General features: G+C 38.7%; 2 protein-coding genes across 4 annotated transcripts; one reads left to right on the top strand and one right to left on the bottom strand.

Moving 5' to 3' along the window:
* The first annotated feature begins 20432 nt into the window (after positions 1-20432).
* On the top strand, positions 20433-36022 carry UBXN2B (UBX domain protein 2B). Of its 3 annotated transcripts, XM_051771982.1 has the most exons (10): positions 20433-20624; positions 23068-23168; positions 25348-25419; positions 26934-27093; positions 28634-28711; positions 30054-30163; positions 30612-30749; positions 31942-32103; positions 32925-32926; positions 34322-34446. In XM_051771982.1, the coding sequence occupies exons 1-10, from the start codon at positions 20451-20453 to the stop codon at positions 34444-34446; spliced, it is 1122 nt and encodes a 373-aa protein (XP_051627942.1). In that variant the 5' UTR covers positions 20433-20450. The 3 variants fall into 3 exon arrangements, with proteins under 3 accessions (XP_051627942.1, XP_051627931.1, XP_051627937.1); XM_051771971.1 differs by lacking the exon at positions 32925-32926 and having other exon boundaries at positions 34376-36022; XM_051771977.1 differs by lacking the exons at positions 20433-20624; positions 32925-32926 and adding an exon at positions 21073-21129 and having other exon boundaries at positions 34376-36019.
* A 17908-nt stretch (positions 36023-53930) lies between these two features.
* On the bottom strand, positions 53931-60620 carry LOC127462935 (cytochrome P450 7A1). The gene is made up of 6 exons (XM_051771868.1): positions 60443-60620; positions 59152-59392; positions 57880-58493; positions 56423-56553; positions 55447-55622; positions 53931-54889 (listed from the first exon to the last, which is right to left on the bottom strand). Exons 1-6 carry the CDS (start codon positions 60520-60522, stop codon positions 54590-54592), a joined length of 1542 nt encoding a protein of 513 aa, XP_051627828.1. The 5' UTR covers positions 60523-60620; the 3' UTR covers positions 53931-54589.
* Positions 60621-60948: the final 328 nt, after the last annotated feature.

The raw sequence follows: 60948 nt of genomic DNA on the forward strand, positions 1-60948 counted from the left end.
ACAATAACATTAAAATCATTGATATTTTAAATAGAGCCTGAAATAATAAATTTTTCCAGTTACTAATCAGCATGAAATGTATTCACTTTGCATCTGTTTATGTAATTTGAAGCTAGATAGTAGATATTTGATTCTTCTTATCAACCAGTAACCACGAGAATTCACCAAAAACAAAGAAATAGAAGAGAAAGGGTACTTTTCTGGCATCATTTTTATTGCTAAGGAAACCATCTCCTTTTACAACAGGCTACAATACTTATTATATTTCTGGTGTTTATTACATTTGCTCCAGTACAGTTCATTTTGTTGCATGGCAGCAGAAAGAATTTAAAGTCTCATCACTAGTAATGGATACATTTAAAAGCACTGCCTGGTAACTGATTTTGTTTCTCTGAATTTCATTATATAATCTGCATATTTATTTTTTTTTCTGACAGCTGATATTGTTCATAGGCTGAAGTTTTTGACACATCTGTTTACGTACGACTCAGTGACTGGGAACACATACCAAATTTTTATATAATACATGCCGTGCAGTGAGGAACAAGTCCTTTTTTTATTATTATTGCTTTCAAGCAACAATAACATGCACAAGGGTGTGTAACATGCCAAGTAGGACACTGCAGTGGGATGAATGTAGCAGATTATATGAGCTGGAAAAATGTAACTGAACATCTTCTGTACTGCGTGGTCAGGACTATAATGTTAAACAAAAGACGCATGAATTTAGAAACAAGAGCCCTGGGTGCCCACATTACTTAATTGTTAGCCTGCCCTGTTTGGGACTGTTTCAACAGGGTTTATCCTTGAAAAATCTGTGCTAGAGGAGTCAGGTGCTAGGTACTATGTATGCAAGCAAGTCAGTGACACTTGGCCTCTTTAATACACCCATTTATATGTAACTCATAGTGTATCTACATCACAAAATGGAGGGTTTTGCTGAGATACTCAGAGTCCTGGGAATCCAAGTGCTTGAGTGGGTCAGTGTAGGCACTGCTGTCCAGTGTTACATAGATTTTCCCAGCTGGTAGCCAGATGCAGCCCAGATGTATGGAGTGGCAGAACTGACTGCACGGTGAGATCAATTCTGGATCTAAGGTGACATTACAAGTCACTGCCTGATACCTTTTAGCCCACAGTGATTGAGGTTAAAGTATGGTAATTTGCCAGAGAAAGAGAATCATCTTCTATTGCTTAATTAGTATGGAAATCCTGAGGAACCTTTTGCAAAAGCTAGACTTCCTAACAATATCTACTTGACGTTTTGATTCATTTCTACTGCTGAACTTTCTATTCTCCACCTTGAATGTCGCTTAGAAAAGTCCCATGATATCATTTCCTTTAATCAAGACTTTTTCTTTCTTAGCCTGGAAAAAAAAAAAAAAAGGAGGGGATAAGTCTGACACTTTCTCCCTCCTAAAAAATGTGATACTTGCACTCTTTGTTAGTCCTACCTTCAATAACTGCATTGATATTTTTGGACATGACATGCAACATGATCGTGACTAGCAAGTAGTGATTTAATCGTATTGGCTGCCACAAGTGTTTTCTGTCTCCTAATATTGTTTGCCTACAGAGCTAATGATAACATTTTCTCCAGTCATCTCAACTAAGTCTGCTCTGTTGCACACAGCCCTGTTCAGTATGTAACCACATGACATATTCTTGGAACAGAATAGAATAGGCTGTTGTATGGGCTTTTAAGGCTTTACTGCCTTTGATGAATGGCAGTATAAAAACCTATGGGAAGAAGAGGCAAAAAAGTTATCCATTTTCTTCATTCTAGTTTTGTAAGATAATAAAATTCACCAAACGTGGCCTTAATTTTACAAAATAAAATATTGCTAAAATGTCAAGGTTCAGTCCTACCTTAACTCTAACCTCAGACTAGCAAGATAAATTTGGCTTGTAAAATAAATAATCATAATATTTAAAAAATAAATCCAAGTAATCATATCTAAAAGGTCACATACAGCAGAAGGGTTCATTTGGCGCTTCATGGGACAAATCCCTCTGGCCTACCGCATTTCACAAAGGAAACACTGGCAATACCACCAGATGAAGCACTTAGAGCTGAAATATTTATGCACTGTGTGCAGCTAGGGAAAAGTGAGACTGAAGGCATTTCTTCTCCACACACATTTGCATGGCCCAGTATTTAACTGTTACATCAACACAAAGTATTGCGGGGGGCCTCACATCCCACCTCAATCCAGCCACGATGGATGACATGGCTGGACCACCTGAAAGATTTCACTGTATTGTTTTCAAAGCTATAGTATTTACTATGTAGGTAGGATATTTCCATACTTCTCCAAAAATAACATATATCTCCTGTGGCTGGGGTTTTCAAGGGCAGCCAGGGAATCACACCTGCTGCTGAGGGTTTGCAAGACATTAGATCCAAAATCTCTTAATGCTTAGAAAATGCCAATCACTGTTACCTCATCTAGATATATTTTTTTTTCTCAAATATAGCACAGACAATAGCATCTCCAGACCCCCAGATTTGGCATTTCTTTGGATTTTCCCTCTGTCACCTGCCTATTTGCTTCAGTTCTGCTAGCTCACGCTGTCTTGGGGATGCAGTCCAGCACCTTGTTTTATTTGCTCAAGCGAGAACATAAAAAATGTTCCTGTATTTCATTTCACTTCATGGGTACTTTCTCAAAGGAACACTACCCCCCCCCCCCCCATCCAGTGTCCTGAGTTCTTCCCTCTTAAGAAAAAACAACTCTCTCATGCAAAGGAAACATCAAATTTCTTTCCCTTTCCAAGGTCCTTTTGCCCCAAGTTTCACCTTTGGAGCACAGCTGGCTGCAATGTCTTCAGGTGGCCCATTTTGAATGCAGTGATGGGTAGATGCCAGGGTTTGCCCAGCACTTTTAGAGAACCCTTAAAGCTGCTGATGGTGTTGTAAAAGAAGGACATGAGGCTGTAAAAATGATCATTTTGTTCCATCGGGAAAACAAAGGAGAATATCAACATTTGGGTACTACCAGCATCAGATGGAGGTAAGAGATAAAACATTAAGCAGAACACTACCAAAGCACTAGTGCAGTCAGGAGAGGTTGATGAAGTGGCTTGTTCTTCCCCATGATTTCCTGAAGGTATAGTTGCTTAGGACTTATAAAATTCTCTTGTTAAATTTAAAGGGCCTTAGGTCAAGCCCATTGTAGTGCAGAGTGCTTTTCCCATATTGCTAGCAAATAAATCATGTTGCTTTTTGACATTTTCCGTGCTTGATAAACAGTTGATGTGTCTTTCACAGTGGTGTGAGGCTTGTCAGATTGGTGCAGTTTACATCAAAGAGAAATTTTAACACAAATTCCAGCTTTCTGCAAAAGCCTTCCTTCAAGGGAAACTTGTTTCCCTTACAGTCTCTGCCACTCTAAGGGGGTCTGTTTACATAGTGGAATATTTGTAGATTATAGAAAGGTCCTGTTATTCGGATTTAAACATTTTATTTTAACATTTCATGCGTATTTAAACGGTTCCAGGGTTTCATATCTTTCAGCCACTTAGATTGATCTTTTGAAGTCTGGTGGGAGCCATATTTGTCACTCCCTCAGAACAAAGCAAAGCAGATGCACAGCAGTTTTCCAGCCTTGTTTTGTATTCTACAGCCCACATACTTTCTGGACAAAAGCATAAAGTCCAGTAAAATTAACATTGCATAAAACCACACTAAGTTTCTTCCTTTCCCATGTAAATTTGCCTAGGATTAATTCTTTTATTTAAAGTATAACCTCCTAGGTGACACATATATTGCATAGTCTTATTTCTTTCTCAGAAATTTCTCTGCTGCAGCAACATATTTCTTGTTGAGTGAATTTTGTGACTCCCGATAACCCATTCAAATGAAACCGTAGAATGAAACAGCAAAATCAACAAAGTGTATATTAAGTATATTCATCACTGACTCAGCTGCAAAAGTATCTTAAAGTATCCCTAAAGGTCTCTCTCTGCCCCTCATTTTCCCATTACATGGTCACCTAAATTTCTTTATTGTTCCATGTCTTTTAACAAAGGTAGTATCCTGGGATCTATATGATTTCTAATTATATTTGGGTTTTTTTCTTCTTTCTATATGCTAGATTTATCCAGTCACAACTTTGTCTTGCTTGTTGCCGAATCTAAAGTGAATGAAGTAACACATTTAGTTTTACTGTTAATAAAGAGAAATTGTATTATAGATTCTCTAGACACTCTGCCCAAATTTTCACTTGGTAAAGCATGCTGTGAAACAGCCTTCTGAAACTAGGTAATTTCCTCTCATCCTCAAATTTATTACAGTTGTATATTTTGATCAGCAAAGCAAATTAAGAGTAGGTTGTTCTGGTTTAAAGAGAAATATTAATGTCATGTATAAATTAATTCACTGCACTCCACAGTGCTAAATGCAAATAATTTCATTAGTCACTGTCTAATTAAAAAAAAAAATTAGAATCTCCTCAAAATAGTGCTATATGTCACTTTTAAATTGATTCTTATATATTACATTGCAACAGAGTCATCATTACACTTTCATTTTAGGTCATTTTGTGTCTGTGACCAACAGCTTAGAAAATTCTACTTTCTTTCAGCAGAATTATCCACCTCCAAATTGTATCATAATACAACTTACACACCAAGTGCAAGAAAATTGTCAGTGTACTCAGCTTCATAACTTCTTTCAGCAATTTCTTTGACATCAAATATACTATTTTCAGAAATGAGCAAGACTTCAGTTGCTCTCAGATCAAATTCTTGAGTTTTGAGCCTCTCTTAGGGACATATTGGCCTTTTTGAAGTCACAAGAATGTCTCTCCACCTCTCCCCATCTCCTATTCACCCCACTTAGTATCAATAAATATATATATTTTTTACTTTTTTTTTTTTTAATCTTTCTTACCTTTTACCTATTTTTGCACATCTCTAGGCCAGTCCAGGGACCTGTCTGGAACTCTCACAGTCAGCAGCACCAGCTAAGGACACACCTATTTAATATATAACAGTCTTGACTGCCCATGCTTTTGGGGACCCAAGTAGGGGGAAATGGTTGCTGTAACTTACTTTGAAAACAAAAAAAAATACAATGAAACACTTCAATCTTTCTGAAGGGACATTTTTTTCACCATTTCACTCATGCCAGAACACTTCTATAGAATCACAGAATCATAGAATGTTAAGGGTTGGAAGGAACCCTAAAAACCATCTAGTCCCAATCCACTGCTGTCATGGCCAGGGACACCACTCACTAGACCAGGTTGCTTATCCAGCCTGGCATTGAACACTGCCAGAGATGGGACATCCACAACCTCCATGGGCAACCTGTTCCAGTGTCTCACCACCCTCACAGTAAACAATTTCTTTCTAAAGGTTTGTTCAGATTCAGAAAACAAACTTTATTTATTAAAGTGCTGCTATTTGAAGAGCTAGAAAATTCTTCTCGTGGCCAGAAAAAGGCATTGCTGTCCCCTTCCAGTCATGCTACAGAGTATCTCTACCACAGCTTTGGTCTAAGAGCCCTCAGCACTGGTCTGGGAAGATGGGAGCAAGTGCTTGTGGCTGGCTGGAGGGAGCAACCTCTCTCATCTGTTTAGACGTATGCTTTGTTCTGGTGGCAGGGCTGAGCAATGGTGCTCTAGTCACTCACTACACAGTGAGGCATGCATGGAATACTGGTTAGTGCTAATAGGCATACAAGCCTTTCCAGCATGCCATTTTCCCGTAAAGTTACAACTGGACTTTGATAGCCACAATGCAGAACTGGTGGCTCCCAGTGCCATGGCCTCACCTGTCTTTGCAATGCTGTGACCCTTGGAGTTGACTCCGGAGCAAATGTAGTAAGATCACTCTTTTTCCAGCTGCAGAATCACCACATAACTGCACAAAACACTAAGTGCTGAGACCAGAGCATGAGTGTCACCTGCATATCCATACCACAGCTTGCACATATGTTGTATTAGCTAACTAATGCTCAGCCTTCTAGTGACTATAATAGATGTTGAGGTTTTCCAAAGTAAAACTAGTAGTCGTCAGCATAATGGAGGATGGGAGTCTAACTGTAGTCCTAGAGACAGTCATTGACTCCTGAAATATCAGTTCTGTGTTATAGCAAGTCTATATTATATATCATAAAAGAATGATTCAATATCCAATAGCGGTTTGGTGTTTGTTCTGTTGAAGTCAATGCAATGTACAGCAGACAAAAATACTCATTAACTTTGCCTCATCTTTGCCTGAATAGAAATTGTTTACTTTCAAATAATCTCATAGGCTTCAGGATGTCACTCAATATGACAAAATAAGACTCTACCCTGGGGGAAATCAATAGTTTTTCTGTAAATGATTTTAAGATAAATATCTCTTTGGTGGAACTGAATAGTCTGTTTACTGTGAAATTGAAGTACCACGTAACACACTACAGAATACTAAAGCATAATGAAACAGAAAGTTGGTTCTAAATGTAGTCTTTCCTTATATTTTGGGGACAACATATTTTATTAAAGTTGCACTTCTGGATTCTAGTGAAGAATATGGCCCTTTGTGTCATTTTAGCATCTTGCATGAATCTTAGTAGACAGACTCTATAATCCAACAATCACAATCAATGCCTTGTTACGCCATGGAACAGAGAAAGGGTTCTTTGACAGGATGATTTGGTGTTATACATGCTAATGTGAGCCATAGCATCTGCAGAATGGCTCATGAATACCCCCAATACTGTTCAGCACTCTAGTCAGAGATGTGTTTTACTTAGCTATAGTGCCAAGATGCCGTTTCATTAACCTTATTTCTCTTTCTTTTCTGTAAGGCATAATTCTGTTGTAGCTTAGACTCACCAGGATACGTCATGGATACCAAGTAGAGTAAATAGTATTAACATAATATGCACAGTCTGTGCTTCCAATTTCCATGCTTCACACAGGAAGATGTGTAATGACTAAAGTCTGACAGTTTAATTTATTCAGCCCTATGAGACTGGTTTGTTAAAAAACCTTTCAATTTCAGATTCATTTTCCTTTTCTTAAACCATGAAGAAGGAAATAATTTACTTCCATTCTGCCTTAATTTTTAACTGACCTATGTTGCATACGGTTAATAGAAGAGCTCAGACTTTTCAAATGTCAACAGGATCTCTGTCTCTAGTCTATATTTAAAATTCCAACCACTTCTTGGTATTGACCTCATGCCACAGTCTCTCAAAGTCAAAGAACAAATGAGTTAAATGTATATTCAGAAAAAGAACAAAGTTAGAAATTCTACATTAGAAGTGAGTTTTCACGATGCTAAGAGGTAGTTTGTTATAACAGGAAGGAAGCTGTTTCATCTTCAATTTTAGCAAAGCTAAACAAAAGAGAACCTGTACTATGTCAGAAGTTGATGGAAATAAATTCATTGCAAAAAGACGCAAATATAAGTGTATGCTTCTGGAACTAAACTTTTTCAGGCAGACCTTTCCTAAAACCTCAGTTCAAGTCTCCATCACAGGTTTGCACTGTAATCCTAAGCAAATCACTTATGACCAAATTTTTAAAAGTATTTAGACACTAAATCCCATTAGACATTTTTCTGTGTCTGTAGCCACTTCAGTAACTTGGAAAAAATCAGCTTCTCTGTCATAAAGTTCTATTGCAGGGAGTATAGACATGCTGACTTTGCTCAGAGATGTGGTGGAAGTACGTTACATATGGGAGTAACTGATAACTTTAGTAAATTAAAATACAAAGAAAGTTTTCCTTGCAAATCTCAACTTTCCAACATTCACAGAATTCAGACTTTGAATTTTGCTTTCTATAGTCTTCAGTTGTTGATTTCTAGCAACTTCACTTTCAGTTGTAACAAAAGGTATAATAATTAGCTATGTCAGAACAGTTAACCTGTACAGATCACATTACAGCCTGAAGGCTCTCAAGTTCGTCTACATGTGAAAAAGTTTTGGACTGTGCTACCAGCATAATTATTCTGATGACTGAACCACTCCTGTTATATTATGTCTTTTTCAACACCCGTATTTTTAACCCTTTCAAAGGTATTGTAACCTAAATCAAAACACTGAACTTTCTTACTTGAACTTTTTGTAAGGTTACAGTATCCACTTAAAGATGGGTGATTTAAGTCACATTTCTTTATTTTTGTCACTCGGTAAGAACACACAGAAATAGTTATCTCCATGCAGTTGACAAGTAGCAGTTCTTGAAGTCACAGATCACAATCCTGAATCCTGTAATCCACACTTCACCTTAAACCAGCATACACTTTCCACACAGTCAAGCCTCCAGACTCCAGTACAAATTCCCCATATTGGCCTCCTTGGCTAGCACTGAAAGCAGCTTCTGATGACTGAAATGATCCAGACGTTCAACTGTGCAATCCAATATTCCAGTCACATTCTGAAGTGGAAGGGTTTTGAAAATTCAGGGTATATTTAGACAAGCAAATTGAGCTTAATGTCATTACTAATAAGAGAAATACAGAAAGGTCCCTCAATGGCCCCAAATATGCTCATTTTTTATTACTTAATGCAACAATATTCTGTTGAGCAAGTCACCATTTCCCCCCTTTTCTTTCACAATAAAAATCATTTCATTTCCTTCCTAATACAAATGTAGCATCTAATTGCTTCACAGATGTGCTGTGCCAGAGGTGTCACTGCAAAAGAAATCTCTCTGTTGATCAAAGATCTCTATCTTGTTATTGTTTCTCTCCTGTAAGAGGTAGGCTGATAGCACTCACCCACAGCATTTGTTCTGGCTCTGCTAGACTAACGTCAGTGTATCCGAAGGTGCTATGCCTTGCTAATATCTTTGATTCCTGGGCCAATACCAGCTAATTGTTTAAACCAGCAATACTGAACATGGTTTCACAGTCATGAGGGTAGAGATACATAAAAGCAACCCTTAACAAATCAGCAGTTTCTAATAGTGGCCAAACTTACAAGCTGACCAAACTTGACAGCAGATTGATACATATCCAGTAGAATAAGAAGTTGATACTATGTAATACCAAATAATTTCAAACAAGGTCCAAAATGCCCTATAGCCACTGACTACTTATGCAGTCATGCATGAGATTTGGACTCTGTAAAATATTGCATGAGGAAGAGTCTCTCCAGGAAATTTGGCTCCATCATAATTGTACGGCCTTGGAATATCCATCTTGGGAAAGTTTGCCTTTACTAGTGTCTCATCATGTAGAATTACACAGTAAAATGGAAAATGAGTGTTGAAGACCCTTTTTTTTTTTAAGTGCTTTTCACTTAAATACAAAACAGGTCAAAGAGAGGAATTGAGGTTTACATAAACACCCTAGGGGAAACACCTAGCAACCTGTCTTTTGAAGGCAGTGACCCATTAACAGCTCGTAGCTCCTAAATGGCAAATCACAACAGAAGCATGAATTAACTCTTCAGAAATTCTTTTAATTATGTAAGGCCTCCTAATGTTGCTTGTCAGCGCTGTAGCAACCAGTAGCTCTTCCCTGATTAGAGGTGGATGGGAGGATGTCCAGCATCAGGGGGACAGCATCAGGGGACACACAGACTGTCCAATCTGGGACCGTTTTTACTATACTTTTGCAATAGCTGGACCAAAGTTTGTTAACATATTTGACAGGTACATAATTTCACGTCAGTCTGAAATACAGTGCCACAACAAGGCAGATAACAAAAGAGTGCCTTTGCTCAGAGATGACTGACTAGATTACTAGGTGAAGAACTTGGAGAACCTCAAGAGTATTTTCACAGTCATCTGTGGGGAAGAACATAGAGGCAGGACTGCAAAACTGCCTAACCCTCCTCTCTTAAATACAGGTGAGCAGAAATTTCTCACTCAAGTGATTTTTTGACTGCAAAGTGCTATATTGTCAGAGCTGACATGTTAGTGAGGAAAGAGCTTTGGTTTCAACAAATATTTGTCCCTAAAAATATTTTGAGGGAAAAACTGCACATTTTGAACCTGTCAAAATATCTATTAGCATCATTATTAATTGGGATATTCCAGCTCTAGTAAGTTATTTATTTGGAAATTCAAGCTACTTCAAACTATCAAAACTAAACAACAAAGAATAAATAAAGCTACCTGTGTAATTTTGCTCATGAATATATTTCAAGATTTTAATTTTTCATCCTGATTTAGCAAGGGCCAAAACTTAAAAAAGGAAATTAATGGAAGAAAAACATTTTGCTTTAATATTAAGTTGCAGTTGACTCCCAGTTACTCCACTATGCAGAAACCCGCAAGCATCAATCTACCAACTTGTGCCACACCAAGTGACCTTCCCTGAACTCCTGTGCTTTTGCTTTGTACAGAGCACTTCAAAGACTCACTGGTGATGTCTCTTTTTCCAGCATTCTTTCTTTATAGACATTTTTCAGGTGATGTCTTTTTCCAAAGTTCACATATACAGAAATAGCACAGGTGGTGTTCATCATCTCTCAGCTTGCAAGGTGTGCCAGGTTCTAGGGCTCCACCATGGGCTGCCCCCACTAATGCAGATTAATGGGAAGGTGATTTGTAGGTTCAGATTTCTATAATTTGTCTGTAAGAGCCTAGAAGATACTGCATTGGCAGGAGAGTAGCAGTCAACAGCTGTCTCTTGTTATTCACGTCCTTTAATTGCTTCCATTTACTGTTTCAGCAATAAGGGAAGATTAAAGAACTGTCAAAGATGAGAAATGAAAAATGTAAAAATGAAAGGAAAGGTTGCACAGGCAGGATGCTCGTAGATGACTTTCTAGAGCTTGTACTGAGTTAAAGGTCAGAAGCTTAAGAGAATGGGGAAGAAGTATTGCCCATATTCCCCAGCACTCTTAATTTCATCCTCAAAAAAAATAAAAAGGGGGGAGAACATGTCAAACTGTGCTCCAACAAGGAAGAAGTAACAAAGGATAAAAGAAACAAGGACCGAAAGGAATAAAACAAGACAGAATTGGAGTTGTTTCCAAAAGAACTGGGGACTTAATCAAATTTTATAATACTGTGAAAGAACAAGTGAGAACTGTGTGTAATTCTACTTATAAGAGACAGAAATTTAACAAACCTATGCATTGCAATTACCACTAGCAAATTAAAGAAAAAATTAGTATTTCCTGGGATTAAGTTCCTTACAATGTGTTGCCTGTACTACAACTGATGTTTCCTAAAATTTCACCTTAACTTATGATAAAGCTCTGCTCTGACAAACAGGAAGAAAAAAGACTCAAGGAAAACTGTAGCTTTCCACAACTGCATAACCATGAGATATTTATATTAAGAGGACTTTGTGAGAAATATGCTTTTCTTTGAATAATTCACAGGGTAAAGGAATCAATTTCAGATAACAAGTTGAAGTGGTAGGGACACTGTTTCATGCAGAGACTATTTCTCTACAAATTATTTTTCAAGTGCCCGCTGTACAATGCAACTTTTCAGGCATGTCTCTTTATGTTTGCAGTAATACAAAGTTATTCACGCAGGTGAGAACTATATTGAAGGTAAAGAAACCATCTCAACTTGACCTTTAGTTCATTGGCAGTGTTTTTTCAAAACTCGTGAGAACATCTATGACTACTATGTAACATGTTTTTAACCTATTTGCCTGAAGCAAATAGGAACAGCATGCTGTATATTGTCTTTTTGTTCTCTGTGTATGTAGAACTTAGACCTGTGTGGCATTGGTACACAGCTATAGCTCCCAGCCTTCACAGCAATAAGATGACAATATTTAAAATTAGAAAGTGATGTGGTAATGGTATCAGCTGGGATGAAGACTTTTAAAGTGCTGGCCTTAAAGCTGAGCCTGCGGATCCTGCTTATTTGTTGTGTCAGCACCACCTGCTGGTACCTCACGCTTTTTGCTTTGTAATGCAGGCAGAAAGTTTTCCCTTTACATTTTATTTAAGCTCTAAAAATACTTGAGGAGGCTTTAGTAAGAAAGTGTTTTGTTTCCTAAACTCTTTTGGTATCACACTAAACAATTCATATTGATATTATTTAGTTTAGGGACAACAGAATAAGAGGTCTACCCAAATCTCTTGAATCCTGAGCTAGGTAAACCTTGCTCTGAAACCAATAGACAGGATCTGGGGAGATGACTTCTGGTTTGCATAATTTCTTACATGCTATCTAGTTCATCATGTTTTTGTAACTGAAACAAAATTAGATTCATCAGCACAGTGAATGATTCTGGAAAGATTTGTACACACACTATATTTCATCAGTTGTGACGTTTCTAAGGGAGGATTCACCTCATCTAACACAGTCACATCCAAATCATGTTCTTGATCCAGCTAATCAAACATACCAACGGTTTTTTACTAATTTAAAGTTGATTTGTACTTTCTTTTAGCTAGATAGCAAAATTTACCGAATAGATGCCCAAGAGAGGCGGAGATAACTTATTCATGCATCGGAAAAGGGAAATGTAGTGGTAATGAAGTCTGTATGTTCTTCTGGGAGGCAGACAGCAGGACATGCAGCTATGAAGAAGCCACAGCAGATGCTGTCCCTGGTCCAAGTGATGGGTCAAAAGAGGTAACTAAGAGGTATCATGGGGGAGATAGGCCATTGCAGTGCAAGGGTGCTGGGAACACAAAAATGCCAATGGTACTTACAGAAGGGGCTGTGCGTTCTGAAATGGCCTTAGGGAGGACAGGAGAAGGCAAGAAGCTGATATTTTGGCTTGGAACTGGAGAGGGCTATAAAGGGAGAAATGGAAATAGGGAATGCAGGATATAGATTTGTGGGAATTTGGCTTCCTTAGTTCTGTTGAACTGTTTGTCTAATATTTTTATTATTCCAGCTGCCCCCATAGCAGAAGCAGTGGAAGGTGTGTTGCAGACACACTGCCTGTAGACTTGCTCTCACATTGATGTAAATATGTCCTCACTGCTTTTCCTCATCAAGATGCTTTCTTACTACAGTCTCATAAATCTGATTTGCAGTATCTGCTTCACTACAGACCAATTGCCAAACCTTTGAAATCTTCATCTTTGTCAGTACTATGTCTCTGCATCCATTAGTGCCCCTGAGGGAGGCAAGGGGATGGTTAGTGGAGCATCAAAGGGAAATAAACATACAGAAGCACTGGCAGGATTAATTTAAATATCCTGATTTTCAGTGTATCTGCAGAAAACATAGAAAGACTTGATTTCAAAATATCCTTAAAAATATGAGAAAACATCTGCTTTACCTTTATTTTGCATGTATTGTATGTGATGGATTTGTCTGATAGCCTTAAAGCCCTGTGTTCTTTCCTGTGTGTTCTTGAACCCTTTGGTTACATAGTGTGAACTGCAAAATTAAGATTGTCAGGGATCCAAATTACTTGAATTTTCCTTTCAAAGGTATTGAAGTGATCGGCCTCATTTGTCCACTGTAACTGGGGGCAGTTCAGTTCTACTCTTGTATGCTACAGCTGAAGCTGTAGTTTTGGTTTTGTTTTGTTGTTTTGGTTCACCCACACACACCCCCATCCCGCCCTTGTCTCTCTCCCCTCTTCCTCCTTCATTTTATTCTACTGTTCATGTTCCGGTAGAAAACTCTGCCTCTGTGCAGTTCTTGTCAAATAAAAGCCAAATACCTGTCATTTGTAGATCCCATAGATGAATGATACATTATGAAATCTTTTCAACACTCTAAGTAACCAGCAAAAACCAAAATGTTGCCTGTGATGAAATATTTGGAGACAACCAAACAGGTGCGGGGAAATGAAGACACTATTGCTCTCTTGCAGTTATTGTAATATAAAGTCTGTAATAAAATCCAGTACAAATTTCAGAGCTAGACTGAAGAAATTCTAGGTTGAAGTGATGATGAAATGGCAGAACATCAGACCTCAACAACAAAAGGACTAATAAAATATTTTAACATACTGAGTTTGAGAACTGTAGAGCTTTAGAAATTAGAAATAGCAATAGATTTTTACTGGACTATGTTCTGTTTGCTTTGGTGGTGATTTTATTTTTAATACAAATATGAATCTCTCAGCCCCTAAGAAACTTCCTTTAATTTATCAAACAATGTTATCAGTTGCAAAACTGCTAGTATATTGTGACCATAGGCCATGACAATCCATTGTGTTCTCCCCAAACCTTTTCTTGTTCCTACATTATTTTCTATGGGAAATTTCCCTTTAACACAGTTCACAATCACAAAGCACAAGTGTCCATCTCCTTACTGCACTCCTCCCTTTCCACCACCAGTTCTATGGGACTGCAGCTCCTGGGGAAGCAATAGAACCAGGACATTACCTGCTGCTCACTACTCACAAAACCAGTCTTAAAGGACTATGCATTTTTGGCAAGAAACAAGCAAATTAATTTAAATTCAAATGCTATGTCAGCACTCATTCATTTGGTGCTCGAGTAAGAAAGATCCAAGTTTTCTAATCAAGATACTTCACTGTGCCTTTAAAAGTTTTTATCTTACATATCTTCATTCTCCACACTTTAGTGCGGGTTTGTTTCAGTAATTAGGGAAATAAAAAATAAGACAAAACCAAACCAAACAACCTGGAAATTTATCACAGAAATGCTATATGAAGCCAATTCAATTCTAAATTAGAAATTCAAAATCTAAAGGATGGAGAGGCACAGTAAATTGTCATAGCATTGCTAGCAAAAATTTCTCAAGAGTGGAGATGGAATGTTCACAAGAGCTACTGATATCCTGAGATTTCAGAAAAAACCTCGCTCCCAAAGCTCTCTTGAACTCTTCCAGCTGCCGCACTTACCAGATCAAATGCTTCTCAAGAGTTTCTGCCATGATATTGTGCCTTCTCAGTGTAATGACAAAGTGAATTTCCACCTCAAACTTCCCCTCCCACTGCTAGCTCTCCAAGTCCAGAGGTGTTGGAAATCCAATCCTGGACAGCCCCAGGACAGACAGAATCTCTCACTGTTTTGGCAGGTCATAGCTGCCAAAGCTAAATTGAAAGAAAATTATATTTTCTGTGTAAGACTTAATCTTTTGTAGTAAAAAATACATTAAATACAGCAGCCAAGTTCAAATTCTGGGAACTCCCACAAAAACCACATTGAACTATCAACAGTTGTCCTGGTCTGCCAGATGACATCTTCCCTTGAACACTTTTGATACAGGAACATTTTTGACAGACCTTTCTGACATTGTTGACAGACCTTTTTGAATACCCTGTATTCACAGAGTACTAAAGGCAAGAGGCTTTCCTGGAAGAGCAGAGATAGGTGCTTGACAGATAAACCTAATCCAAACAGTTATTCCCTATTTCCTTCAAGAAAAAACAGCAGACAGAACAGAAGATCCCACAGATTGCATGCAGACTACGTGCTGCCAGTTAAACCATGTTTAGCTATGGAATGTTAACCAAGTAAACTAATTATACCCTCTGGTCTTCCTACCTTTCTAGATATAGATATATTTAAATAAACCACAGGACTTTTGTCACTTTAAATATGTACTTTTTGTTTACTATTTGAAGATACTTGCATTCTTGTTTTTATGTTACTGAAAATTACCTTCCAAATTGATGTGCTCCCTAGAAGATAAAAAGGTCTCCCATATATTCCTGGGGTTTTGGATAATCCCATTGGGCCAATATGTAATTGGTTTGTAAGTTAAATATTTTGTGCTAGTTTTGTTCGCATAGTAAATTTAATGTGGCATCACTAGTCCTTGAAGTTCAAAGACCTGGGATTATATTGCCTGTCTTACTTCCATCTCAGTTCAATGAACATTTAATCACATCAAATTTCAGCTCTGTCTCAGCCTCAGTTCTTTATACTCGTTGTTCCTTAATGTTTATAAACCTAAAAATATGAGTTTTGATGTCCATCCCTATCTTGATAACTCTTTTTAAAGCCTCTACAATGCTTTTATTTTAAATGTCTTTCTAAAAGTTACTATTAATTTTATCTTTTTTTTTTTCTTTCTTCTTTCTTATTTCCTTTTTCTCTCTAAAGTTATATCCAAAATGTGAGGTGGTGAGTGGGTTGAGATTTAGTAACTGTGTTTTGTTATTTTTACTTGTGATTTAATTATATATTTGCTTCTGGTCAGCAATGACTGCAGTGAAATTTTAGAAAAAAAAACCTGGCTCACTCCCAAATAGGAGATTGTAAATGCTGCTAGTTTTAATCTCTAGGACGAAAATATCTAGGATAATTGAAGAGCATTTCAGACATAAAGAAATATACAGGCCCAAATTTAATTAAGGAACTAGAGCTGCCAGATAGTAATTAAATGTTTTAAATCCATAGCTGTGTGAGAAAACATTGGTCACAATAGTAATTCTTTGCAGATTAAAATGGTTGCTTGGGTTAGACAGATTTAAATTTCCATATATCTGTGACTATATAAATTTTACTGAGAAAAAAAATTATGTGCTAATCTATATTCAGGTGATCTCTTGAAATGTTGTTGGCAGCCTTAACCAGAGGATGCAATCACAGAGAAAGACAGACAGGAATAATGCCAATGTTTAGGGAAGATATGCCTGTCAAAATATGGAACACCGAATTATAAAAAACTGATTCCATAATGAAGTTATTTGGCTTTTAAAGTGATTACAGTTTAGACATCCTCTCTACTAATTCACTGTGCATCACCACAGGACATTTTGACTTACTTAGACAGCAGCTGCACACTGTGAATCAATGCAAGGAAGGTTGAATGAAACAACATGTGACTACGGTTTTATGCCTGACACAGTCCTCATACGAACACTTCAAATACAGAAGACAACCAAGAGGAGATCCTATATTTTTCAGATTTCTTTTTTCTCCTAAATCAAGGAAAGAGTCTTTTGTAAGCATACTTGATCAGCATATAAATTCCAGAATGTGGGAGCTGTATGAAATGTACTATATATAAAATGTTGTATACATATATATACATAAAATATATCTCCTCAGCAGTGCCATTCTTCGTCAAGCACAAAATATAGTTCTGCAGGAAAAAAACAATTATTCCTGTTTACATTCTCCATAAGAACAATATTGTCACAGTGTAGAGCAGGTAGCATCAACCCTTGAGATGGATCTGGGTACCAGACCATGTGGATTTTTTCTGTGTTTTTTTTTTTTGTGGGCTGGAAGAGACTGGTCTGTCCATGTTCTCACTGAGGGTTTGGCTAACTATGAACAAGGTATGAACTCCGCAGAACTGTAGAGCGATAGTCTAGCTTAAATGGTTCTATGAGATCCCAGCTCCATTTGCCACCATTATCAGTGTTTCTGAACTGTAAGCTGGTGTCAATAGGGTCTAGAGAGAATAATTAGAAAGCACCATGTCTTTGAACTGCACAGGACTGGAAACCATGGAGGATGGTTAGCTGGCCATTCCAGCTGCAGCTTCACAGTATTGCAGTTCAGCATTCAGGTCACAGTCAAAAGTTCTCCATGATGTCTAGGTTGAAGTTCCTTTTCCATAAATGCTGTGTTTTGGATTTTGGGGCAGGATAGCCCCACCCTGATAAGGCCTAAAATCCAATCAAGCTATCATGCAAGCTATCATGCGAGATCAACTTCTGGAGCCAGGTCTTAGTATTAATTATGCTAAAACCATCCTGGTTCACTAGACTCCAAACACACACCCTGCTTTTTGAAGTCTGATTTGACAGATAAGGTGATAGTTGGCCTGTAAAGTGATAGCAGTCAATCACTTTATACTAAAAAAAGTCCAGTCCCCTCTCATACAGTCAGGTTCTTCTGACATAACCCTTCTTGTGTTGTGTGTGTGGAGATTCCTCCTTTGTCTGGGGACACCCTCCAAGGATACTCCTCGAGGCTGAGAGAAAGAGATCTCCCCATGAGCATTGGTATGGGTGAGTTACATCAAATCTCTACTTAATAATTATTTCTTTTTGCTAGCTTTAATATAACTGCTTCAATAATTGCTTTGTTACAGTGCTTCTTTATGCTATATTATACTATATATATTATAGATTTTTAGCTATTGTGTAGTAAATAGTTCTGATTAAGATCTTTTGTCTGATCATTTGTATAAATAAATTATTAATTTTATATAAATATTCTTATTTTGCCAATCATTAAAAACCTGCGAGACAAAAGTTGTTCAATCACACCTCTAATAATTCCTTAAATTTAAGCTTTTGACATAATCCAAGGCTAAGATTGGATTCAGCCGCACCCAGACTCCTCTCTGAGCAGGAGTTTAGAAAGCAAGGGAGTCCTTTCTGCACCTCATGACTAGACAGCAGGACTTTTAAACAAGTTTTATCTAAACCTTCCACTCCCAGCCGTGACAGATTTGTGACTAAAAACCAGCATTGATAACACAGTGGTGCTTTGGCTATTGTTGAGCAGGGCTTACACAGTATCAAGGCCTTTTCTTCTTCTCACTCCACCCCACCAGCGAGCAGGCTGGAGGTACACAAGGAGTTTGGAGGGGACACAGGCAGGATGGCTGACCCCAACTGACCACAGGGACATCCCATACCATATGGCGTCATGCTCAGCATATAGAGCTGGGAAAAGAAGAAGGAAAGAGAGGACATTTGGAGTTATGGCATTTGTACACCTGCCTGCTGATGGGAAGTGGTGAATTAATTCCTTGCCTTTGCATAAGCAGTTTTGCTTACCTATTGAACTGTCTTCATCTCAACCCATGAGTTTTTGGCTTTTGCCCTTCTCATTCTCTCCCCCATCCCACTGGTGGGAAGTGAGTGAGCAACTGGATAGGCACTTAGTTGCTGGCCAGGGTCAAACCACCACATTACAGGTAGCAGAGATCTTTCAGTTTTTACTTCTAAGTTTCTAGTTTTAATTTCTGACACGCATCATTTTCAGGTTTGGTACCTGACTACAGAATTATGACAAGACAGCTAGCATTTTTCTCAAAGTTTCAGAGTATATCAGCCCAAAATATTAAAGTGAGAAACTCAACTTCCATATTTAGAAAAAGTTTTTAATCCTTAATATGTAAGAGTCAGAAACAGAAGAAAATCTCACACTTTTAAAACCACATTAGTATTCTAGCATCCAAGAGTCACCACTCTGAGCACCAATATGCCTTTCTCCTCCAAGTGAACAACCCAGTTTGGTTTTTAGCCATCATTGATGGTACTTCATAGTTCTGGAGACGGCCTTGCATGCAAAAACAGACTGAGAAATTCCCTGTGTGCCACATGCACACTCTGGCCGCTGGACTGACACCATGCAGTGAGGTCTGCCAGTCTCCTGTCAGTGGCCACAGGCCTTCCTCTATCTCCAAGTGCTGAGAGAAGGCCACAGGCAAACCCACTCTCCCATCCGCGCTTGCTGGCATGGATACAGCTGGGCTCCTGCTGCCTGAGGGGATGCACACGCTGTTTGCCTCCTGGGGAAAGGAGTCTGAGGGGACACAGACAGAGGGACAGACAAGGACACCAACACACACCCATGTCCCAGCTCCCTTGGTGGCGGCAGGACCTGCTGTCCCCAATTATACCAAGCCCCTCAAGATCTGAGCCCCTCAAGATTTGCACAAGTGTTTGTGTCAAACTTTGAAATTGTTTTTTAGTTGTCATTCAATAGCTGCAGCTGGACAGTTACAACTAAGCAATTGCATTGTGAATGCCATACACTCGGCTAATCTTTTGTTTAAAGAAAAATAGAAGACAATCCCAAGATGAATGGGCTGCCTGGACAAGAGCCAGCAGAACTGAGCAGTAACTCAGAGAGACTGAGTTACTCCCAGAAGAGTCCAGAGAAGGGCGATGAATCTGGTGAAGGGTCTGAAACACAAGTCTTATGAGGAGTAGCTGAGGAAGTTGATGTTGTTTAGCCTGAAGAAGAGGGGACCTTATCTGTCTGCAGCTATCTGAGAGGAGGTTGTATCCAGCTGGGGGTCAGGCCTCTTCTCCCAGGAATTAGCCATAGCACAAGAGGACATATAGTCTTAAGCTGTTACTAGGGGACGTTTAGCTTGGATATTAGGAAGAATTCCTTCACAGAAAGGGTGATTAGACATTGGAATCGGCTGCCCAGGGAGGTGGTGGAGTCACCGTCCCTGAAGCTGCTCGAGGAAAGACTGGACGTGGCACTTGGTGTCATGGTCTAGTTGACGAGCTGGTGTCCGGTCATGGGTTGGACTCGATGATCTCAGAGGTCTTTTCCAACCATGGATTCTGTGATTCTGGGAAAGGTAATTCCAGCAGTGAGAGGCCGCGACCACCAAATCACAGACCACCTACTCGAAACAGACCCCACATTTAAGTAGAGGGAAGAACTGCACCTGCGGGCTAATTGGCATGAGAAGCCAGAGATATAACTGGGAAAGAGGGGTGTGAGTACTAATTGACAGAAAAGCCACGCAATTCGCAAACAACAAACGCTGATGTTTGTTCGCTGAAACGCACGAACAGCGCGGAGTTTCGCTGCCCGGGGAGCCGGCCCCGTCGGGGGCTCAGGGCAGCGCGGCGGACACGGCGCTGCCCCTCCCGTTGCCATGGCGGCCGGGCTGGGCGCTGGCCCCGCCCCGCCAGCCGCTCGCCACCGCCTCCCGAAGATGGCGGACGGCGGGGCAGCGCCCGCGCAGCGGGACGGGGACGGGGACGGGGACGGGGACGTGCCCGAGGCCGGGGCCGCGGCCAGGGCCGGGGCCGGGGCCGGGGCCGCCGGCGGCCGCAGGGATCGGCAGCCCCGGAGCAGCGGCCGCCCGCCTAGCGCCCGGGATTTGCAGGTGAGAGGGCGGCGGTGGGCGTCGCGCTGCCGGGGCGGGGCCGGGCGGGGCGGAGCGCCGCGTCCCCTCGGGGGCGCCCCAGGCCTTCCCTGGGGGTGCTTCAGGCCTTCCGTCGGGCCGCCCTGAGGGGAGTGGTCGGTGCGTGGGTTCCCTGCCGGGGCTGCCCCGGCGTGGGCTGTTTCCATCCTTCCGCCGCCCACGCCCCTTCTGAGGCTGGGATGGGAAGGATGCCCCGGGAAGAGCACTAGGCCCCTTGGGAAACGGTGGGTGGAACTGGGCGGGAACTCTTCAGGGAACTGGAGGGACTCTCTCGACACTTCAGTATCTGGGTTCTAACTGTGCTTGAAGTTATTTTGGCGCCATTGTATTTCCTAATTATTTGGTAGCAGTGTCTCCTCCCGCACAATGTCAGTCTCCGCAGGAGTGGTGTAAGACTAACGACAAGACCTTTTCCCAGGCGTACATGGGAACAGTGGAGTGTGATCACAAATGTAACTCAGCACTGGTATTTAAAGGCTTGATTACAAACCCTTTTAGCAGTATTCCTTTTTTGTGTGTGACTTTGACACTGCATGAAAGGTCAAAATATTTGGACAACAAACTGATTGGAAAACAGGTGAAATGTTTAGTAACTGAAAGTGCCTGTTTCATTTAATTGTACATAATTAACACAGAAAAATGGATATAGGTTTTTTTTTTTTACCTTGGTTACTATTTGTACTCTTCGTCTTGCAGAGATTAATTTTGCTACAATCATAGAATGATTTGGGTTGGAAGGGGCCTAAAGATCTACTTCCAACCCCTCTGCCATGTGCAGAGAACCTTCCACTAGACCAGGCTGCTCAGAGCCCCATCCAACATGGCCTTGAACACTGCCAGGGACGGGGCATCCACAAATTCTCTGGGAAACCCATTCTGGTACCTCACTTCCCTCTGAGTAAAGAATCTGTTCCTAACATCTAATTTAAATTTCTCCTCTTTTAATTTAAAACCATTCTGCCTTGTCCTATAACTATCTGCCTGTGTAAAAAGTCACTCTCTGTCTTTTTTTATAAGACCCCTTTAAGTGCTGAAAGGCCACACTGAGGTCTTACTGGAGCCTTCTCTTCTTCAATATTATTGTTGCATTGATCTCCAGTATTGCCTTATTACTGTTACAGTATATAACAGTAATAAAGTCTGTGTTGATATTTTTGGTTCATAAGATGTTAGTCAACTGCAGCAGACCGGCATTTTGGGTTGATTCTTACGGATAAAGTGCTAAAGCCCAAGGAAAGTACCCTTCTCGGTCAGAGTAGCTGACCATCCATCCATCCATCCCTGTACTTGATTTGTCGTGGCACTGTAAGAGATGCAATGTGAGGAATGCACGGAAGCCTGACCATGCCCTTTTATGCTTCCTCAGCATCCCTGAGTTTTTGGATTAGGGATGGTACAGGGTAGATATTTGCCCGTTCTGTTTAGTGTCTGCTCTTGGACATGTTGTTTGTGACTTACCCCATCAGCTTTACATATCTAAAAGGTATTTGCTTGTTTTCTCAGATAGAATGGGGGTCTTCAGTGGTTTTCTTGAGTTGTCTTTTTGCTCAGTTTAATTTTCTTAATGGGTATTATTCCTCAGCTCATATTTTTCCCTGCAGAAAATACCTCACAATAATATGGGGTTAATATTCTGTGTTTATAGCAGTGTGTTTTGAAGGACAGAGGATGTTCAATTTTACTTTAATGTGTATTCCTTCAACATAAAACTGCAATGAAATTGTAGCCTAGTACCTTTTCTGATGTGTATGATATCAGTTGCATAATGTGAACAAAATGGTGTGGGATGATTTGACAAACAAAGTATTCAGGACAAAAGTAAGATTGCTAAAAATGGCATGTTAGATGTCCCTTGCACAAGTTCCTAAAAATGAACTTGCCAGTGATATGGCAGCTTTTAGTGGATCTTTATGGAAAAGCTGTTGGGGTATTTGCAGTGATGTCTTGAATTCAAGCCAGCAAGGCTGAATTCATTCTTCATTCCAGTACAAGCTTATTTGAGTTACATTTTTTCAATTTCTATGTAAAATGTTTGTAATATTTATTATTTGCTGCCCAGTCTTATCAGAGGATTACGTAGCTGTTTTAGTTTGTTAACATTAATGAGCTGATGCTTAATATCTACCTGTGTATATACTCTGTGATTCTGAATCTAATACAGGCTAGTGAAGCAGTGTGAACAAGATGACAGCAGAGTACAGGTTGCAAGTCAGAATGGCATTTAAGCATTGTGTGGGGTTTTTTTCATAAAGCAGAAAGGAAGCTGAATTTTAGTCGAGGTTTCTCACATTGATGTTTCTAATTTTCTGGAGAGATGCACATTTCACATTAATTTTTGTGTTATTTCTGTTCAACATATAGTTCTAGAGTTGCAGACTTCTAAAAAGAGTTCTGTTTCCTACAGCTGGCCTTGGCAGAGTTATACGAAGATGAAGCTAAAAGGCAGTCATTGTGTTCTGACAAACCAACAGCTACAAAGATCAGTAACACAAAAGTATCACAGAGGTAAGACATGCTTTGTGCTTCAGAAAAGTGGGGATAGGTGCTATATTAGCTCACAAAACTTCATCATGCTTACTTTTTCCCCTCCTTGTATAAAAAGCAATCTAAAGCAGTTCCTAATCCAGAATTTTGAATTCCTGCGATAATGCATTGTCTGTCTTCTCAGAATGCTTTTTAAATTGTATTTATTTAAGAGCCTTTGTGATATATGGTATTCCAGGAATTCCAAAACACTTTAAACCCACTTCAGATAAGACTAAGATGCTGTAAGTGAAATGCAGTGTTACGCTTTGTTTACACAGACAGAATTTGGAAATTTGCTGTCGGAAAAATACTGAAGTTACTGGCTTCTTCAGAATTCAGCAGATAGTTGTTTGTGTGAAACTTGCAAGTGAGCTGCTTTCAGTGTTGCATTTTTGTCAGTACCTGATGAGACAGATAGTAATTTGGAAAATTATTAGTAGCTGCACTAGTAGGCAGCTATGGGATGACAGAAATAAGAAAGACTTCTTAATTAATTTGTCTGGGTTGGGCAGATGGAAGGAAAAACACATATCTATATGCAAATCCAGGTTTTGCTAGCCTGCAGTGTTTGCAGTTCACATAGCATTTGAAGATTCTGTGTAGTCTTGAATTTTTTATAAAGAAATTTTGCCAGTTTTTAATTAATTTTTTTAAGTCATGTGAAGAAGAGAAGTTTTTACATCATTACTGTCAGTGATGCCATAACAAGTCTTGTATTTGGCTTGTCTTTTAATTGCTGCTGCCAGTATGGATCTCTGTGTTAAAGGAGTAAAAGAAAAGATCATAGTCACCAGAATCATGCTTCAAGTACATCTCTAAATTCAGATCTCTTCAGGAAGAGAAATTTTAGTAAAGTGTGTGACACTTGGAAAATAATACCTGTTTTGGTGACTTTTTTTTTGTTGTTTTGGTGAAACCACTTCAGTTGACTAATCAGCTACATAGAACAAAGTTTACAAACAAATTAAGCAAACGGCTTCATTTGCAAATACATATCGTAAAGTTAAAACTTCCTACTCCCAACCAAAGGAAGTACCATTTCTCAAATACTTCAGTGTGATAGTTGATCAAACATGTGATCACATGAACAAACATGTGATCTTTGTTGGCAATCACACTGGAATCTGTCTGAGAGGAAGAGATGGCAGCTATGTATGGTGTCCAAAATGAGATTTTTATTGTAGTAGACTTCAGTTTGCTCTCAGATGAGCAGTGTATTAATTGTAAGGAAACATAATGCTGCTCTTGAAGTCACCTCCTCAGCTTGCCTTCCACAGTTACAGCTACAGAAGATGCCTCTGAGCCCTACTGTCATGTTGTGTGAGCTCCTTAGAGAAACTTACAACTGTGGGCACAGAAACACAAACCCCCTAAAACCTGCAGTGCAACACAGGAAGAAAATAAATTATTAAAACTAAGGTTAAAAGTGTTTCTACTGCACATGATCTAAGTCCATAATAATACATTTTTTTTCTGAGAAAATAATGAGAAGCAGATTTTTCACTGAGATACAGAATTACATTGTTTCATCAACACTGATACTTAAAAAAGAAATGGCTAGCTCTGCTACACTTTGATTTCAAAGGTATAGTAATCAGAAAAATTGCATAAATCTAAACTAGTGATCTACCATTACTCATGTAGCAGGCTGTAGGTACGTTGTCCCATGGTAGTTAGCTGCCTCATATACATCTTATATTAATGATTTTTATCAAGTCCTATAGGATAAGAGCATATATCTGCACAGCTTTCCTGGCATTGTGCAAGCTAACAACCCTGGATTCTGAAACAGTTGTTGAGCTTGCATATATCGTGTGTTATCTGTGGGACCACCAGTGGCGTAAAGCAGAATTCTGCATAACCTGTGCTAGAATAGAATAGTTGAGTTGGAATAGACCTGCAATGACCATCCAGTCCAGCTGTTACTGCAGGATGACTCTGCCATACATGTGCCCTTTCCTGCTTATTCATTGAGAAGCATTCATGGCTATGTACCGTGGCAAAAAAAAAAAAAAAAAAAGGATAAGACCAGAAAAACTAAAACAACTTGATATCCTTAGTTTCTGAAAAGGAATTAGTTTCAGAAGTTAGGTGTAAATTACTTAATAAAGTGTATGTACCAGTCATCTTCAAGCGTATTTTTTTATTCTCTTGGCAGTCTTAAACTGGATTCTCTTAGAAGGCTGAGAAAACCAGAGAGAAGCATGAGTGATGACAAAGAAAACCAAAGGTATTTTTAAACGAAAAAAAAAAAAAAATTTAACAATCGTGAGAGTGATTGGGGTTTTTGTCACATTCACACTTTGGTCCATCCTGTTTTTTTCAAAATGCATGTGAGCTAGGTCTGTCCTGCAAAGGGCTAGTAACTGCAGGGATGCCATGGGACTTGTTAGAGTAAGTGTTAGCAGTACACGGCCGTAGTAAAACTATTAGCAGAATCTGACTGTAGTGATGTAGGACCTGTAGATGCCTTAGCATGTGACTATGTGGTTGTAAAAATTGTAACTTACACTTGCACTCAAAAAATTTTTTGCCTTTTCTCAGTTATCCTGAGTTGTTCTTTGTATCTTTTGTTCAAATATTTGAGTACTTCCTTTCTTGAATGAATGACAATTATGAGAATTCTTGTTTCATCTCCTTACCATCATTCTTTTAAATCTAATAATTAAAGATTTTCCATATAAATGGCAGTTGAGATAATAAATATGGATTTATGTACAAAGGGAGATGTTACTAAGGGATTGACAGTTATGTGACATCATAAAAGCATTATGGTTGTAGAGTACCTTCATACCTAATACTGGTTTTTTGGTAACTGTAAAATATGGTGGAGTCAACACATTTTGAAGTCCTTAGCCTGAGAGACAGTTTCACATGGATTAATTGATTTACCTTGCTGGAAGTGGTTAAATGTAAATGTTGAGAAAAACAGGAAGCACTTATTAATTATTAATGTTTCCTGTAATCAAAGACAAAACACTCAGGTTTGCCAGATTATGTATTTATATACGGATTGTTTTACAGCATCTGTTCTGTTGGTATTTAGAGATTATAATGCCCTTCTCAGATCTTCATAATCAAACAGATACAGTTTTGAACTATTAAACTATTTTGAATTATTTGTAGTTTAACATTTCATCTTCAAGAGCTAGTAATGGGACTGTGGTGAAGAAAAGAACCCACAAATTAGCTTTCACAGCAGTTTCTGCAGGTTTTAAAATGCCTTGAAAGGTTAATTAGTTATTTAAAAATTTCAATTTCTGGTGTTGGCAGGAGTGGAAATATGCTAGATCTGTGAATTAAAAAATCAAATTGTGGCACTGGTCTGGTTTTCCAGAAAAAGTTTCATGTTTGTTCTGCCAAGGTGAGATTAGTTGTGACTCTATATTCTATCCAGCCCAGGCACAGTCCCATGCACAGGAGTTTTCCTGAGGAGATGTGCCTTTCTGTGAGGAGGTGACATCCACATAAGATGCACAGCTGCATCAGGACTGTGTTCACTTATAACATATGGCCCTGCTCTCTAACCTCTGGGGTCTGGTTGGTTATTAGTGAAATGTCTTTGGTGTAATGCTGCTTGGATTACTGAGAAGATCAGAACCAAATGGAAAATTTCTGTGATCAGAATGAAAGGGTTTTGTGCCAAATTTGTCTCTTTGTTAATTTTTTTTTCTTTTGATGGAAAGATAAAAATTATGCTTGTCATTTAAAGCATTGTTGTTTATGTACATTACTACTCTAAAGATTTTATTCAGGTGACTCAGAATATAGAGGATTACAGATTTCTGGGGCTTCCAGTAATCCGAGTAAAATTGTTGCTGAACTCTTCAAGGAAGCAAAAGAACATGGGGCTGTCCCTTTAGATGAAGCCTCAAGAGCATCTGGTGATTTCGGTAAAGCTAAGGTAAAAGTTAAAAGATGCTTTGATCTCTCTTTACATGAGTGTCTGTGAAACTCATCAAACCACATCAGAGCAAGTCCGCTTTTTTGTTGTTTTCAAATAGCAGAGGGTTTGTTCAGCACAGTTGTGTGTTATTGTCTGTGCTCCAATAGCTTGATCTAGAAAATAAACAGGGCAAGGACCAAACAATTTCAGAGGAAATCATTAGACATCATCACGAATTGGAATTATTTGCTTTGTTTTTAATTATAATTGATTACAAAAGAAACCAGTCTAAATTTGGATCCCAAATCAAAATCTCTTACCTGTAGAATTGCTCTAGAGGGTAGTGGTCAACAGTTCAGTGTCCAGATGGAGATGGTATCCATGTTGGGATCGGTGCTGCTCAATACCTTCATCAGTAGCACAGACAGTGGGATCAAGTGCACCCTCAGCAAGTTTGCAGACGACACTAGACTGAGTGTTGTGGTTGACGTGCCTGAGGGATGGGATGCCATCCAGGGGAACCTGGACAAGCTGGAGAAGTGGACACATGGGAACCTCATGAGGTCAACAAGACCAGGTGCAAAGTGCTGCGCCTGTATCAGGGCAACCCCCAGTGTCAATACAGGTTGAGACATGAACAGATTGAGAGCAGCTCTGTGGGGGTGGACCTGGGGTACTGGTGGATGAAAAGCTAGACACAACCCAGCAATGTGGACCCACAGCCTAGAAAGCCAAACATATCCTGGGCTGCATCACAAGAAACGTGGCCAGCAGGGTGAGGGAGGGGATTCTGCTGCTGTACTTCACTCTGGGTGTGAGACATCACCTGGAGTACTGCATCCAGCTCTGGTGTCCTCAGCACAAGAAGAACATGGACCTGTTAGAGTGACTCGCGAGGAAGGCCACAAAAATAATCAGAAACACAGAGCATCTCTCCTATGAGGACAGGCTGATTGCTCAGCCTGGAGAAGAGAAGACTGGGAAGATGTTACTGCAGCCTTCCAGTACTTAAAGGGGGCCTATAAGAAAGATGGGGGCAGACTTTTTAGTAGAGCCTGTGTTGATAGGACAAGGGGTAATGGTTTTAAACTCAGAGCGTAGATTCAGTCTAGATATAAGGAAGAAATTTTTTACAAGTGTAGTAAAGCACTGGATCAGGTTGCCCAGGGTGGTCATGGATGCCCCATCCCTGGAAACATTCAAAATCAGGTTGGATGGGGCTCTGAGCAATGTGTTCTAGTTGAAGATGTTCCTGCTTGTTGCAGGGGAGCAGTTGGTCTAGGTGACCTTAAAAGGTCTCTTCCAACCCAAACTATTCTTTGATTATGTTTGAAAAAGTGTACAGAATAGAAACTGAAATGCATCACACAAAGCTTGCATAGCCTGATTATGCTTACTAGGTATAATTTTCCACTTAGAAAATGCATGTCATAACAGAGTATTTGGTTTTTATCACAGGAGCAAGTTTGTGGATGCTTTTTTTTTGCACCTAGATAAGAATTTTAATAAACTGTTTCCGACAATTATTTCAATAAGCTTTTCTATATATTTTTTTCAGTCATTTTCTGGTGGTGGATATAGATTGGGTGACTCGTCACAAAAGCACTCTGAATACATATATGGAGAAAATCAAGATGTAAGTAAAATTCTGAATAGCAGAAAACAGAACCTCCAACAGATACCTGTTTAATCACATGCATGCCAGTATTACTTTAACTATGTCTATGAGCAAAAAATAATACCTAAATATTAGGTATGTTAAGTAGAAATTGTTAAAGTGTCTGAAGAGAACAGATGTTCATTGGATATCCCTAAGGCCTCCATTAAGGAATTGTCAGATGTAAATTACTTTGAAATTCTTAGCACACCTTCCTTTCAGTTACTTTCTACCAGGTGTTGTTCTGCATTCTCTTTGCTATGCTGACATTTTAATCCTCCTGGGAAATGATTCTTCTTGTGGCTCGCATAGTAGTCAGTCTCAAACTGGAGGACATTTTTGTGTTCTAGGAAAGGTGAAGTAGCATGTTAGAGGCCTTTTGTCATTGTCTGGCCTTTCTTTCCTATCAATTAAAAAGCAGAATGTGAGGAAGAGGGTGAGAAGAAACAAAGTTCTCTGCACTTTGACATTTTCGTGAATGGCTGGAGAAAGTGTTAAGCTCATTTAGAAGCAAACCCAAGAAATAAGTAAGGCCAAGAGTCGAGTAAGGATGTGGTTCTGGCTGGGTGGTGCTATCATGTCACCAGGAGCTGCTGCTTTCTACTCTACTAAGTAATCCTTCTACTCTCCAAGTAATAGACATCTGTACTCAGCCAGAAACCTGTTGCAGTGGGCTTACTGTAACTGGGAGCAGGGGTAGTTTTCTAAAGGAAGGCCAGTTTTACTGGCTAGGGAAGGGTAGTTATGCTGGACTTCAGGGCAGTTGCAAGGAAGAGGTTCAGGCTCTGAAGCTGAAAGGCTCTGGCTGGACCTTATATGTAGCAAAATAAGTAAGGAGGGAAGGAGGCTGGTTTCCTGGATTCCCAGCATTTGAACTGAAGGTAGCTAGTATCAAATTCATTGGAGCTCAGCATGTTATAATTTGAAGAGACAGTAGTTTTGGCAATATCAGCAGTAATTTGTAATTTTATGGGTTTATTTCTTGATTTATCAACAAAAATACATACCACTTTTAAAAGTAATTGGAATGCAGTCACTGTATCATACTTTATGTCATGGATAGGACATTAAGAGATTTTTTCCCCATGTGCAAAAGTGGTCTTGAAGTAGATAGTAGTTATTTACTTTTTTAAAAGAAATTTAACAATGACAGTTACAGTCCAGTGCTCTGTTCTTATTTTGTCATTTTCATTCTTGTTTGTGATCTGGTAAAAAATGCGTTAAGTGTAGATCAAGGCTTGTATAACTAATCTGTATGAAATTGTACTGCTTTGTTTGTCTGTCTTCACTTCTTTTTTATTTCGCTGTTTAAACCTCATAGGTTCAAATTTTGCTGAAACTATGGAGGAATGGCTTCAGTTTAGATGACGGCGAGTTGAGATCCTATTCAGACCCAATAAATGCTCAGTTTCTTGAGTCTGTTAAAAGAGGGTAAGTTAAAATGGCAACTTGTTTGATGTATGACTTTCAAGGGAAGTGAAGAAAAATGCTTTCTCCACATGTTTATAATTATTAAAAGCTCCAGACTTCTTCTCTGCCTGCATCCATAAAATGTATGCATGGGGTATTTAAAAATTTGGAATACTTTGGTTCCTCTGGTGGTTTAAGTCTGAATAGTACTTGTTACTGCAGCTTTTAGTTTCACATATTTTGTTTGCTCATTCTGTGTTTTGACTGTCAGTGTATTTTAGGTTTTGACTGTCAGCTCACTGATTTTTTTTTCCTTCCTTTACAATGTAATTGATTCATAAAACAATTAAGAGTGACTTTCAAACTAAACATACCATTAATATTGACTCATACTGTGTGTGTACATTTTGTATAATTTCATTTTGCAGTTCAGAATGTAATTGGGAAATCTTTTATCTTTTTAATTAAGGGAAATTCCTATGGAACTGCAGCGACTTGTTCATGGTGGCCAGGTTAATTTGGATATGGAAGATCACCAAGAACAAGAATATGTGAAGCCCAGACTGCGCTTCAAAGCTTTCAGTGGTGAAGGACAAAAACTTGGAAGGTGAAAAAAGCTAGATTTTCTATTCTGTGCTCTGTATTCATATCCTGTTTCATTCCTGTGACTGAAAATTTCAGACTACTTTGTCCAAAAGTGCATAATTTCTGTTCACCCAGATTGGTCAGAGTAAACAGTAATGTGACCTCAGCTCTGCCAATTGTCAGCTTTTTCACTTAACAATTATAGCCTTTGAAGCATCTTATCCAACTGACTTGATATTAACTGTTGAACTGTACATAATTCTAGGTTTCTAGGTCATCATTGCATTTATTCATATAATATAATATATTTGATTGCCCAAAAAAGGTATTACTGATGTGCTTCTTCAAGTAATTTAATTCAATAGATGATTCTTTACTGTTTCTAATCTATTTCCATCTTTTTAAAAAGGAGGAAGTATGCTCAGTAAAACTGAGAAGGGGGTAAACTCTTGTAGAGGTGAAATGGGGAACAATTGTATATGATAACTTCTTCACCTGAGTACTTGCCCATATTGTTGAAGAAAATAACTGGGCAAGAGAGGAGGTTTCACATATAAGACAATGTGCACCCAGTTGTATGGCATTTTTGTTTGTTTGGGTAGCTGATGAAGTCTCAGGTATGTAAGCAATAAAAGGAGGAGCCAAATGGTTATCTCTAATCAGAGCTATATTTATCTATACTAACTGTAAAACCTACCATATGCTCTGTGGTGGTTATCAATGTCTTGTTAATATCATTTGTGCTCCAAAAGGATGAGGGATGCTCAGAATCTGAAAGCAATTCCTAAAGCAGTTTGTGTCAGTTTAGTGCACTATAATGGTGTATGATTATTTTTGAATATGGTCCAAGAGATATATGAATCTTAGTATCAGAGGCTTTTGTCATTTCATGCTCTGTAAGCATAAACAAATACAGTTCTATTTGTACTTGGTTACCTATTTAAAATCATGCAAATATAATGATATCAGAATTATAAGGCAAATAAATATGAAATATTGCAATCATTGACAAGAAACCACAAAAGCATTATTTCTGTCTATTAGAAAAGCCATGTTTATACTTGGTTCAGATAACTTTGAGAGGATTTTCATTGCTCATTTGTATTAGCTGTACATGGTAGTTATTCAATGAAAAACAACTGAAAAATTCAGTTCTACTTTGAATCAATTAGTAACAACTGGTTTGTTTGGGGTTTTTTTTCCCAATCCTTTAGCCTTACACCTGAAATAGTCAGCACGCCTTCTTCCCCAGAGGAGGAGGAGAAATCCATTCTTAATGCACCTGTTCTGATTGATGATTCCATGCCAGCAACTAAAATTCAAATTAGATTAGCAGATGGAAGCCGATTAATACAAAGATTTAATCAAACACACAGGTAAATTGATTCTGCATCAATGCAGGTAACAGTAACTGTTTTGATAAGTTTGTGTTATGTCATTAAATGTGTATCAGCAAGACATCAAAAAGGGGGAAGTAGAGCTTCACTGAAATGTATAGCTCTGTGTCATTTCATTACATGGATATACTGATAAATTGACTGTCAAAGCAAAATTCTGTATATGAAAACACAAGATATTTGATAACTGCAAAGTCAGAACTTTCTATAACCAATTATGTCCAGTGATTTTTTTAAGGACACAGCACAAGCCATAACTGTTCTCAGGATGACTGAAATCTGGACAGCCCTACTATGCAGTCATCCCAACCCTGGGCCTTTCTTAGGAGGAGCAGATGGATGACTCAGAAAACACTGTGAAAACACTTTATTGCAAAGTGGTTTTGCAATAAAATATGGTGGAAATATATATTCCAAAATGTGGAATATAGTCCACACTTTGGGCAGAGAAATCCTGTGGCCTATAATCAAGAGCTCCAGCTTTCTACCTTGTTATACTTAAGAGCGTGGCTAAACATGACATGGGTTCTAAGTGTAGACTGCAGCCCATTTGCAGAAGGCTGTATAGACACAACATGTTTATTTGTAATTCCAGCATGTGGACTGGACATAATACTGAGAACCAACTTTTGTTTTGTTTTGGATGGTCAACTCTTAAGAATTGGCAATGTGGGAATTTGGTGGGGGTTTTAGATCTGTTAGTAGCTTGCTTGCTCTGATTAGAGCTTGCCACCAATTTTGTTGACATTGTTGGGGCAGTGCCACAAATGATGTTGGCCAACCCCATTTATTTACCTAAGAGGTTGATTTAGTACAAGGTTCTGCAAAGCTCTGCTTTCTACTACGTGGCTGAGAACTGTGGGCAGAGAGCAGAGATTTGGGCAGTAGTCCACCAACGCTTAAACAGAATTCAAGCCAGCCTTGATTTGAAATCTGCACCATTGTGTTAGAGCACAGGTGAAACTTGAATCCTGACTTGGAGGTGGTCTTAGCAGTTCCATGTTAATATTTTTACATGGGCAGTTCACCTGTTTCCTTCTTTTTCTTCTTGCTTAGAATAAGGACAATGTGTGGCTTCCTTCACCTGACAATATACACAGACAACGAGGCAATTTTAGCTGAGACACCAATAGGGAGGAAGATACAGCAATAATTTTTGATACTTTAGCAGACCTGATAACATAAGCTGATAGTACAGGCCCGGATCCTTTCCTCACAGCACCTCTGCAGAAGTGACTCAGAGAAACCTCAAGGCTCACTGGGAGCCTCTGTAGCCATGCTGTGTGTTCTTCTGTCTGCATGAAAGGGTAAAAGTGGTAACCTTGCCAGTAACATCTGTAAGCAAGGGTGTGTTGAGAGGAGCTTATTTTAATCATTATTAACTTTCTTTTAACTGTGAATCTTTTTAGTTATCCTTGACTTATGCATGATCAAAACCAGCTACTAAAGTGCATTGCTTATCTCAAAGGCCTTGAAGTCTGATAGAAAGCTGAAGTCCCTGCTTATTGGCTACAGTAAATCTGCCAACTTAGTAGTTACAAAAGATGTTCAAAGATTTATTCTTAGCTTAATGTCTTAGGGGAGAAACCTCAAATTTCAGATTTTTATCTCTAAAATACTATTTTCATCATCCATGTCTTATAAAATTAAATTATTACTGGTTTTGTTAACTATTGTTCAGAAGAGCCAAGTGAAAGAAGGGGAAACCTCTTGCTATTGAAGTGCATTAATAATTCCCCCCTGCTTTCTCTTCAGTGTGACCATATGTTTTAAGATTCCTCCTTCCATTAATAATTTCACCTTTTTGGAATATAGTAACATGATCTGACTCTTGGGTATGGTCTTGTGCAGGGCTGAGGGTTGGACTTGATGATCCTTATGGGTCCTTTCCAACTCAGCATATTATGTGATTCTGTGAATTAATAATGAAATTTTTGATAGTGATGGTGAAATTACTTGACTTTCTGGGTTAGGTATCAGTTTGTAATATATTCCATGTTACAAATTTCGTTTCTGTTATTTGAGAAAACAAGCAACATTCATTTTAATTTTTCAGGATGTTTTTTACAGGAATCAGAAAATTTTTGTAGGCTACAACCATTAGTCATCTGGATCAAATTGAAATGTGAAATCTAGGACTTACTAATGGTTTAGTCTGTTTGATGGTTTTGTGTTGTCTAATCATCTTAATGTACAGATATATATCAAAATGGAATCATACACAGTTTTCATGTCCATATCCTTTTCACAGGATTAAGCACATTCGAGATTTCATTATCCAGTCCCGTCCAGCCTTTGCAACAACTGATTTTGTTCTTGTGACTACCTTTCCAAATAAAGAGCTAACAGATGAAAGCCTGACACTACAAGAAGCAGATATACTTAACACTGTGATTCTTCAGCAATTAAAGTAATCTGATGGTTGTTGTACAATATAGGGAGCCTGCTGTATTGTCATACAATATGTTTCCAACAGATGAAAGAAAGGAAATATCAGTGTCTTTTTATTTCCTCATTTCCAGGGATCAGATTTTTGGATTTCATGTCTTCCAGCTATAACATATCTACCTTTTTTATTTTAATTCTCAACATTATTCAACCTTTTTTCAGTGTTAAAATTAAACTTTCATATGTTAGTATGTTTCAAACCACATCTTGTACTAAATGTGAAATGAGACAGGACTTTGAATAATTATTTTGAGAGGGGTGGGGAAAGGAGCATTTTGCTGAAGGGGACAGTATCTTTCATAGAGTTGGTAAGATTTGCACTATGGAAATGTTCTATGCTGCATTGACAAACAGCCATTTGAAAACTTAGACTGTAGGTTATGTTTACCTTCCAAATTGTATTAAGGTGTTCTTTTTAATAGGTTTACAGATAATTAATGCCCTAATGTAATTTTTGTATATTCTATTTGTAGTGTTTCATGGTGCAGTATAATATTTATATTCTAGTTTTTCTGTCATTTTCCTTGCATTGTTACTTGTATGAGTGAATCAGTCCAGGAGATGCAAACCTCAACTATTGCAGACTATAGTAGGTTGTTCTTACTGGTATTCTCGTTGTTCCACTTGTGATGAAAACAAATAAGAATTTCTTTCTTCTTGAAGTTAGAGAAATGTGAGAGACCACTGTGATCTGGGGAAATGATGTGATTTGGAGAAGGCCTGTGGTCACTTTGAATCTGTGTATGCGGTTGAAACCTGGGCAGCTACGTGATTCTTTGCACAGTTACTTAAATAACCCCAAACAAAAATACACCAAGGTGCACAAACACAGAACTTATCTGCTTTTGTGCGTGCCAGTGACAGCATAAACATGTTAATTGGTCATGTATTTTTGACCTGAATTTCAGGTCTTAATATTGGGAATTTTGGCCTAAGGCATTTTGTATTATTCAATGAGGGTTTGGTTGTACAGCTTTCAGTATTCTTGTTTGGAAGCTGTATAATTAAAGCCCTAAATCTTTGAAATTATATATTTTTTCAAATAACTTGCCTCAATACTGCAGTAAACAGGTAGGAGTTTTGTGTTGGGGGACAACTGTCCGCTGTGCTTTAGTAGTATACAGTTTTATAGTATTTGGAGATTTGTATCAGACAAGTGGATTACACTCAAATGGAAGCTAAATGGGCTGTTTCTCTTGTACTGATATATGTTTTAAAAATTGCTGTTTTCACTGATTATTTTTTTCTGAAAATATCAATATTTGTTTATTTATGCTGTTATAATTTCTCAGTATATTCTTACATTTTTACCTCAAAGTAGATATTTGACTGAGTAAATTTTAAACATGCAATTGTATTTGAAGTATTTTGTTTTGCAGTCTGAATATCTGCATGATTTTAATCATAATTCATTTCATGTGCTAAGTAAATAAAGTTTTATGTAAAAGACCACGGGCAAGACTTCTTGTTTTATTTCAAATTTATGTTGTGATGAAGTGGTGATTGTGTTGTGTGCTAAGTATCTAAGCCTAGACAGAAAGGAATGGACATATGCTACACATATATTTTAAAAAGTAACAATTCTCTGTATAAATGCAAGGCCAAAGTCAGTATTGTGATATTGATCTTGGGCAATCTGTGGTTTAGGCATATTTCAATTCAGAATATACTTCAAGTTACATTGCTTATTATTTCTGAAGACCATTATTAATTAAACACCGATGTACAAAGAACAGTGGTTTAACTAAATTGTAAGTATTTCAGCGCTTCTCAGCACTTTAAAACCTATGGAATGTTCCATCTCATAATTTTATGTCATACCTTTTGTTATCCTAAGTTCTCACTCATGTAGCTAATATCTTGGCATTTTTGGCACAAAACTGTTCTTTGAGTACAGACCTGTGTGGATACGCAGTTAAGACTGGCTACAAGGGAGAAGGAACTCAGTAGAGGATGATGATCTTTCCCTCGCAGTAAGGCTGCTGAGCTTGGGAGTTTCTCTTAGCTTCCATGAAATACAGGTAATAATCCTATTGCTTGCTCTTGTAGGCAGCTTATGAAAGGCTCAGGCTTCACTTCTGCGTGTCTTCCTTAGAAATCCTTTCTCACACACAAGTCAAACAAAACCTGAATATTTTCTTTTCAAAAAATCTCAGAAATCATTTAATATGGATAAATGCAATGTTAGTTCTGTTGTTCTTTTTTTCAGCAGCACATCGAGAAGTTTGTAAATGTCCTGCTTTAATTAAACTACTGGGCACACTTGTATAATTAGCATTTATTAAGAGTTATCTCATGCTGTTCTTGCTCTTTGGTGAAAATCTGTGCAATATTAAATGAAGGGAGGAAGAGCACATAAGTACTCCAAGGTGCTGTTTGCCAGCTCCCTGCTTAGTTGCTTGCACTAAGTTAGTGCTCACTTGGTCTTTAAATTGTGTTATTCTGTGCGGGGAGAACAGACAGACATGCACCTTCCCCTTGCTCGTGCTGATTAAACCTGACAGGCCTCAGTGGAGGCATGTGCTGTTCTGTTCAGGGAGCAGAGAGAGTCTGGGATAAATACTGAATTAATGACACGCCAAGAGCAGTAAGATTGTGGTGTTTCTATAGGATGGATATAGTTGGAATGGGTTCCCGAAGACATTAAAAGCAGGACTGGTACTACTTAGCTTCTTAACAATTGTTTAAAAATAAATTTTGGAAACTCAAATATTAGTGCAATGATAAACAACAGTAGGCTGCAAATATGAACATTTAGTAGACTGTAGCAATTGGATCACTTGCATCCTTAATACAACCAAGCGTCAATTTACGAATCTGAAACCAGCTGTGAAAGACACTAATAGCCTGGAAAGCACTGGCCCTGGAATGGAATTGGATGACAGCAGAAAAACAGTGCAGCAGAACTGTTTACACCCCTTTTGAGGTTTACAGGTTTGACTTTGTGACTGGAAGATGATTTTAATCCCTGTGTTTGTTATTGGTGAGTTTGATACTGTTTATGGTGCTGGTCCTGCTTTAGACATAGGACCAAAAAAGTAATGTGAATGATAAATTAAATGTCTTATCTTAAAAGAGCTCAAAACAGGTAACTTGCCAGGAGTAAAACAGGGAGATGAGGTGATTGAAAGTGGGCAGTTACTTCACAGGAGGAAAACATGTTAGAAGACTATTTGGTAGAGAAAAGCATAACATGAATTGCATAACACAGCTTGTACAAAGCTGCAAACTGAAGTATTTTTAACCTGAAATCCAAACACATTTTTCAGTAGTTGAACTACTGGAATGAACCAACTTCGAAAATTAACTTCTCTGTGTTCTTTTTTTTTTTTTTGATTCTCACTGTTATGCTGGCTTTCTGTAAGATTTGTTTTAATTAAACCAAATTTACTTGGGTTTGCTAGTAAGACAAAGTAAAATAAGATGTCCTAATTTTTGAAAAGCAATTTACTTTGCCTTTGTCTAGTGATACTTGGAATTAAAATAAATGTATGTTTCATATTTAAAGGGCTGGAGATGTTATGTACATCACTGCACATCTTCAGTATTTTCATTACACATCTTCCAAAAAAAGTCTGCTGAACATCAAAGAACTCAGATTACAAACCAGAATTCATCTTCTTCACTTTTTACTTGCAACTCTTCTCCTTTAGAACTGGTCTTGTTCTGCCCATAATTGAAAAGCCCCCTGGCAGCACATCTGAATGTTAAAGGAAAGAAACTACTTTTAAATAGTTTTTAATCTAAAACTGAGAAATGAGGAGGGTATCTTAGTTCTTTTTTGTTTGCTGGGAGCTGTCTGCTCTCGAGTTAAATATGTGATCTATAGGCTGCCTGTGTTAGCTCTTTCAGAAGTATGAGAAGGTAGATGTGTTGGTATTCCACATTGCATTAAGATAAACCGGAAGAGACATTCTTATCTGTGGAATTAAAAAAAAAAATCCTTTAAGGAATCATTCTGGAAGACCTACTATTTTACATTTATAAACCTACATCAGTCCAAATTACTTTGGTAAGATCTTAGACCATTTAAATACTAATGAGCAAGAACTCCCAAATGGCAATAACCACGAGTCATTTTCCCTATATGATATTTTTAGCTGGTCTGAATAGAATAAATGACTTATGCAGGGCTGTGAAGTCAGTATTTATTTCGTAGAATTCTTAGTGTCTTACTAGGTGCTGATATAAAAATTGTGATTGCCTATTCTAGCAAAAAACAAACAAACAAGAATTCATAGTGTTTATTAGTTCTAACCTTAACACTACCAAATAATTGCACTTTGAGGACAAAATAAATTTTCTGAATTCTAAATTAAATTTTAATTAATTTTTTCATGGTAATAGCTGTCTATGGTGTTTTGAACCATTGGAAGCCTCAGAATTTGTGCCTGCATTGTGCAAACCCCAGACAGATGTTCCATTCCAGTGAACAGAATTCATTTCTGTTTATCTTGCAACTGTTCCTAATCAAGTTATATTAAATCATCATTAATCAGATGTTCACAATGTAAATGTCCCTACAGTCATCTGTGATGCTTTAGTTAATCCATTTTAAATTAGATTTCACAAATAAAAACTCAGCCTGAATGTGAAAATGTAAGTGCTAGTTTTTTGGAAAGCTTGCAATTAATAAAGAAAAACATAGATAAGGTATTTATTTCTACTTCCATTTGAATTCTTCACTTAGCAAGCTGATTCTTGTTATAAAAAATTTTCAATAGAGACATTTTCAATAGAGAAGTCTATGGCTCCAAATGAAAAATAGTGCTACCACTTTTTGTCCATAAATGAGTACCTCAATACATGTGAATACTAGTTTCCACTTTTTATCACTTTTTTAATGTTGGTTCTCTAGTTTTTATGTGTTTTGATAGTATTTTCACATGTATGCTCTCAGCTCTTTTACCTATAAAATTATATTCCTGCATATTTTTATCAAAGCAGTGCTACTTCCCATAGCAGTCCCCAAATCTTGTAGTCTAGAAGGAAACACAGAAAGCAGAGGGCAGAGCATAAGTGGATATATGTAAGTGGTTATGTTAAAATGTTTTTCACTGAATTATTTGCTCCTGCTCTTATAGTCTAATAATTTGCTTCATTTTCTAAGGAGTATTCCTGAACACTGTGTTTCCTGGAAACACACACAGACCTTAGACCCAGTTGGAACTCCATGGTAACCTTGGTCACCACACAAAAAATTGTAAGCCAGGATTTGGTCTCTGTGAAAGGAGTGAATGTTTCAGCTGGAGAGATCAGACGATTAGACTTTAAAAGGATCTACTTAGGATCCAGGTTCATTTTTTTCCCTCTGCCTTAAATCCCAACACTGGATAAGTTTGGATGAACCACTGCAGTTTTATTTTTGACACATCCCCTCACCTCCACCAAAGAACTCAATAATATATGAGGTTTACTTGGCTGGTAGTTTTTGTATTCCTGTCGTTGCAGAGCCCAGCCTTTGGAATACAGTTGTCTCTGGGTTTTTTGGGTTTATAGTAATGTGTCATGACTCGAACTAAGAAAGCAAGCTTAGATTGCACATATGGTGAGAATGCGGGCATGGTGTCAGCAAATAAGTAAATGTGAGAAAACTAGGACCTTGGAAGGATTTTGGAAGAACTTTGATTCACCATGTTTTTTCTCTAACCTGCACTGACCTCCTCCACACAGAGGCCTTCACCTTTTATTTACTCATCTAAACATTATTTTAATTTTGTATAGAAAGTCTCTTTAAGTTCTGTCTTCCTAAACAACTCCCTGGAGACTACTGGCTTGCCTGTAGGTACACATGAGAATAATTAAATGTAGGTTTGATGCTCAAATCCTACGGTTTTTTGTGGCTGATTTCATGTCTCTCATTGTGTCCACAGTTCCTAAAAATAGTGGCTGCCTGATTCTAGTTGCAATCTTTAGGTCCTACTGCAGTAAAACTTTGAAACAATAAAAAATTAGGTTCATGACTGCGTTAGTGGCTTCTTCAATTCCAGCTCCCAGTGGCTGGGCAAGTGCTGGGTCTGATATTGCAGTATCAGAACATGTCAACCTGGCAAGGTCTGTTTGCCTTAGTTGTCTGTATGGGCATTATTACCCAATCAACTGCGCAAGCAGAGAAGGTAGAGATGACCTGGAGTTAGCAATTTCCAAATGGCCTTTACTCGTAGTCAAGGCCAGCAGCAAACATGCATTTAGTTATATGAATTTTCTTAGAATGGTAGCATATCCAAGCTCAGACAGTGCTGCTGTCTTCATACAAGCACAGTAACTAAGTATTTATTAAATGCTGTTACAATAGTGAGATATCATTATTACAAAGAAAGTTACATTTTGCTAACAGACTTGCCACCAAGATGATTAGAGTGGTGGAGCACCTCTCCTATGAAGAAAGGCTAAGAGAACGTGAATTGTTCAGCCTGGAGAAGAGAAGGCTTTGGGGTGACCTCATTGCAGCCTTCTAGTACCTGAAGGGAACCAACAAGAAAGATGGAGAGGGACTGTTTACAAGAGCATGTAGTGACAGGACAAGAGGCACTTCAAACTGAAAGAGAGGAGGTTTAGATTGGATATTAGAAAAAAATTGTGTTCTGTGAGGGTGGTGAGATGCTGGGCCAGGTTGCCCGGAGCAGTGTAGATGCCCCATCCCTAGAAGTGTTCAAGGTCAGTTTGGATGAGGCTCTGAGCAACCTGGTCTAGTTGAAGGTGTTCCTGCCTGTGGCAGGGGGGTTGAAACTAGATGATGTTTAAGGTACCTTCCAACCTAAGCATTTCTATGATTCCCTGATACTCCTAGATGAACAAATTAGTCTCCTTTCCATAGAGTAACAGTGTGATAGGGATTTCTGTAATGTATTCAGAAGAGCTTGAAATTTTGTGTAGTAGCAGTAGCATTATTATAGAAAGCTTGTCCGCAGTTATAAGGATATTTAATTCCTGCAAGACAGGGTTGAAAAAAAATCTGTAACTATACTATCATAGTCACGGTCATAGCAAATGATTAGGGGGAGTTTTTTTCTCCTGTCTTTATCCTGTCATTCTGAGGGAGGAATAGATTATAATTCATATCAGGTATTTCTGTTAGAAAATCTTCAACAGATATGACAATAAAAGACATTGCCTTCTTACTGCAGCTATCATAGCACCACAGAGCTTGTGGTCTGCACTTCTCATGCAGGTGGCTACCCTCCTTTGATAATTGTCATTCGTTTCTTTCTGTTCTTGCCTCCTTAAACATCTGTTGCTGAAACTGAGGGAGTCCTCTGACAGCGAAGTTCCATTCTGTACTATCAGGGTCTCATCTATTATGTTTCACCTCATCCATTTTATTTGGTCTTCTGCAGCTAATGCTTCTGCTTGAGTAATGAGTTGCTTGGGTGGTTGATCACAATAGTTTGTATCTCAAGAATTCACCTTCTTTCTGAGAGCCAGATTTTTGTCTGTATTTAAGAAATTATTTGGAAGACATATACTAAAGCAGAAGAAAGGAAAACAACTCTTCTTCAACTCAATAATGAAAGATTGTTGTTTTTCATGCAAACGTCACTAATGGATTCTGCTTTCTATGCCCTGCACTTCCTTTTTTTTTTTATTTTTTCCATAGCTAAGCTAAATTTTTTATATCAAAGACCTTGAATCTGTTTTAACTTTTTTGACTAAGTGGACAATCATCACCTTTAGTCCAAGTTTAGGGCACTTTGGCAGTATTGCCATCCCAGTTTCACCCCAGTAATGTGATTTTAGCCATCATTGCAGCTGATCTGTCAACCCGTGACATGCCAAAAACTGCAGATATTGCAACCTAGCTGTGGGAGAACTTCCCCTTTCTGTTGTTTCTTCTCTTTCCTTTTTTTTTTTTTGTTCCTCTGCATCCTAAAGCAGAACAGTCTGGATTGTTGTAGAAGTCAGCAGGAATTTGTTCTTGTTCTGTGAGCCGACGGGTTGTCAAGATAAGGAAGTTAAAAGGCAAACAAACAAAAAAAATCTTGAGCAGCAAGAGTGACACTGCTTATGATCTTCTTCCTATGAGCAATGCCTCAGTTCCTTGAAGGTTAAACAAGGCCAAGTGCCGGGTCCTGCACCTGGATCAGGGCAACGCCCGGTATCAATACAGGCTGGGGGAGAACGGATGGGAGGCAGCTCTGTGGAAAGGACTTGGGGGTACTGGTGAATGAAAGGCTGGACATGACCCAGAAATGTGTGCTTGCAGCCCAGAAAGCCAAACTTGTCCTGGGCTGCATCCAAAGAAGAGGTGATTCTGCAGCTCTGCTCTGGTCTCCTGAAGGATTTTGACCAGATGTGGGCTCCTCAGCACAGGAACATGGAATGAGTTCAGAGAAGGGCCACAAAAGTAAACAGAGAACAGGAGCACCTCTCCTGTGAAGACAGTCTGAGAGAGTTGGGGGTGTTCAGCCTGGAAAAGAGAGGGCTTTGGGTGGACCTTAGAGCAGCCTTTAAGAACTTAAAGGGGGCCTGTAAGAAAGATGGGGACAGACTTTTTAGCAGGGCCTGTTGCAATAGGACAAGGGTATATGGTTCTAAACTGAAATTGGGCAGCTTTAGACTAGATACAAAAAAGAAGTTTTTTATGATGAGGGTGGTGAGGCACTGGAACTAGATGCCCAGAGAGGTGGCAGATGCCCCATCTGTGGAAACATTCAAGGTCAGATTGGATTGGGCTCAGAACAACCTTATCAAGTTGAAGATGTCCCTGCTTATTGCAGAGCGGGGTCTGGACTAGGTGACCTTCCAAGGTCCCTTCCAACCCGAACTGTTCTGTGATTCTAAGAATTGCCTGGCTGAGGCAAACCAGATGTGATGCACATGACAAATGAAAAGATGAAGGTTTGTGGACCCATTTGGACCACTGTCATCTGGGACAACTCTTTAAACAAGGACTTCATTCACCTTATTTCAAAAATTATGGGAATAGGTGTCAAGAAAGGGAATGACCCCCAAGACTAAAGCATAACCTTTGCCCATAGAATCATGTCTTTATAAATTTTGTTTATTATGACTGAATTTTCTATTGTATATTAGTGAGATTTTCATTTAGGGTAGAAAGTAATTCTTTCACAGAGGAGTTTTCCAGTTGTCTTCTGGTTTCTTTAAAATTATTTCTTTGAATGATATTATTAATGTAATTTCTTTCTGAAATTTGGGGGAAAGTAACAATGGAAGTAAATTTGACTTACACCTATAAGTCGAATGAGACAGGCTCTTCTTACCTTCTCTTAGTAGAGACTGTTTTTTTTACTCTCTGTATAAACAAGTAAATTAACAAAATTCTCATGCAGCATCAAATGCAAATATGTAGAAGCTTATTGGGATAAATAGAAAAATAAAACAAAAATGTAGTATTATAAATAGCAGTCGGTGACTTTGATTTGTGATTAGGAATTGGGATAGGTCTTCTCTGTTATATTTTAAAGTAAACAGAAAAGATGCAGCCCTGCACCTGAATGCTTACTGTAAATGGTTTGTGCAGGATGCATCTCACCAACTGATTTGAACATTATTGCTCTGATAGTCATGAGATGCTGCATAACAAAATCTAACGTCAGCAGACAGAAACATCTCTTCATATTCCATATTCCATATTTATGCATACAGCAATAGATAGAAAATCAGTCTTGGAATCTACTCTGATACGTATCTTCTGTAATTTCAAGTTAATAGAAATATACAGTTACTTTCTGCCCTTATAGTAAAAGTTATAGAGGAGACTTTCAAGAGCAGTACACATTGGTTTCTCTTCCCGTAGTGAAAGTTTTAGATTAAATTCCTGTTGATGTTGACAAGATGGGAAGCAAACTAGTGCTAAGTGTGTTGGGGAACTTTTACTGTGTAAGAACTGCAAAGAATTGGCTGGTAAATGTTTTCAAAAGTAAATGCTATATGAGTCTGCATAGATTTCAATAACTGAGTGCATGGGAGGAGAAAGGTAACAGTCCTGTGGTTAAAATGGAAAAGCAGAAGTTTTAGTTACTAGGGAAGTTATGAAAATAATTCATTTCAGAAAGAATTAGATGATAAACATTTAGTAGATCTGACCTAAGTCAAATATATTAGGTTTTTCAGCAAACCAAAAGACCGTGACAGCCAGTATAGATCAAATTAAATAAAATGCTATGCTTTCCATCTTTTGGTCCTTTAATTTGAAGTAATTTCAAAATGAAAGCTTTTTAAATGGGAAGAAAATCAGAAATGTGTCATTTTGAATATAATGAAAGGAAATAATTAATTTGCTTATTTCCAATCCAAGAATTTCAGCCCTATATAACTGTTTCAGTTGACTACAATGTGCATTGTTTCCCACAAAAGTTGTTGGCCAAAGTGTTTTTCCAAATCTGTGCAGTCTTGACTCCGTTGGCTTGTGTAAAAATTGCATGATATGATCCCTGAACCAAGAACACTCTCTCTCCAGGATCCCCTCTCAGAGTGCAATCAAGCACAGCAGTCTCTAGGACAGTTTCATTATTTATATGCTTAAAAGCTATTGTTCTTGTTGAAATCAAATTTTGTTTTTTTGAAAGCGGATGACCAAGACTGAATTCAAAGCTTGCATTTCTTTGATAGTCGTCAAAACTCTGAGAATGGAACTTATATAAAAGATTAGAGCACTTAAATGTAGGTTTCTACCTGCATTTATTTATGAGCAAAGTGCCCACTTCCCAGTCTATTCAGTGGAGTTTTAGGGTTTGATCAGGCTGCTGTCCCACAGTCAGATCCCAGAAGCTTTTTAGTCTCCAAAGACATCATGAAGTCAACAGATTTGACACTTGACTTTTGGGATGTATGTCTGTATGAAGGGAGTCTAGAGAAACATGGGATACTACAGGGCATTTCAAAGGTCTCTAGATACCTTTGGGGGCAAATGAGTCAAACCCCTTGTTAGTGCCATCATTTCACTTTAGAGATTTATTTGGCTTACCCTAAAGTAGTCACACCTGTTTTGGCAGCTGCTGGTGTTCAGCTGCCTGCATATACTGACCAGATCTCCACTGGCTATATGAGTTTTGAAACCTAATTCATGTATGGACACCTGTAATCTGGCTCTCACTTTGTCTGTCTGTCTGTCTGTCACTCTCAAAATAGGACTTCGAACTTTTTTTAAAATTTTATTTTCCTACAGTCTTTGGTGGAACAACATGATATTTTATTTTTCAGACTATAACATATTTTCATCTAGATATGTGGCACCATTTGTATTCTTACCATATATTCATTACAAAAATCTGTATTACACTGAAACCAAGAACTTGAAGTAAAGGCTATTAAGTTATGCAAAATACCTGCCTCAAAATTATTAGGATTATTCCCCAGATAAGCATAAAAATCAGTAAGAATCCTTAGTTACCTTAGTACCTTAGTTTCCTTAGTTACTTCTTGTTACCCAGAATGTTTTTGAGAATATATAAATTGTAATCATGGTTCTATGGTGCTGCTGATAGTTGCACATGTGTTTTATTTGGTAGGCTCCAGACACATTATACTCTGTATGGTTTCACTGGTAGTCCTCTGCACAAAGGGTCAAGGCTGACTGATGGTGCAGTTTGATGTACTGATCTTTATCAATAGCTGTAGTAGTGGGACACCTTGGATGCTGTTCAAGGCCAGTTTTCAAGGCTGAACATTATCACCTAATATCTTTGATCACAGTGGTGGCAAATATTTGCATAGTGCTTGCATGTGGATTCAGTCTGTTGTATTTTATTTACAAAGTAACTGTTTGGAATAGGGTCTGTCTGAGGTCTACTCTGGAAATTGAGCTTCATGGTTTCCACAAAACTGTGCTCTTACAGAGATCTCCTCCTCGTCTTCTGACTCCATCCTATCTCCTGAGAGTCACCCTGTCTGTCACTCCTTCCCTTAACCTTTTGTTCTCTCTCACTCTTTTGTTACCTAATGCAAGCTTACTTCAGTAGTGTTCATGTCATGTTCCTTTCTTGCTTCACAACTTGCTGAATGCACATTAAAAATCACATTCTGGAGCACTGCTTTTAAGTGCTGTTCTGGCTTCCCCAATTGAATTCATATCTGCTTTAATCAAGTGACACTGTTTCCCAATGTCTTTAGTTGGGTCAAGACTCAAAATCAGTACCTCACCCTCACCCTTGGTCACCCATCAGTAATCTCTGTCATTGTCAGTGGTACTTCTCTTCGAATGTTGTCTTGGCTTCTGAATAACTGCTGATAGGATATAGCCTTTCTTAGCCATTCTCCTAATAAAACATTCACCCACGTGTTTCCTCCTTGCACTGTAGCAATTTTCCAGTGTTCTCCTCTCCTGCTACATCCATTCATATTTTTGCTGCAAAGGGCATTTATCTATGCTGTCATCCCTTCTTTCTTGCTACCTTGTCCTTTATCCTTTATAGTAACAGATAAACTATGTTGTTTTGGGTTTTTTTCACTACCAAGGAGCTTCATAGCTCAATCCCCACCTATCTGCCATCTGGTATAAACTATCTAGTTCTCATGTTTTAGATCTGACCAGATCAAGATGCTTTGGTGTCAGTGATATACTTGACTTTAACCAACCTGCTGGTCTCTTCAGACCACTAGCTGACATGCTGGCAACACTGCCTCATTGTTTCCTTGCCCTCTCCTAGATGGATTGGTTTCACCTTGTCTTTTCCTTAGATTGTGACATACTTGGGAGAACCATGGTGGTTTTGTTCTGTGTTTGTACAATTCTTATAACAAGTCCTGATCTGTGTGGAAATAATATCAATAAAATAGATAACAATAGTAAAAACATTCTTAGCAGGGAAGGCCGGGGAATGTGTAATTTGTGCCACCAGTTAGCTTTAGAAACCACTCATGGGGCAACATGGGGCTGGCCCTACAGCCCTTGCTCTGTACACATGGAGCCTTAGCAGGTAGCTGGAGTCTTCTGAATTGCAGCCTGGCAACTACCTTTTGGCATTTCTGTTCCTCCAGGGGGAACCTCATGTCACCCATCTGCAGATACCACTGCAGTGTGGTGTATATCTCTGTATATCTGCATCCAGCACCCCAAGACTCTGGCTATGGTTTCTGCATATTCACAGAGTTTCTAGTGCTTTATCATATCACCGCATTCCAGGAAAAGTCCTCTGACTATAGTCTCTTCACAGACACAGGAGAAGCTCTTCTAACTGCAGACATGGAACTTCAATGGACAACAGTTGTTTAGCCAGGTCTGCTGTGTCTAAATAATGCATCTAAGAAGCTAATGTACCGAGAGTATGAGGCACAGTGAACAGAACTCATGTCATTGACTATTCCTTGCATTGTTAATGGATTCCCCTGTTGTTTTGAACACTGGCTTTTAATCCTCATAAGGATATTATTTCTTGTTCCAAGATCTTATATAAAAGAAATAAAATAGCCATGAAATGAGTCAGTTCAATGTGGAGGGTATATTTTTAGAAAGCCCCCCCCTTGACTGTTTGCTTTTCCCGAGGCTTTGCTTACTTGGGCAGAGCAGTGGAGCTGAAATGCTGTATAAAGCAGAGAGGAAGTCTTTGCCTCTGTAAGGAGCAATTATCTTTAAAGAAGGGAGCAGAACTGAGGTCACTGCAGGTCAGAAAGACCCAGTTCCCCTCTTGCCTGCTGATGCAACCCTTTGGCCAGTGTTCCTCACCCTGTGCTTCAAACCAGCCATGCAAGCTCGGGGGGATGAGGAACAGAGATTCCACAGGCACAAAATGTTCATATCTGTCTACAATTCCCTTGCAGGCTCTGGTTTACCTTCAGAATTTAGATGTCACAGGCCAAGATGAGATGGGGATCTGGCACTGTTCTCTCTATAAACAGTGAGAGGTGAGACTGGCCATGGCACAGCTGGCACAGACACAGGCACACCACAGGGGCAGCAGCAAGGACTGTCCCTGTACCCCCACCAGCCAGCACTCCACACAGGGTGCTTACCTGCAGCTAACACGAGGACAGAGCCTCCCAAAGCCCTCCAGAACCTGACAGAAAGCCAGTTGTTCTCTTGGAATGTGCAACCTACCTGCTGTAGGTTGAACACCTCTGAGAGCAAAGCTGTTACTTAGGAGCCTTACACAGATCCTGAGGAAGCTCCATTCATGTTTACCATACCCCTGGGTAAAGTGGACCTCTTGCCATACCAAGGGTGATGTGACCTGTAGCTTGACTTTTTCCAGCCTATGCTATTTAATGAACCTTTTGTGGATGTTTGTGTGTCTCAAGTCTGCAGTTACTGGAGGCTGAAAGATATCTAGTCCCCTTCCAATTGTCTATTACACAACTGTTACTGAGAAATAATTACATAGCCCATCACACTGAAGAGTTCTCAAAACAAGTGATTGAGTCAGCCAAAATGTTTTAATCCTTCAAAATCTCTATGGGATCCTGCTATCTGGTGAGACAAATTTCAGAAATTACTGTTATCCTTAAAAAGATAATTGGGGTCTGCAGTATCTTATTTATAGGTGAATTAAGTAAAATTAACTTTTCATTTAAAAAATCTGTGGCTCTTTAGTGAATTGTTCTGAAGTGACCTCTCTCTCCTTTCATGACACGTGGGCTGCTGAAGATCATTTGATTTGAAATGTGTCCCACAGAGTTGTCTGTCTTGGCAGAAAACAAAGTCAACAACAGTTAGCAAGCTGGGTATTTACACTGATAGCAGTCCATTTAATAGTATGTAACCTTTTTATTATTTATTTCTAAGGTTATTAGGAGGCAATGACTGCTTTTACCACCAAACCTCCTAAATGCAGCTAGGCATAATTATGATCAAGCCTTGTCTGTTTGCTGTTTAACTGTGTGGACCTGTGGTGTAAATGAGAGCAGATCATAGAATCATAGAATCATAGAATAGTGTGGGTTGGAAGGGACCTTTACAGGTCATACAGTCCAATCCCCTGCAATGAGCAGGGGCATCAGGAGATCTTGACCCTGTCTTCAGCCTGCTGATATGCAGCTGTAGCACTCTGTGCAGTTCCTAAATGACAAAAAACTAATTATGCTGCTACAGCTCTCTGTTTATGACAAGATGATGAACAACAGCTTCTGAAGCACTCTGTCAACAAGTAAGGTATAGTTATCACTAAAATTCATTTCAGGCTTTCAGAAAAATGGTCCCATGACTTTTCTTCTTTTTGCTTCCTTTTTTATTAGATCAGAAACTTGCAGGAAAGGTCTCATCATGTAAATAAAGTTTATTCTGAAGTTTCTAAAGTAAAATTGAAGAACTTTAGGCGGGGCTTGAAAATCTTTATTCAAAACCACTGTTCACAAGTGGAAGAGTGGCTGCCTGAAGTAAGCTCTTTTACTGGGTTCCTACAGTTCTGCTTCTTCTTGAACCCAAAAGTGCTGTAATTTTTACTGAGAAGAGCAGCACTTTGCATGCAGCTTTGACCCTCAGCCTATCTGGTCCATAGACCAGGATGTCCTCTCCCTCTGCCATTGGGAGCTCCTCAAGTCCCCACACAGTATTGTGACAGCTACTTCCTTTAAAAATTTGGCTAAGATGGTTTTAGCTTCATTCTGTCAAGCAGTCCCAGGCTGAACTTTAACCTCAAGAAAATCACCAGCGTGCTGCAACTCACAGGGGCAAGGTCCTAAGCCCTGAGAACCCCCCTCCAACCCTACCACTGCTGCCTTCAAGTGTGGCCACTGCTGCCTCGTGCTTATGTTGCTGCAAAGGGGCTGGTTCAGTTTGCTGGAGGCAGATGATTTGCCCAGGGTAGTTTTACAGGACCCTTAACATCCAGCAAAAGCTTATCTGGAGTAGTTTCTCTGTGGATGAATCCAGGCTGGTGATCAACAGCTGTGGCCAGCATGGTTTCAGAAATGTAAAACTGTCTTGTTTTCTGACAAGGTGTCTTGTTTCATTAGTAAGGTCATCGTGCCACCTCCGAGATGGCCAATCAGTTAAGATTTCTTTTAGCATGGAAACTGTAAAACATTTTCACTGCCTAGATCTGTTCAGTCAAAATACCTCCTGCTGGATTAGGAGCCACCTGCCCTTGCTCAGCTGGCTATGTCTTGCTCATAATCCCAAAATCACTCTGCAGAGGCACCTGACTAGCCCAATGCAGAGCTCATTTGGGTCAAAAAAATCTGTGCATTTAAACTCCTTGATATGCCTAATCTATGATAGGCTTACATGTCCCCCAGGATGTACTCCTTGCTCTTTACAGAACAACCACAAGGTTAGAGTTGTCCCTTGGTTTGAGGGAGAGACTGGACTCAGTAACCTCCTCTTCCTCAGGGCCTTCAATCCCATGTTGAAATTGAATCTTTCCTCAGCTAAGAGAGCACTTTAGCTATAAGGGCACTGTCAGGGTGTCATACAAATCATCCTGTTGAATCTGTTACATTTTTTCACAGAAAACAGGCTACAGATTCCCTGGGTAAAGGAGTGAATACCTTAGCTAACCTAGTGGCTAGGGTGCTCACCTGGGGGGTGAGATCTTTGCCCCCTTCTGCCCATATCTCTTTATGCATTTTACCCAGTAAAGTTTTTATTGTGAAATACTCACACAGCCCACAGCTGCCTGCTTCCCACCAGCCTGGATCTGACCACTATTTTTCTAATTGCTCTTATGGTCTTAAGTATAACTTTTTTTTTTTTTCCTCCTAAGAAAACGACTGCTTTTAGGAGAGGCATCAAAGAGAATTGCCCTGTTATAACCTTGTGGTGTTATGACACTGACAAGGCAGATGACTACTGATTGCTGAAATATTCGATTACATTAGCTGAGGCATAGTGCCACAGACTTTGTACTCTTTCTTTTCTCCCCTCACTTGCATCTCTGTGACCCTAGTAACAGGGGTTTAACTGAGGTTAAGAAATTAGCAGCCATGGCAGCAAACAAAAACATACTCATATATAACCCAATATTAAAAAAAAAAAAAAGGAAAGAAAAAAAAAAGAAGAAATCACTATTCAAGCTGTTCATTTGCATGTCTTTTTTCACAAAGTGAAAGCATACTCAGGGGCTTATGCTGGATCTTTTCAGCTGCATAACAGTAGGTCAAACATTAAAGAGTGTCACTGTGCCACAGAGTCCCCCAAAGATATGCTGTATACTCCTCATGGTACAGAGGTCCAGAACTAGCAGAAAAAGCTGGTTTCCTCTATTGTATACACTGAATATCAATCCACAGGTTATGGGTCCAGCCATCCTTGGAGAACTGCTACCCCAGCAACAGAGGAGTGGTGGCAGGCTGAGTGGTGAGGACCACGCTCCCACGGGAGTTTGGGCAGGAACACTTGAGTTGCCCCTGCAGGCCCCTATTTGGCAACAGTGCTGGTTTCTGCCAATTTATTACGATTCTACAGTTAAGTCAGTAGCCTGTCCACAATGTTCAGGACTCAACTTTAGTCTGTGGTGTGAATCCTGTGGTGGTTTTACCTTCCCCTGAGTTCTCTACTGTTGGTATTCCCTTTGTGTGTGAGCCAGCTGAGGCAGGACACAGGAACAACCACAAAACCGGGGATGAAATGCAGAGAAAATCTGGTTTTGTTAAAGCCAAACCATGAGTTTTCTAGCTTTTATCCTTCTAATACTCTCCCTGATCCTACTGGCGGAGGAGTGAGCGAGTGTCTGTGTGGTGCTTGGCTGCTGGCTGTGGTTAAACCACAGCACTTACCAGTGGGGGCATCCCCCAAGCAGCACCCAGGAGGAGGCCCACAAGCAGGGATGCAGGCACCATGGAGCTTGGTGCATGCTAGGGAATCACCAAACCTGCTCTTTTCACTTGTACATCAGGGATGTGTGTAGGTGTAGTTTACCATCATTTGATCTTTCCCACAGCAGGGCAGGAATCTCGAGCATGTTCAACAGGGTGCCTCTAAATCTATCACAGGCCTGTGTTATCTAAGCACTGATGTTGTTCAACACACAAGGCTAAACAATGATTAGTATGATGTGTGTGGGTTTTGACACCCCAGCTGCAAGCCACTTGAACGTGTTCACAATGCTCCTCACCAATCTTCCATTATTTTTCCACACTTGGGAAGCTGAAAGTCAGATCATGTCTAAGAGCTACTGAATACTTCAGTTTCTCATAGAACAAAGGAACTGAAAAAAAAAAAAAAACAAAAATCAAATCACAATCAGAAAAACCTGGAGCAGTCAGCTTGAAGGAGACAATGGGACATAAAAGAAAGCTTAATTTTCTAGGGAAAGTAGAATTAGTTTAGCAGTTGTCTTATCTTTTTTTCTGCTGTTATATGTTGAATTCCTGGTCATCAAGGAAGTGTATTTTGCTTAAAACATTGCATAGCCTTGCTACCCTCAAAAATGGTTGTTTTAAGCAGGAATTGTTTAAGAAAGGGGGAGTAGATACTCTAATGATAATAACATATTGCAGGGCACGTATAATTATGATGTCAGGCTTGCATGCATTCTCCAAATCAGATCTAGCTTACATTGAATGTGCTATAATTTATATAAATCATACAAAATATAATTGACAGAAGTATGAAAATAAGCTGTACTAAATATTTGCCTTACCAAGAGAACCAAAGTAATAATTCAGAACACTTCGCATTATCTGTAATAGTTTAATATTATACATATTGCAAATGGAAACAAATTGGTGTTCTCTGATCTCCTTTGAGAATGAAAAAATATTAAATAAAATTACAAAGGTAGCACATAGAAAATAAACAATCACACACTGCAAAATCTTTTTATTTACCTTTGATATTTAGCATCGTGGATAGTGAGAAGAGAAACTAATAGATAATTTAAAGCAGTTCTAGGACTCAATCCAAAATTCTAGGAAGAACTCTATCAACTAGACTTGATGTATTGCCAGAATGTGAAATTTGAAAATATGTAATAGCCCTGTATCTTCTTGTGTGTGATGAGGCTTACTTTTGAGTCAAGGACAAAAGGTCAGACCATAAGCCCTTAGAAACACACAAAACTAGGATAACAACTTTTTAAGTCCATTTATTCTTTTCATCAGCAATTGATAAGAAAGCTATTTCTTTCAGATGTTTCACTAAAAAATGGACTTTCGTGACATACAAATATCTGTCATTTGTAGCAGAGAGGGACGGGGATGTTACAGAGAACCAAATTATACTAACCCTGGAACAATTGTTCTTATGGACATGCCACCACTAAAAATGAAATGCAGGGGCATCCTACCCATGATAACTGCAATGGAATTAGACTAGGAAGACCTAAGGAGGCTTATGGAAATACAGAGTTTAGGCAATGGGTCAAAAGCCAGCCAGAACCACTGATGAACATAATGTGGATATTTATTCATCTCCATATTGGTGTTTGAGTTGGCTAATTTCAAAATGGTTTAGGGGCTTTGGATCAGTGCAGAAATCTTTGATAATGTTAAGATGTTAAAACAAGAAACAGTCTAGAAATGCATTTGGTTCAGCCGATATAATTTATTTTAATACAGTTACAAGTTTCTGAAAATAAGTATATTACAATGAATATAATACAAGTCTTGCAGTTTCACTTGAACGTGAACATTTTTGTAGGTTTTCTTCAAGTCTTTTTCTAGTTTTTCATAAAACCATAAAGGTACTTCCCCAGGAAACTCTTCTCTCCCCACTGTGAATCTACCTCTATACAACAAAAACTTTATTTCACCTGTGGGGAGAACCACCATCCCCAACAATTTCAGTTATAAAAAGGAATAAGTTTTAACTTATTAGTTAATTAGTTAATTAGTTTAATCTTGACAATTATTTTGAATTAGCTGATGAAATTCTAAGTAACTGTGGGAAAGTCAGAAAAAAAGCTGCTACTATACAAATGCAATTCAAAATCTTAAATTGCATTTCCAAATGATCGATAAAGAGGGAGACATTTTCATCAACACGGTGCATTAAACCCACTGCACGTTGGTACCATACTGGTAAACATTTTTCATTAGAGGGGCAAATTAGCATCTTCATATAGATTTTCCCCCAAGACTTGAAATGTTTCATTTGCATATATACATAAAATGTATATAAAGTATGTGTTATATAGTATATTTATATACTACATAGTCTATATGCATAATATAAAATATATACTCATAAGCATTTCAGTCTGTACCTGAAATCAATATCATTTGATGGCTGCAAAATACCCAGTCCTGCACGGGACTGATCTAGAGAAGGACATTTCACATTATTGTCCACAAGCTCTATCTCAAAATATGAAAGCATCAGAGTTAAAAATTGTTTAATTTCATGGACAGCAAATAACCTGCCAGGGCATTTTGCTATGCCTGTCCCAAATGGCATGTAGTAATACTTCAGCTTGCGGCCGTTGCGGTAGAAGTCAGTCTTTTCTTCTCCGTTCTCATTCAGAAAGCGATCGTATTTGAATGTCTGTAATTAAACACACAAAAGAGTCACTTGATATTTGAATGCCCCCAAAGACCAGATAAAGCCATTGAGACACAAAATGAAGGCTGGGAAAGCAGAGCCTCTAGCAGTAAACATCATACAGCGTGTACAGCTGCTTTGGAAAGGGTAGCCACTGAGAAGTTCTGTTATGCAGGACATGATCCCAGCTTCTTTGTTAATAACTCTTCTTTTCTTTCCTGATCTCTAAAAATAAAGATTATAACCTGCATCCTTGTCTGTGCAGCAGAACTGGAAGAATTCTCATTCTCTGCCTTTGGGAAAATATTATCCTTAACCTTGTCCTTCTTCAAAGACCCCCATAAGAGTGATCTTCCCTCCCTGAGGAAAGCAGTAAGTAGAAGACTCTTTGGGCTGGCAGCACACTTTTTGGTTACACTAAAAGACATTTTGCAGAGTGCTTGCACTGACTTTATTCTTTTTCTTGCCCAGATCTCCAGGTGTAAGAACAGACTGTCTTTGTAAAGGCCTGTTAGCCTCTGCCAGAGCTTCGTGTTTAGGGCACTTTGAAAAATACTTACCAAGGGATCAGCGTAGATTTCTGGATCAAAATGCAGCAGTTGAGGATAAAGAGCTACGACATCATCTTTGCGAATGTTGTAAAAATCGTTCTCTAAGTGCAAAGTGAAATCCTCCTTGGCAACTCGGAAAGTCATGGATGCACTCGATAGCCTCATTGCCTCCTTGATGATGCTGTCTGTTGGGAGAGCAAAATGAACGATTACCATGGAAATAGTATGTTTACATTCTTGGGGACAGTCATGCATATTGAAGTATTTCAGACCCATTATCAAACCCTGAATGTATTAGGAAGAAATATTTTATTTATAACTTTTTAAATGCCTAAGCAAGTATCTTTCTCATTTCTTTTTAGCATTTCTATCTGTTCTGGAGATAACACCGAGAACCTAATTGGCTTTCCCCTAGAAAAATGCTTATAGTTGATGCAACAGAATGTTTGAAAGTGAGACACTGTCATTCTGAGACAAAGAATGAACCAGTGAAAAATGGAAACATAACAAGAAAAAGAACCAGTGCAGTGAGCAGGATATTCTAAAACTTTAAGAGGTGCTGCATAGAAACCTGTGCTCAGAAAAGAAGTAATTTGGGTCATTTTTTTGTTTCAATATACGCTGACTTTTTTTTTTTAAAGCAAAAGTAGTGAAAATATAAACATTTTTTTATTTGAGCTAAAGACATAACCAAACAAAATGTTGTTTGGAATTATCCACAGATCTCCAATACTATGTTAGGTAGCTGTGTAAGAGTATTGGGACATGATATTACCCATGAAAAAATGCTATTCATGTGCATTTTCATACTCTCAGTACCACCTGGAACATTTGGAATCCTGATTGTGTTGGCTACTGCTAAGGAACATACACTTTCTTGTACTGTTTCCTTGCTAATTCCATAGCATGCACTTATATGGTAATAAATTGAAGACCATGGAAATTGTAGTGTGATTTCTGGTACTCCTGCATAAAATAACCATACCTAGTATTGGCATATTATCCAGCTGTTTTCGGTTCAAGGAAATACGTTTGCCATCTAAGCTGATATTCTCTTCAGCACTCTCCAAAATACTTCGCACTTCTTTGGTAGCAGCTCTCATTGCTTCTGGACTCCTAAGATCAAGAGAGCAAAGGTATAACATAATTTACACTTCAGAATGCTTTAAAAAGGTGTTTTGCCATTAAATTTCTTCCTGACTAAAAATTAGTTTGTTAGCTGACAAGTACAACCTTCTAAAATGAAAATGTTGCAGCAAAATGCTGCAGTTCCTCTTTATCGTGTCTTGGCAAAGGTATGATAGCTCCAAAAAAATAAAAAAAAGAACCCCAAATATTTGATTTTGTCTCCAATGGCAAGATGGAAAGTGGGACAGAACTGATGTGTGTAACTCGGGTAATAAATAGCAATGTCACTAAAAATCAATGCCAAGAATAAGAAATAAACCAGCCAGTTGTAGATTAGGAAATAGCCCTGCTGCAGTTAGAAAGTTTAGGAACAGGATTATAGATCAGTTTTATAACATCATTTATGTTGTCTGGTGTGGCAATATTCTGTCTAGCTGAAAAGAGTCTTCCCAATACTAAAAGCCCACATAGTATCTTTCACTTTCTAGACTTTCTTACAGACACGGAATACATAAGCTATGGTAAAATACATATAGACAATAAAACAGGATGCAATAGTGTCTTGATGAAGGCACAATCAGGGCGTTAAAAGACTCCAAGTCCAGAAAACCTAAAGCAAATGCATTCTGGGAGTGAAAATCAGTAAAGAATCTCACAGATTAGCATTGGCAGATAGATATGAGGGTGCTAAATAAATGTGTCAGCAATTTAGACACATACTTCAGAGTCAGTCCTGCTGAAGTAAATTATACTCTGCAGAGGCCCACTCTAAAATTCATATTTAATAGTATTATCTGAACTGTGCACTTGTCTCATGAGTAACAAGCTTGGCAGCTGCAGTCTACACTGCAACCTCAGTGGGATCTATCAATGCATAAACTGTTTTCTATTAAGTACCTGTGAAAACAATAATGAAGTTAAAGCTCATTTTGCTTGCTCAAGTGAGATGGCCTAAAAATGTCCAGTTATATTGGGAGCCTTTAATGCAATTAATGCTCTGACTGCAACTAGTACTTTTGATGTCACATCATATAGATTTACTCCAAAGCTTTCTTGGCAAAGTGTAGCATTGCCCTGGAGTGTTGTTTTTTTTTAAAAAAAAACTCTACAGAGTTGCTCTCTTCTATCACTACGTGGCCTCAGATGAGTGAAGATGGTTTCTGTGGAAGTCCAAAACAACACACCATGTCTGTTGCAAACAGTAAGTTTTTTAACACTGATGGAGTATCAAGCCATGGAATTGGCCTGTATTAATGGTTTCTGAAAGACAACAAACATTTTTATTCTCTGGGAACAAGAAACATTGGGACTTACTTAAGAAGAAAGAATAAGGTCCAAAATGTGGCAGGAATGGTGTTGGCTTGAGAGGCCCAGAGCACTGCCACATGGGTCTTTGCTTTTTCCATGTCATCGAAGGTTGACAGAGTGTCGTTCAGGAACATGCGGAGGGTGACAAGCTCAGAGAGGTTGTCCCTTTTCAGGAGGTTCTTGTGGAGGAGTGCCTCTCCCAGCTTCTCTCGTGCACTGTGGGCACTCTTGAAGAGGTGGATGGGCAGCCCTGCCACAAGGGCTGGAAAAATCTTATCAAATTCCTTGAAGTTTTCAAGGGCATTTAGGATATGAGCTCTCTCAGTTTCCTGCTTTGATGATAGGTTTTTGTCATTATTTGAATTAAATTCTTTACCAAAAAGTGTTAAAAAGCCAGACTCAAACATGACCTGGCAACAGAACGTATAAAGTCCTTCTGTCACCCAGGTATTAGACTGAAGTTTAGGTGTTCTTGACTGCAGCATGACATACTGTAGGTTTTCCATCATTGCTTCAATGAGGGCATCTAGGGCATTGCCTTGGAGGGTTCTAATGAAAGTCTGATGAAAATTTTCAGTGGTGTTTCCCTCTGCTGGGTCAATGCTACCATGCCCAAAAGCCTGTCACAAAATAAATTGTATGCATGATAAGTAAGGCCTGTCATAACCCTGATGATAAAGTCTAACAGAAATGAAAGACAAAGTATAACTTCACAGCTTAATAGAAGGAAGAACACATAATAAGGGCTATTAACACTAGAACTGATACTTTCTCAGTGATCCACAGCAGTGAAGTAGCCAATGAAAATAGATTCAAATAGATGCTTATAAATAAATGGTCTGGTTACCTACACCTTCATTCAACTGCCATTGACATCAACAGGAGCCTTTTTTCTTACTTCCATAGCAGTTTGACTGAGCTCCTACTGTGATGCATAATTTTTTAAGGCATTTAGACCAAATCTTCCAAAGTAGCGAGAACCTTCTGAAGGTTTCAGATTCAGCAAGACACATTGTCATTTTGCAGATGGTGCTAATTGTGTTTCTGCTTTAACAATTTGGGATATTAGGTTGCTAAATAATGTGCAGTCTTAGACAATCCAAATCACTGCAAACTGCCTTTCCACTAAGGAAAGGAAAAAAAGACCACAATGTTTTAAACCAGTAAAAGTGCAGAAATGTGAAACAAATTCTATTTCAAAGGCGTAGCTATGCTTATAAGAATTAACTGGGTATGTCAGCAGACACTTTGCATGTTAGATATTAAAACCAGCAGTACCTTGGCAGAAGTAGCAAAATGGAACTTCTTCCAGTCCAAATGTTTTCCCTGGCGCATCAATGCACAGTATGAAAAAGGGTCAGTGAGGAAATGAATGTATTTCCCCGCTACATGACAAGTGAAGATGTGGCCATGCTTCTTCTGCTTTTCTTTGAGGAATTCAAGGGGGTTGGCACCAAACTGCAAGGCACAGCCCAGGTACGGGAGGAACCCATTTTCAAGTGGTGGCTCACCTTGTCGCCTACAAAACAAAAGCTGTATTATAAAGATCACTTCTCTGGGACTACCAGGTAAGTCAAATATTGATGTTAGGCTTTTTGTAATGTAAAAAAATGAAAAAAAAAAAATTCCAAACAAATAGTATATTAACAAATATTTTTCTCTCCTTTAAGGGCTAAACCCATTGTGAGGTCTATTCTATGTAAGGAAGAACAACTTTAACAACCTGTACCATTCATAAACATAATAAAACACAGTTTGATTATATAATCTTTCTTTTCCCTATATCAGAAGCATATTTTTCACCTGTTTAAATGCAAAATTGTTGCCATACAGAGTTATGCAATTGTGACATTAATAAATAATCCATCACACTAATATCATCTGATACATTTTTGGGCAATGGTATCCCTGATTTCATTTGAATACCAAGTGGAATAACTTTTTATTGCAGAAATGTTGTTATTATTGGCATAATCCACTAATGGACCAGACCTTGCTGAAAACAGTGGGAACTTTGCTATGATCTTCAGTAAGCATAAAAGTGTCATCAAGCACATTCTTTAACTTAAGCATGTGCTTAAAGTGAAGCATATGCTTAAATAATTTTATTTTCTGATTCAGAAAACTTCCTTCCTGTATAAGGATGTCATGGCTGCTAAAATAACTTTCATATAGTACTTTAGCTTTTCCAGTAAATTATTAAAAGTTATTATATGAATATATAATATAAATATATAATTAGATATAAGTAAGTATTAGCTGTGATTACAATACAGGTAAAACTATCATCCAGAACTTTAGGAAATCAGAGCATGCATATTCATATTTTAAATACCTCATTTATGCATAGATTTGTATCTACAGCTACCTTTATGCATTACTACACTGTTATTACAAAGTTCATATACAAAAATTCTATGAAAAGACCAAACTACAGCATTGCCTATGCTATCTTGCATCTGTCCATCTGACAGTCTTAAGATTACAGTTCTTTTAGTTATGTACATGGTACATTTGACACAATTAAAGGATAGGTACACTGAGATGCATGTACAGACAGATTCCTTACCTTCTTCTTCTTCCTAGAAGAAAACAAAAGGCACAACAAAGTATTATTGCTGTTCCCCAGATCCAGGATGCTAGGAACATTTCTGGTAATGCCCAAAAAACTTCCAAGGGGAGAACTGGTAACCACCAGTATGGCAGGAGAGGTGACTGAGAATGACAAACAAGACAGGTCACGATTTATATACAGTGGGTGCACCACCACATCTGATAGCACTAAATCAACCTAGAAGCTATTGATTAACCATTTCTGGAGAGAGCTTGTTCTGACTCTGTTCTGGCACCTTTCTGCAGAGATCTTCGCTGGATTGATGCAGACAGTTGCAGATCTGGCCTTGAGCTGGTCACATATCAGTAGTGGTTCCAAAGTAACCACACAGCTGTAATAGTTGATAATGTGAAGGTCAGTCAGGTGTATTTTGATTAATCCTGCAGATTTACCAATTGCAGTTTATGGTTCAAGTTTAGCAATATATGAAATGGCTACTGACCACTGTCCAGAAGATTCAG

This window comes from Manacus candei, unplaced genomic scaffold (assembly GCF_025592945.1).
Source record: "Manacus candei isolate 608988 ecotype Guabito, Panama unplaced genomic scaffold, ASM2559294v1 h1tg000008l, whole genome shotgun sequence".
Lineage (NCBI taxonomy): Eukaryota > Metazoa > Chordata > Aves > Passeriformes > Pipridae > Manacus > Manacus candei.

Bases quoted from the DNA above. Each gene is read 5' to 3' on its own strand.
- UBXN2B (XM_051771971.1), top strand. From the start codon at position 20,451: ATGGCGGACGGCGGGGCAGCGCCCGCGCAGCGGGACGGGGACGGGGAC. The intron at 20,625-23,067 runs GTGAGAGGGCGG...TGTTTCCTACAG, and splicing joins CTAGCGCCCGGGATTTGCAG to CTGGCCTTGGCAGAGTTATA. The intron at 23,169-25,347 runs GTAAGACATGCT...TTCTCTTGGCAG, and splicing joins AACACAAAAGTATCACAGAG to TCTTAAACTGGATTCTCTTA.
- LOC127462935 (XM_051771868.1), bottom strand. From the start codon at position 60,522: ATGTTCCTAGCATCCTGGATCTGGGGAACAGCAATAATACTTTGTTGT. The intron at 59,393-60,442 runs GTAAGGAATCTG...TTTGTTTTGTAG, and splicing joins CTTCTAGGAAGAAGAAGAAG to GCGACAAGGTGAGCCACCAC. The intron at 56,554-57,879 runs GTAAGTCCCAAT...TCTTGATCTTAG, and splicing joins ACCTTATTCTTTCTTCTTAA to GAGTCCAGAAGCAATGAGAG.